The following is a 72,089-nucleotide window of genomic DNA, read 5'->3' as shown; positions in this document are numbered from 1 at the left end:
GTGCTGCTGATCACAGTTAAACTACAAAATATACAAACAGTACCATTAATTATATATTGTTAATTACTCAGACTATAGATAATGTTGCAGTCACATAAATGTAGTTATTGAGTGTCCAATTAACAGAATCACTTAATATATTACACAAATAGTCCATGTTGTTAGGATTCAAACTCAATAGATACAGTTTCAATGTTGTCAAATTAGTAATGCACAATTGTATTTCAGACATTACATTCATTATGGATCTGATGTCAAAATTAAATGGGTTAATGACAATGAAATCAACACGCATTGTTACAGCAAACAATGGGGACAATATTTTAGATGTGACAATCAATTAATGTTGTCCTCATTTTTTTCAAACAGATATTCAATCTCCTGGACACATCTCAGGACTTGACGATTCCCCATGTATGTCTTTTACGACGGATGTTGAGAGTCCGGAATTAAGCCATCACCAACCTGCTAGCGCACATCGTGATGCTGCCTTCCAAGATGAATTGGCCTCAATAGAGCAATATGGAGCTCGATTATTGCAAAGTCAAATCTCACATCATGAACAATTGATGGGTATAGCTCTATGGTATCTATTGCTGGTAGTTTCATTAACAAAATGAGATGTGTGCCTCTGCAGTTGCCTCTGAAGTACGCTTTCCTGCCTCATCAGAAGTTGGATCCTTAGATTGTGCTGTCTTTTCACCTGAGACATCTGTTGCACATTCTCCAAAAACACATAGGGGGCTATGCCTAAGCTGTGATAAGTCGTTTTAAGAGCGCAAAGTGCTCTTAGATCGTGAAGTTCCTCCGAGCACGATTCACAGAGCCGTGCTAACAGGCACTTTGTGCACTAAAACTGACTTTTTTCAAGAAAGTTTTCAAAGTCCAACTTTGCTCGTATGATCAGCTGTTTGCGCTGAATCCTGCCCTTCTGCGGGATTCACTAAGCTATGCAAACTTATCTGAATACAGCTCACCAGCTAAAGGCAGGTGATAAAAAAAGCAGGACTTAGAAAAATTTATTTGTTTACATTTTTGCAGGCGCAACACCCATACAACAGGCCAGCGGGTGTCCACGGCTGACCCAGCGGGGGTCCTCGAGGGAGGCCGGGGGTCCTGCGGATGTCCACAGCTGACCCCGTGGCGATCCGGGGGTCCCACGGGTGTCCCCGGCTTACCAAGCGGGTGTCCCTGCGGGAGTGCAGGGGTCCCCGCGGCCATCCAGGGGTCCTCGCGGGTGTCCGCGGTAGTCCCGGGGTACCCGCGGGCCTGCGGTACCAATGTTGTGCCTCCAAAAAAATAAACAATATTTCTCACTAAATACACCCCCCTCCCCCCGCTCCCTAACACATACAATACATTAATGGGCAATATTACTATTATCCACATATGGATAATAATGCATTTGCCCATTTAAAATACATATAAATCACAATAAATACAGTAAATTGTATTGTATTGTATTGTATGTCTTTATTTATATAGCACCATTAATGTACATAGCGCTTCACAGTAGTAATACACGTGGTAATCGAATAAATAACAGATAATATAAATAACAGATCATGGGAATAAGTGCTTTAGACAAACATAACATTAAGGAAGAGGAGTCCCTGCCCAGAGGAGCTTACAATCTAATTGGTAGGTAGGGAGAACGTACAGAGACAGGAGGAGGGATGTTCACAGTGCTATTCGTATGCTTCTTTAAGCAAGTGTGTCTTAAGGTGGGTCTTAAAGGTGGATAGAGAGGGTGCTAGTCGGGTACTGAGGAGAAGGGCATTCCAGAGGTGTGGGGCAGTCAGTGAAAAAGGTTTAAGGCGGGAGAGGGCTTTAGATAAAAAGGGGGTAGAAAGAAGACATCCTTGAGCAGAACGCAAGAGTCGGGGTGGTGCATAGCGAGAAATTAGGGCTGAGATGTAAGGAGGGGCAGAAGAGTGTAAAGCTTTAAAAATGAGGAGAAGAATGGAGTGTGAGATGCGGGATTTGATTGGAAGCCAGGAGAGGGATTTCAGGAGGGGAGATGCTGAGACAGATCTAGGAAAGAGTAGAGTGATTCTGGCAGCAGCATTTAGGATAGATTGTAGGGGAGACAGGTGAGAGGCAGGAAGGCCGGACAGCAGGAGGTTACAGTAATCAAGACGGGAGAGAATGAGGGCCTGAGTCAGAGTTTTAGCAGTCGAGCATCAGAGGAAAGGGCGTATCTTTGTTATATTGCGGAGGAAAAAGCGACAAGTTTTAGAAATGTTTTGAATGTGAGGGGCGAATGTGAGAGAGGAGTCGAGTGTGACCCCTAGGCAGTGTGCTTGGGCTACTGGGTGGATGATCGTAGTTCCAACAGTAATGTGGAAGGAGGTAGTAGGGCCAGGTTTGGGAGGAAGTATGAGGAGCTCTGTTTTAGCCATGTGAGAATACATATTACACTTACTTTTCCAGGCACCACGATGAAGGCCATCCTCATCTTCATCTTCATCTTGCCCATGTCCCTCCAGTGCGGCAAAACATACAAGACAATCAAAATAGCCAATGTAATGTCCCCTAACCCCTTAATCACCTTAGCGGTCATTAACCGCAATAGTCATTAAGGTGTTAACCCACCCTCACCTTCCACTTGGGAGGCATAAACACCCTCCCCACTAAATACCCCGTGAGGCCTAACCACCCACTACCCACAAGGAGGCCTACCCAACCTGGCTTGGGGACAATACCCACTTCCCCCACCCCTGTTAACCACAATAAACAGCACTATATTAAATAAACACTACATAACCCACCCCCTGTGCCCCCCCTAAATACCTGATTTATTCTTTTACATACAGGGTTGATACCCCAGGCCCACGGGAGTCCCCAGTAGGCCTGAAGGGTGTATGTAGACCTCACAATGGCCCAGCAAAAGGTTTCATACAGGGTCTGGAGGCCTATGGGTGGTCCCCATCAGGCGTCGTGGACCACCAGGTTGTCTCCGCGGGTCACCGTGGGCCACAATGGGGTCTCCATGGGTAGGCCCAATGGTGTCTGGGTGGCCCCGGGTGAGACTCACAGGTGTCTCAGGGGCCTTGGGTGGTTCCCATGGGGGTCTGGGGGCCCTCGGGTGGTCCTTACGGGTCCACAGTGCCCCCACAGAAGATGTGGGCCACCGGTTCTTCCCCGCAGGTGTCCCCCGTGGACCCACCAGCCTGGTACCCGTGTGCGTCCGAGGAGACATCAGGTGATCTCCAGTGGTCCCCGCAGACCTAAGGAACCAACCCTGTAATAAAAAAAATAAACCTGTCCAATACATTTAAATACATAAATACAACCTCCCCCTCCCCCCCCCACACACACACATACAGTACAGTAATGTGCAAAATAACTATTATCTAGATATGGATAATAGATTATTTGCCCATTATTAAACACACAAATCAGCATAAATAAATTGAGTTCTACTTACCCCCTGGCAATGGTGGGCATCCAGTCATCAAAAAAACCATAGAAAATATTTTCAAATGCCAGTTAACCCCTTAATCACCTTAGCGGATAATTACCGCGACAGTAATTAAGGGGTTAACCCACCCTGCCCCCATTCATTTGTACAGTGGGTTATACATATATATACATATATACAGTGTTCGACAAACCTATACATTTGCTCGCCCCGGGCGAGTGGATTTAACCCCCGGGCGAGTAAATATTGGCCCAAGCAGCACACGTTTGGTACTAGGTGGCGAGTAGATTTTTTTGTGTGGCGAGTAGATTTTTTGGTGATTTGTCAACCACTGCATAGATATTGGACAGTGTTGATAGTCCCAAATAAGACTGAAGGCAGGCAGGGTCAGCAACAGCAAAAATTAAAATTAGCCCACTAACGCGTTTCGCCCACAAAGTGGTCACTCGTGAGGAAGCCTTTGTGGGCGAAACGCGTTAGTGGGCTAATTTTAATTTTTGCTGTTGCTGACCCTGCCTGCCTTCAGTCTTATTTGGGACTATCAACACTGTCCAATATCTTGGACTTTATTTGTGGACTGTGCTGTGCTGATTGATGATTGCAGTGTTTCATTCTCAAGGAGCTGAGTATTTCTGTTTATTCATCTCTCCCTTTGTTTTTCCCATCTGTTTATATTTGTGTATTTGGGTCACTAAATGAACTATTTTTCATATATTCCCTGTTATAGCATTATACAATTGTATTAGGCTTACCCCTGTGTATCTGACACTCTCACTGCTATCAGTACAGCACATGTATATATTTTTTTCTGTGTATATTCTCTCAGTTTTGCATTTTTTTGATTTATGATGTCTATTAGTCATTAACATCTTTTGTGACCGGCCGGTCTGTACTTCTGCACTGTGGGAAACTACTCTTTCCCTCAGTGAGCAAGGTTTCTCTTAGGGCATCGATTTTTTAGTTTTATTTTTTCTGGGTTTATTACACTGTGTTTTTGATCATTTTTTTTGTGTCCACCAATTTATTTTTTAGACAGGCAGTCTCATCAGTCAGTTGTTTGTATTTCTGTTATCTTTTGGATTTAATTAAAGTACCCTTTATATTTTTGCAAATTATTGTCTGAGTGCTACTTTAGAGGTTTCTTTTTCTACTGTGTTTATATATATATATATATATATATATATATATATATATATATATATATATATATATATATATATATGGGAGAATGTGTATGTGTGTATGGGAGTATGGTTGTGACACCAGAGGTACCCCCCCCCCCAATCAGTCAGTCACCCCTGCCCCGGTCAGTCAGTCATCTCTGCCCTGGTCAGTCAGTTACCACTGCCCCGGTCAGTCAGTCACCCCTGCCCCGGTCAGTCAGTCACCCCTGCCCCGGTCAGTCAGTCACCCCTTCCCTGGTCAGTCAGTCACCCCTGCCCCGGTCAGTCAGTCACCCCTGCCCCGGTCAGTCAATCACCCCTGCCCCAGTCAGTCAGTCACCCCTGTCTCCCCTCTCTCTGGTCTCCCCCGTCTCCCCTCTCTCTGGTCTCCCCCATATCCCCTCTCTCTGGTCTCCCCCATCTCCCCTCTCTCTGGTCTCCTCCGTCTCCCCTCTCTCTGATCTCCCCCGTCTCCCCTCTCTGGTCTCCCCCATCTCCCCTCTCTCTGGTCTCCCCCATCTCCCCTCTCTCTGGTCTCCCCCGTCTCCCCACTCTCTGGTCTTCCCCGTCTCCCCTCTCTCTGGTCTCCCCCCTCTCCCCTCTCTCTGGTCTCTCCCCTCACCCCTCTCTCTGGTCTCCCACCTCTCCCCTCTCTCTGGTCTCCCCCCTCTCCCCTCTCTCTGTTCTCCCCCCTCTCCCCTCTCTCTGGTCTCCCCCCTCTCCCCTCTCTCTGGTCTCCCCTCTCTCTGGTCTCCCCCGTCTCCCCTCTCTCTGGTCTCCCCTCTCTCTGGTCTCCCCCGTCTCCCCTCTCTCTGGTCTCCCCTCTTTCTGGTCTCCCCTGTCTCCCCTCTCTCTGGTCTCCCCCGTCTCCCCTCTCTGGTCTCCCCATCTCCCCTCTCTCTGGTCTCCCCCATCTCCCCTCTCTCTGGTCTCCCCCGTCTCCCCACTCTCTGGTCTCCCCCATCTCCCCTCTCTCTGGTATCCCCCCTCTCCCTTCTCTCTGGTCTCCCCCCTCTCCCCTCTCTCTGGTCTCCCCCCTCTCCCCTCTCTCTGGTCTCCCCCCTCTCCCCTCTGTCTGGTCTCCCACCTCTCCCCTCTCTCTGGTCTCACCCCTCTCCCCTCTCTCTGGTCTCCACCCTCTCCCCTCTCTCTGGTCTCCCCCCTCTCCCCTCTCTCTGGTCTCCCCCGTCTCCCCTCTCTCTGGTCTCCCCTCTCTCTGGTCTCCCCTGTCTCCCCTCTCTCTGGTCTCCCCCGTCTCCCCTCTCTCTGGTCTCCCCTCTCTCTGGTCTCCCCCGTCTCCCCTCTCTGGTCTCCCCTCTCTCTGGTCTCTCCATCTCCCCTCTCTCTGGACTCCCCCATCTCCCCTCTCTCTGGTCTCCCCCATCTCCCCTCTCTCTGGTCTCTCTCTCCCCTCTCTCTTTCTCTCCCCTCTCTCTTTTTCTCCCCTCTCTCTTTCTCTCCCCTCTCTCTTTCTCTCTCCCCCCTCTGTCTCCTTCTCTCTCCTCTGTCTCCTTCTCTCTCCTCTGTCTCTTTTTCTCTCTCCCTCCTCTGGCTCTTTTTCTCTCTCCCTCCTCTGTCTCTTTTTCTCTCTCCCCCCTCTGTCTCTTTTTCTCTCTCCTCCTCTCTCTCTCTCCTCCTCTCCTCTCTCTCTTCTTCTCTCTCTCTCTCTCTTCCTCTCTCTCTCTTCCTCTCTCTCTCTTCCTCTCTCTCTCTCTCTCTCTCTCTCTCTCTCTCTCTCTCTCTCTTCCTCTCTCTCTCTCCCTCTCTCTCCCTCTCTCCCTCTCTTCCTCTCTCTCCCTCTCTCCATCTCTCCCTCTCTTCCTCTCTTCCTCTCTTCCTCTCCCTCTCTTCCTCTCTTCCTCTCTGTCTCTTTTTCTCTCTCCCCCCTCTGTCTCTTTTTCTCTCTCCTCCTCTCTCTCTCTCCTCCTCTCCTCTCTCTCTTCTTCTCTCTCTCTCTCTTCCTCTCTCTCTCTTCCTCTCTCTCTCTTCCTCTCTCTCTCTCTCTCTCTCTCTCTCTCTCTCTCTCTCTCTCTCTCTCTCTCTCTCTCTCTCTCTCTCTCTCTCTCTCTCTCTCTCTCTCTCTCTCTCTTCCTCTCTCTCTCTTCCTCTCTCTCTCTTCCTCTCTCTCTCTCTCTCTCTCTCTCTCTCTCTCTCTCTCTCTCTCTCTCTCTCTCTCTCTTCCTCTCTCTCTCTCCCTCTCTCTCCCTCTCTCCCTCTCTTCCTCTCTCTCCCTCTATCCATCTCTCCCTCTCTTCCTCTCTTCCTCTCTTCCTCTCTTCCTCTCCCTCTCTTCCTCTCTTCCTCTCTTCCTCTCCCTCTCTTCCTCTCTTCCTCTTTTCCTCTCCCTCTCTTCCTCCCCCTCTCTGTCCCCCTCTCTGTCCCCCTCTATATTTACCCTATATATCTTAACTGTCCTATACTACACCAAAATAACTTGTACTGTTTTCTTTCAGATCTGACTCAAGCTTCACACAGAAGACATCGGAATCCCCCCTAACCCAGAAGACAGGTAGGGAACGCCTCCCCTCCAACTTATAACATTGCAGGAATGAGGTACCTGGACATTGAGGGACTGCGGATCAGGTAAGATCCCAGGCGGGATTGCTGCTTTAGATATTGTGAAGCGGGGACATCCAGACACTGGTTAAGGGGTTCAGGAAACTAGTCATTCACCTGTGGCTTTTATTCCTAGATCCGACACACACACACACACATACACACACACACACACACACACACACACACACACACACACACACACACACACACACACACACACACACACACACACACACACACACACACACACACACACACACACACACACACACACGTAACAAGGACTAATTGTTGTATAATGTAATAAATACATTTGTCAAAAACGAATGTTGTTCTGACTAGGAATTTATTAAATGTATTTTATTTATATATTTTATTTTAAAGCGGGGATGGGAGCGGGACTAGGGGGGGTTGGGGGCGGGACTAGGGGCGGTGTTGGGGACGGGACTAGGTGGCGAGTAGATTTTTTGGTTAGGCGAGTAGATTTTTGGGTGATTTGTCGAACACTGTATATATATATATATATATATATACACTGGCGACACATTTAATTGCACTGCGGCCAGATCCGCAAGCCGGGAGATTTCCCGGCTTGCTAGTGGCCGCCCCTCGGCGTGCCGCGCGTCATAGACGCGCGGTCACGCGTCTTCGGGAGCGTGCGCCCCCTGCACGCACGTCCAGGGGCTCCCCGAGGGAGCCCTGGTGTCCCGCGATCGCGGGACAGCGGCAGGGGGTTCCGGGGGACCCGGCGGACCCGGCAGCGGGAGGGAGAGCGCCCCGATCGGAGGGCGCTCTTCCGCTGCTTCGGCGCGCGCCCGTCACACTCGGGCGCGCGCCAGGCTACTGCTGCGGCACAGAACGGGCAAATGCTCGAATAAACTGTGCCGCAGCAGTATAGAAAGAAATTAAGACAGCGCCCCTGTCAGTGACACCCAAATTGCTATATTTTGTTCTCGTGCAGCAAGATGATGCACCCAGCACAGATGTCTATTTAAAATACAATATAAAATTGGATTGTGGTGAGGTAACAGTGGATAATTAAGAAAAAAATTGTATATATAAATGAAAAAAATAAAAAATGGAATAAAAACCGTAAAATGTAAAAAATGTAAAAAATATATGTAACTTAATTACCAAAAATGTGATATATGCAAAGAAGAAAAAAATATAAAAAAATGTGTGGCAATGATAAAAATATTAACACATTATACATAAATAAAAAACCATGAAATAGGAAAATGAATGGTACTTAAATGTCCTTAAGAGTCCTTTTTACTGAAAAAATAAAGTCCAGGCTGCTTCTCTCCTTGGCTCACCAACCTCCCACAATATCTATTGGAAAAAAGAAAAGAAAAAGCGCCCGATCCTTGTATAAAATCAGTGATAAATGGTTTAATTCACCAAGTAACGACAATTGCCAACTCACACTTTCTCAATAAGTTAAAAGCATATTGTGGGACCAGCCCATGCACCAAGCCGACGTCACACTGTTATAGTCCTCCTCGGTCTGCAAGCGGCTGTATACTCAGCAAATGGATGTAGATGTTGACGCTGTTGCCGCTCCAAACTCTCTCTGTGGACCCGGAAGGAATACCTCGATCGTAGCCTGTACACGAGTTCCCCACAGTCAGAGAGCCGAGAGATCCGGAACTGACGTCCTAGTTCTGGTGTCTGAGCTGCTCGACCACCGTAGATGCCTCTACCACGTGACCCTACGCGTTTCTTCCGTCTCAGCGGATTTCATCAGAGAGAGTTTGGAGCGGCAACAGCGTCAACATCTACATCCATTTGCTGAGTATACAACCGCTTGCAGACCGAGGAGGACTATAGTGTGACGTCGGCTTGGTGCATGGGCTGGTCCTATAATATGCTTTTAACTTATTGAGAAGGTGTGAGTTGGCAATTGTCGTTACTTGGTGAATTAAACCTTTTATCACTGATTTTATACAAGGATCAGGCGCTTTTTCTTTTCTTTTTTCCAATATATATATATATATATATATATATAATATATAAATACATATATATATATATATATATATATATATATATATATATATATATATATATATATATATATATATATATATAACACCAATATACAAATAAATGGTTCATTATTACATAAACATGTATAAATAAAAACATCACATCTGAATCTCATAATTATCACATAATAAAATTAAACCAGCAGCACATTGCATCTTAAAATTAATCCAGCAGCACTTTTAAAAATAAATGATATCTCCTCTACCAACAAACCAGCAACTAGACAAATATATATAAAATGTCAAACAATTGCATTTGAGTGTGTACATGATGCAATTAATCTGTGCATCATGTAACACTATGCAAAATCAATTTCAAAATAAAATACACTATGAACAACAACATACAATGCCATACACAAAATCAAATAGAAACTAAGCAAGTAAACATAAATAAATGTAAATTTCCTAAATCAATTACAATACAATTGAAATCAATTATACAAGTCACTATTCAATACCTAAATCCAAACCATTGAGAAAATAATTGTACTTCCAAGTAACCACCATCATACAAATCTAACTACCAGAAATAAGCCATTAAGCCCCTGAAATATACAACTGCAAAGATCATTACAAAAGATATGTAACTAAATAAAAATTAAATTACACACACAATAATGTAGAAATCAAGCAGCTAAATACATTTCAAATACATGAAAAAAGCATTAACATTAGCAAATCAATCATTTATTATCCCTGTATGTCTTGAACGCTATAAAGATGGCGGCGACATTGGCCTCCACTGCCCCATGCCGGGGCCTGTAACTCGGGAAGCAGGGGGTCTCTGAGGTAGAAATGAATGCGGTTCAGCTCAGGGGACCCCCTGCTCCCGCACACTATTATTAAAATGTACATTAATGCAGCTTCATTACCATAGCAGATAGCCGCTAAGGTAAGGAATTATAGTTTATTCATATATGTGTTTTGACAGTAGTGTAGATGTGCAGGAGGTCTCCAGAGCTGAACCGCATTGGTTTCAGCCTCGGGGACCCCTACTTCAGGAGATACAGGCCCTGTTATGGGATGCCGGTATCCCCTGCAGAATGTAAATGTCCCGGTCACGTGAAGCGGAAGCTTTAAAGTGCAGGGAGATACCGGCACCCCATAACGGGGCCTGTATCTGTCTGAGGTAGGGGGTCCCCGGACCTGAAACCAATGCGGTTCAGATCCGGAGACCCCCTGCTCATGTACACTATTATTAAAGTGTATTTATTTTGTGTTCGATCGCCTGTAACAGCCTTGCATGGAGATGCAGAATCTCCATGCAAATGTTACAGGCGGCTATTTTTTTCTATCAGCTATCGTACGTGAAGTTTCAATGTGGTAGCAGAGGGAAAAAACATTGCACGCACGATAAGCCAGTTTTGGGCACGTCCGATAGAAAATGGACTCAGGGCCTTAGTGAATCGCGCCGCCGGCTTCTTTTTTTATCGGACGTGCAATTTTTTTCAGGCCAGCGCGAAAGCTCTGAGCTTAGTGCATAGCCCTCATAGGGAAGCGCCTCCCCAAAGAGTCTTTCAATTATCTTCTCAAACTGTAAATAGTGAAATGAAATAAGGTGAGCGCACTCTAACTTAAAAATGAAGAACTGCTCAGATTACTGAGCCAATCGCACACTTGAAGTTGGGCAGATATGCCAGAACACCCACAAATAGGGGATATGGGAAATCTATGCCAATATGGAAAATACTACTCACATGCCTAGTGTGAGTGATGTACATCAATTGGTATCTTTGATGCGTGTTCGTGTAGATGTTCACTCTCCCGCACTTGACTTTTTAGAAATTCCCCAGTGGTGGATCCGAACAGGCTGGTAAGCTTATCCCCTCGTCACAGCATGGGGCCCCCACCAGGGAATCAACAGGGAGAGTGTATGGGAATATAATACGTAACAATTTATTCAAAAATAGCACACACACACTCACATATAGAGATGTTGGAGAGATCACAGCGTGTCCACTCCCGCTGTGGTATTGTCACGCTGTGCAGCCCGCAGACCAGACCAGTCCCTTGTACTGAGGTGGGATGTAGAGTATGCGCACCGAAAGCAGAGGGGGCATTTCCGGGATGTGACATAGTAGCATGGCCAGGCCTGGATGTAGATAAAGAATGGTCAAGTACTTGCCGAGTCCAAGGATATAGAAAGTTAGTAGGGTAGTCAGTAGGAAAGCCGTGTTCTGGAGCCAGAGGGTATTCAGATGAGCCGGGTCAGTAGCTGTAAGGAATAAACACAAGAGAGCACGACACAGGTTCCAGGCAACACAGGTAGCAAGGAGCTATGCAGAGCAAGGAAGTGAAGGCAAAGCAGTATATTTAAAGCGGAAGTTACCAATCCGGACGAGGGGCATGGCGGAGGCGTGTCGAGGAGCTGCTCGTGAGTGGCTGAGAGACCAGGAAGTTGTAGAGCACAGCTGAGGTCTGTAACACCAGTGCCAGAATCCAACATGGCGGCGGCAGAGTTCAAGGTATGCACTGGGCGGTGGCATGGGTAGCGACGAGGGACAGAGGCAGCAGCCGCTGCAGTACTGGTAGTGGGTAAGGAGGGGTCACGCCGCAAGGGACTTGGCCCCCGATTCCTTACAGTACCCCACCCCCCTTCCGGATCGACCTCAGGACGGTCCATCCAAGGCTTCTGTGGAAATTTCTTGTGGAAGCGATTGAGTAGAGCTGGCGCATGAATGTCTTCCCTTGATATCCAGGAACGCTCTTCTGGACCATAGCCCTTCCAATGTACAAGGAACTGTACTTTTCCCCTGGATATACAGAAATCCACAATGGACTGCACCTCGAATTCAGAGTGTCCTTGAACCGTAACAGGGTTGGGTTTACGGACTTTTGCAGGGAAGCGATTGCTCTGAACGAAAGGCTTGAGCAGGGATGCATGGAACGCATTGGGAATGTTCATGGATGAAGGCAACTGTAAGCGGAATGTGACAGAATTGATTTGTTCCTGAATCAAGAAAGGCCCCAAAAACCTAGGCGCCAATTTCGGAGTAGGAGTCTTCAGTCTTATATTCTTTGCTGAAAGCCAGACTCGGTCCCCTGGCTTGTAATTGGGAGCCTGTTGACAATGACAATCTGCTTGAGATTCGAACCTCCGAGCTGCCCTAAGGAGTGCGGATTGGATCTTGATCCATGAGTTCTGTAGCATGGTTACCAGTTCATCGGCTGCTGGCACTCCTGAGGGAGTGTTGGAGATTGGAAGCCGACTTGGATAAAAGCCGTAATTCACGAAAAACGGAGATTCTTGCGTACAGTAGATTCATTACGGAGAGAATTGGAAGCAAATTCCGCCCATGGTAACAGATCAACCCAATTATCTTGGGTATCAGAAATAAAGCATTGTATATACTGTTCAAGTCTTTGATTAAGTCTCTCAGTTTGCTCATTAGTTTTGGGATGATAACCTGAAGAGAAGGATAAAGCCGAACAAAGCCTCTTAGAGAAAGCACGCCAAAACCTTGATATGAATTGCGATCCTCGGTGTGAAACTATGGACGTAGGGATCCCGTGGATACGAAACACTTCTTTGGTAAAAATATCTGCCAGGGTGGGAGATGAGGGGAGACCCCTGAGGGAAACAAAATGCGCCTGTTTCGAAAATCGGTCTACTATGACCAAAATGGTAGTCATACCTCTGGAGGGCGGAAAATCTACAATAAAATCCATTGAAATATGTGACCATGGACGATCAGGTACTGGAAGAGGCATGCGTAACCCGGAACGCTTTTGATGAAGAGTCTTGTTCGTGCACAAACTGGACAAGTGCGTGTAAATTCGTGAATGAGTTTTGCTATTTTAGGCCACCAAAAGGTGCGCTTAATGAGATCCAAAAAGCACTAGAAGTGGCGCTATTATCCTGAGAATCAGAAAAATCAGTATCGCTGGTATTGCAACTAGCGCCACCTGTTGCTGTTTTTCTGTAAAGTGTATATTTCTTCCTCTGTCTGGATCCACCTGGTGCAGTATCGTTCATACCCAGAAGCCACTTGTAAACTTTATTCTCTTTGTAATCTAACTTGACTTGTTGTAATTTCTCCCGTTTATATTTTGTAAGATTTTCCCGGTGGGCGTCTATTATGTTTTTAATCTTGTCAAACCAATCAGTGGTAGTGTCTGTAACCATAATGTTCCCACTCCTATCTTCAATATCCTTAATGTCTCTTCTGATTTTAGTTAGCTCTTTGGTGGATTGTTTTATTACAAAAATAGTTAAATCAAATGAACATTTGTCTAAAATGGCTACCCATTTTCTACAAAATTCAGGGTCGCTATGGTCAATGGTAGGTTGGTTTTTGATACGAAAACCGCGTGGTAACAGTCTCTCTTTATGATAATGTGATAATGTCACGGCATGTAAGTAGAAATCAACTTCTCTTTTCTTAAGCTTGGAAAGGTCATTAAACACATCTAGTGGTTTATCCGGGCCAAATATAATATCCTCAGTTTCAGTATATCTTATATTTGCAATTTCTTCATCAGTATACTGCTACGACCAGCTTAATTCTAACATTTACTCGTGGCTCTTTTCGGCTGGCGCCGAACTTGCCCGCGCGCCAGCCGCATCTTCCCCGCATCTTCCTCTCCTCTGGTCCATGACGCGCGACCCCCTGGCTGCTCCGCCTCTGCTTCTCCTGATGCACAACGCAGGGACAGTCACTGGGCCTTACCCCGCCTACCCCGCCTTCAACCTCCATCTTTGGGCCATCTTCGAGATGCCGGCTGAACCCTGGCACGCACCCTGGCACGCATGACCGGCGCACCAGTGACGCGCGGCACGCGTCAGAAAAAAAAACAGATCAGCCGCGTCTGCCCGCACATTGCGGTGGCGGCCACAGGAGAATAAAGGCGGCCGACCCTGTAGCCCATAGTCTCTGATAGGTTAGCAAAAACATTAGACAAATCTGCATGTTCATCCATGTCTGTATATAATAGATGCTACGTAATGTCCAGAAAAAAGTAGTATATATTGCAAAAAGTCAAATAACAGTCCATTGAATCCAAATGCCACCTTAAGAAATCCAATGCTGATATATAAATGAAATGTAGGTGCACAGATCATAATAATAAGATAACAAAAACAGCCAGGAGAGACATTACAATATAAATGCTCGTATGAGTGTGTTTCACCCAGGAGATCAGGTGATATTGTTGTTACCCAGTTTTGAGAGCAAACTCCTAGTCAAATGGCAGGGCCCATTCGAAGTACTCCGCCACACGGGTGATGTGGATTACGAGATCACTCAACCAGGGTCCAGGAAGGGTAAGCAAATTTACCATGTGAACTTGCTGAAACCCTGGAAGATGCAGCGGTCTCTAATCATCCACCCGGTGGAGGAGGAAATGGACTTGGGTCCTCAGCCCCCAGGGGAAAACATCGTGGGTGATGATAAAATCCCAATGGGTAGACAGTTGTCCTCTGAACAAAAGGGAACTTTTTAGAAATAATTACACAATTCCATGATGTTTTTTCTGATTTGCCAGGGCAGACTAATTTAATTTCACATGTGATCGAGACAGCACCTGGGGTAAAAGTACGTTCCCGTCCTTATAGGTTGCCTGAAAGTCGTAGGGCCCTAGTAGAGAAGGAGGTACAAGAAATGTTACACTTAGGAGTGATTGAGGAATCATGCAGTGAGTGGTGTAGTCCACTAGTTATGGTCCCTAAACCCGATGGGCAGGTAAGATTTTGTGTGGACCTCCGAAAGGTCAATGCGGTATCCAAGTTTGACGCATATCCGATGCCAAGGGTGGACGAGTTAATTGACACCCATGGTAACACAGAATATATATCCACGCTGGACTTAACAAAAGGATACTGGCAAATACCTTTAGAGGAAAAGTCCAAGTGCAAAACAGCCTTTACCACTCCCATGGGTTTAAACCAGTTTGTGACAATGCCATTTGGACTGCATGGAGCCCCAGCCACATTTCAGAAACTCATGGATAAAGTGCTGAGACCCCATAGGGCTTATGCCGCAGCCTACCTAGATGACATTGTCATTTATAGTAAACACTGGTGGGCCCATCTAAATAGTGCCTCGCAGTAAAGTGGGCAATCGAGGCTTTGAGGCATTACCTGGCAGGAGTCCATTTTACTCTGGTGACGGACCATGCTCCATTGAAGTGGTTAAATAGTATGAAGGACTTCAATGCTAGATTGACCAGGTGGTATATGGCCCTCTAACCCTTCTAATTTGAGATTCAGCACAGGCCTGGAAAAGAAAATGCAAATGCTGACTTCTTTTCTAGAGAAGGGGTGGATGGTCGGGCTTCAGCCGTGCGTGGCCCCAGCCACACACTAACAGGGGAGGAATGTGAAAGGGTGAATGAACGTCACCAGCCATATACCTGGCAAACCTATGTTTAGGCTTGCAGTGCAGCAGTGACGAGGTTAAGTTTCAGTTGAGAAGGGCTGCTTAATTAGTCTGAACCCAGCTGCATAATCAAGGTGTTTTAAAACCCCCATGCTGTACACACATGCAAGCTAGCTGTCAGGAGACAGGAGTGAAATACTGAAGAGATTACTGCTATAAGGTCTGTTTTTCAAAGTACATGTGTGATGAACTGTCTGTGCCCTGCATGCTGAAGAGAAGCTATTTTGTTTTGTCTGCTGAAGAGAAGCTATTTTGTTTTTGTATGCTGAAGAGAAGCTATTTTGTTTTTGTCTATAGTTTTTGTTTTTGTGCACACTGTATTCTTTTGTTTATATATATATATATATATATATATATATATATATATATATATATATATATATATGTTTGTGTGTGTGTGTGTGTGTTTGTGCAAAAAGGAGAAAACAGCGCACAACCCTAGTGTATTAACAACAAAAATACAATTTATTTGGGAAAAGGGGGGAGACAAATGTCCACTTACAAGAAATAGGTGTTAAAAGAGCATTGGACAGATAACAATGATACCAGCATCAGCTGTAGCAGCCGCCATCAGCTGAGGGACTTCTCTGATCTGTAACAGTCAGGTGCCTTAATTGGATCTCCTGTTCATTATGTTACCTTCCAGGACGGAAGGAATCCTCATAGAACCTCTTTGATCCACAGAGACACTTACGGCAAATATCCAGGGCATTCACAAAGTATAGCTAAGTAGTTAAATCCACTCTGTTGCGATCAGCTGTTTCGGAAGAGAGTCCTGCCCGGCAAACTCAGAGTTGCGTCTCAAAATTGCGTGATGATGCAGTAACCTTACGCGTTTTTTCAGACACACCCTGATGAAGTCAGCTGATGCTGATGCAAAGCGTCGGGTTACAGTTGCTGTACCATGTGATAGTTTACATTAGTTCAAAAGGATGTGACATCACTTTAAGGGATGACATCACACCCCTTTGAACTAATGTGACCTATCACATGGTACAGCAACCAATGGGATTGTCTTCAATCCCATTGGCTGTAATATCATGTGATATAGCTATGTGGTTTTAAGGATGTGACGTACCTCCCATGGAGATGACGTCACATCCTTAAAATAAAAAGAGGCAGGCACATTATACAGCGTCCAATCAGATTGGAGCTGTACCATCTGACCTGAAAATGTGATGTCACAGGCTATTTATAAGGCCTGGATGCCTCATTTAACAGGAAGAAGACAATAAGACAATATCTGTTGGGACTTACCATGGGGTTGGATTGACAGATGAAGAAAGAAAGAACATTAAAGAAAATAAAGAAATAATGACAGAAGAAGATAGAAGAAGGTGATGGAAGGTAAAGAAAGAAGAATTTTGTTACCTGTTCCTGATCTTCAAGGTGGGTGGCGTTGGATTGACTTTGATGATGTCGCAGTACGAGAGCTGACAGAAACGCCGGGATTCAGAGGGTCAATGCTTCTAAAGGTAAGAAAAATATTAAATATATGTAAATGTCTTTTTTTCAGGTTTTTTTTATTGTATTTTTTTCTTTTATGTTTTCATTGCTAATGGACTGATAATGTATTAATCTGTGCCTGTTTAGGGTAAAGATAAATACAGTGACAGCCAAAGTATTTTTTAGCAAATTCTTTTTTTCTATTGATTGTTGTTTTTTCTTTTTCTGTTTATTGTTTGGCTTATATTGTTTGTAATTTAGATGGCTTGTTTTTATTTCATTTTCTGACTGTTTAGAGTTTTTATTTAATTATTTATTTTTTTGGATACTGGTTTTAATTGATTATTACCTAGTGGTTTTATTAATTAATTGATCTGTTGGCTAGTGGTTTAAATTCATTAATTGTTTTGTTGGCTAGTGTTTAAAATTCATTTATTGTTTTGTTGGCTAGTGCTTTTATTTATTTATTTAATTGGTTGGCAAGTGCTTTTATTTGTTTCATTGGTTGGCTAGTGCTTTTATTTATTTAATTGGGGTGTTTAGGTGGTAGCTAGGGAGGGTTGATTTTACTTACAGGAGGCTGTCTGGCACACGATAACTTCTGTTTGAATAAAATATCACCTGCCGGTGCTCACGGACAAGAAGGTACAGTCCTGCAAGGTCCCCAGAGGTTCACATGTAGAAGGCAAAGTCCAGGCACACAGTCTTCAATAAAGCAAATTTATTACAGCAAAAAAAGAACCAACGTTTCGACTGCCAAACTATAGTAGGGCATTCCCAAATATCAAATCCTCCATATTGCAAATAGATAAACCATCAAGAACAGAGATCTGTAGATGCAGGTCCATCATAAAAAAAAGCACATTCACCGCGTGTCAAGGAAACATTTAAGGTTCAGTTGTTCGTTGAGACCACCTTCAATACTAGTTCTAAAATGGAAAATACAATAAGCCTCCCTCCTAAGGAGCACAGTGTCCCTATCCAAAGCCCCCTTTAGTGGGGGTACAACCTCAATGCCCATAACTCTCAGAGGTGCTATGGGATGATTATGCAGAGCACAATGTTGTACCAATGTTGTGAGATCAGTACCTTTCTTAATAACACTCTATGTGCTCGATAAACCTCTGTTTAACATTCTAGTTGTCTTGCCAATATAGAGCAACCCACAAGGACATCTAGTTCTACATGTAATACAATGTTTAATTTTGATATTTTCGCCAGTGAATGGATGGCTAAATGTATCCCCAATACATAAACTATGGCATATAGAGCAGTTACAGCACCTAAAATGTGCAAGTCCTGTTTAAAAGATTTACTCAGCGGCCTTAAGCATTGATAATTTTGGTATGTCCCATGATGTGCAAGTCCTGTTTAAAAGATTTACTCAGCGGCCTTAAGCATTGATAATTTTGGTATGTCCCTTGATGTGCAAGTCCTGTTTAAAAGATTTACTCAGCGGCCTTAAGCATTGATAATTTTGGTATGTTTGAATATCAAAAGGTGTTTTTTTTTTTTCCCCGTCTTAACTCTGTGCTGTTAATTGACCAACTGGAACAAGCTGATTTATTGGGGAGGGGGAGGGTCATGTGACTGTTTTAGCTGTATAAAACCAATAAGCCTCCTGCATTTGCAAGAACTGCATTGCCATGATATAGTGAGGCATCTTAAAGTGAGCTTTTAAGTGAGAAATATAGTTAGACTATAGTTTGACTAGAAGTGACTGGGGACTGCATCCATCTGCAAACTCTTCTACACATGGCAACAAACGGTGAGCTATTCTGACAACACTATGATCCCTGCTGTTTAGTCTGCGCACACACACTTGGCTCAAAACAGCTCCATGCAGCGCTACCTACCTCTGGCATAATGACCCTGCTTTTTACCTCCACTTTGTTCTTTCTCATGGTATCATTGAAATGTTACTCTCTCTATCCACTACACACTCCCCCCTCCTGGCCCACGCCCAACATGACCATACACCCTGGATTACTCAAAAGCCTTGCACTATCTACTGAATGTTGGTGGAGAACCCTGAAAACCACCACTCCAACCACCACACACTCAATTGGCAAAAATCATAAAGTTACAACTTGCAAACAACTACTCAAATTTCTACTCATACTATCACTCTCTTTAGCAGGTGATATTGAATCTAACCCAGGCCCTCCCACTTCAAATCTGTCCCATACTCCTGAGAATACCCCCTTCATATTCCAAAAAGGTCTATCTGTCGCCCACATAAATATCCGGAGTCTGCTGCCCAAACTGGACGAACTAAGAGCATGGTGCCTTATGCATAAACCAAAAGCCATCGTTCTTACAGAAACATGGCTAACCCCTAAAACCCCTGATGCACTTATTGCCATTCAGGGATACTCCATTTTTAGGAGAGATAGGTCAAAGAGAGGAGGAGGGGTGTTATTTTATATTGCAGACACCTTACAGTTTACACTATTAAATTGCCCCCCAAGCCCACCCTCTTTTGAAATCCTAGTTGGCAGAATATGCCTCCCCTTTTCTAAGCCCATCTTTCTTACTGGCATCTACCGCCCCCCCTAAAGCCCCTCTACAATCCCTGACTGATATCATCCAGTTTCTTGGCTCCATTTCCTCTCTGAATCAGAAGAGTAAGCTGCTAGTTCTTGGGGATTTTAACTTCAATTGGCTTGACCCTAAAAACCACAAAATCCACACACAAATTAAATCGCTTAACCTATCGCAACTCATTTCCCAACCCACACGAACAAACCTGAAATCGCACAACCATTCCTTGCTTGCCTGGATTCTCTCCTCAAATCCCAGCAGAATCCAATCCTCTTCCATCCTTCCTGACATTTTCAGTGACCATGCAATAGTGTACTGTGTAAGGAAAATTAAACCGCCACATTCAAGCCCTAAAGTTCTCCTCACTAGAACATTTAGAAACTTTAACCCACAACAGTTTCTGGCTGACCTTACCAACTGCCCTTGGCACAGAATCGATTTAATTCCCGACCCTGATTCTGCGCTTGACTATTTCCAATCCGAGTTCTTAAAACTCTGTGATACCCATGCTCCACTACGCAGAATAAGGGTACGGGGTGCCCACCTTCCATGGGTAACACCTGACCTTATAGCACTCTACCAGTTCAGGGATGCCTTGTGGAAAAGCAACAAAGTAACTGGCAATACCAAGGATCTCAATTACTGCAGATGCCTGCGGAACATACTGCACCGACACACTTTATTCGAGCAAATACCCAGTATGTACCTGGCAGATACCTGGAATGCGCCGCTCCTCACCTCTGACAAGCCCCGTTGCGTTTGCCTTCCCAGCCTGGGTTCATGCCTGGCTGACGGGCGGCTGATCTGTTAAATGATAATGATTAGGATTTAATAGGCTGCAATGCTTTGCGTGTCTACCAGATGGCATAAATTCATGAATTGTAATGCAGTATATATATATATACTGTGCAGTATTGCAGCCAGCGGGAATAAAATGCTTCAATCCCTGCTTGGAAATACCTCAATGCACTCGGGCAGAAAACAGTCACAAACCTCAATACACCCGGGTATACCCGAATTCGTGGGACTAGCCAAGCTCGAATAAAGTGTGTCGCCAGTGTATGCACAAGGCAAACAAGGCATGCAAAAGCACAATATTACTCTGACAATCTCCTACAGAATACATCAAACCCAGCTAACTTCTGGAAGGTTATCAACAACATATTCCAGCCTTCCATCAACAGCCAAGTAATATCACTAAGGGGGATATTACTCTGACAAATCCCAGCGACATTGCAAATGCATTAAATGATTACTTTGTGGGGTGTGCTACTAACTTATTAATGAAACGCAACCCAAACCACAAACCTGAATCTCATCCTGGGAGTACCCATATAGCCCCACCCCCTCCCAAAACTGCCCACAATTTTCAATTTGGCCCAGTATCTGAAGAGGAGATTACACAAGCACTCCTCAAATTACAACTAAGCAGTATTCACGTGGTAGCATTATTGAGTTGCAGAGCAAACAGCTGCCAGACGGCTAACGTGTACTCCCTTCAATGTTGGGCAGGAGTCTTTGTGGTGACTCGGTGACGCATGGTGAGGTGAGGGATGCTTGATTTTCCTTGTTATTTTGTTGCATTAGTGTAACCAGCACTCCTAACGGTGGTAGCACATTCATTAATATGTGCATAGGCATACCAACAGCCACACCGTTTCTAGGGGTATATTAGCCACGGCGTTTGCATTTATGAGTGGTATTAGCTCTATGAATTCATCAGCTAGTACACAGGTGATTTATGTGAATTTTTAAGGTACATATGTGACTGATTTACCTTCACTGGATCTGTATACCATATGCTCATTTAGCAGTTTACTAACAGTGTGTTCAGTGCTGCTTTGTGGCAGTATTATAACAGTGTCTCTTTCTCACTCAGTACCCACCAAGGAACCTTTACCTGCACATTAGACAGGTTTCTTTCCACCATACACAGCTTTAAAGTGGCATTAACACTCCTGATAGTGGAAGCACATTCATTAATATGTGCACAGGTATACCAATAACCACACTGTCTATAGGAGTCTATGAGCCTCTGCACATTGTGTTCTGTGTTTAATAGCCCCCTCCTTTACTATTTTGGAGCTAATTAGCTGCTGTTAGGTGACTACATGTATCCACCATAAACCTTTCTCTGCATACTAGATAGGTTTCTTTCCACCATACACAGCTTTATAGTGGCATTAGCACTCCTGACAGTGGACGCACATTCATGAATATGTGCACAGGTATACTGACAACCACTGCTGTTAGGTGGCTACATGTTGGATTGTAGAGAGAGTCTATATTTTCCAATTATGGATTCATGATTTGCAAAGTGAGCACACACTGGTTTAAAATACTGATCTTTTTGTCTGTACCTAGCATATTATGATCTATTTCACATTTCACCTTCACCATCTGGGACCTGTCTGACACCTGAGACAGGTATTGAACAGCCCCTCACTGATACCAGCATACATCTAATTAACCACTAATAGGGATTACTGTATACCGGTGCCCTGGGACAGTTTGATCCAATTAACCTCAAATTGTCGCCTTACTTAGTTACCCGGAATATCATATATATTCATCATAGGGTATCATATATATGTGTGTCATTTGTTGAATTTTAACACCCATTATTTTAACTAGTATAGCATTAAAAATTATTTTTAAATTTCACATCATACATCAGGGGGTATTGAGTGCTTATAGTGGGTTCTTGCTTCTTTATTACTCATCTAGCATATTTGGTAAGATCTGCTTTCACTAATCTCATGTAAGTATTTATCGATTGATTTTTAATTGGACGAATGAAGGTGGAGCTCAACTTACATTCCCTTGTATTACTCTCAAAGGCAGGTATGGTTGCGATGGATGTATCCTGCGCCACCTCCCTTGCTCTAGAAGAAAAGAAAGAAAAGAAAGAGGGTGGATTTACCCCTTAATTACTATAGCGGTTACTAACCGCTAAGGTGATTAGGGGGTTAGGGGCCATTACAGTAGTGCCGACGATTATTCTAAAATAAACCTGGGGCAATCTCCAAAAAGACCCAGGTACATGCTGGGTACATGCTGGGTATATGCTGGGTACATGCTGCAACATGTCACACATTTTTGCAGACAGACTAGTGGCCCATTAGATTAACAGCAGGGGTCCCTGGCAGTACAATTCAAACGGACTGGGACAGCCAGGAACCCCTGCTGTGTTCATCCGTTGGGCCATTAGCCTCTGCAGAAATGTCACTGAAATATACCCAGCATGCACCTAGCATGTACCTGGCTAGTTTAAGGCAAGTTTCAGGCAAGTTTTAGAATACTCGTTGGTTCGTCTGTAGATTGTATTTTTTCTTGTACTCTTTCTGGCAATGGTGGACATGAACCTGGAGTATGCTGATGAGGACACCCTTCATGATGGCAGGTAAGTAGAAAGTTTTATTTACTTTATTTATGCCGGCAAGCTAATGTTTTATTTAATAATGGGCATATGAACTATTATCCATATCTGGATAATAGTTATTTTTCCCATTACTGTACTGTATGTGTTGGGGGGGGGGGAAGGGAGGTATATTTATTTAAATGTTAGCAAAATAATTTTGCCACATGATTTGTACCACAGGCATGCAGGGACCTCCGACACCCACGGGGACCACCTGAGTACCCCTGGACACATACGTGGACCACACAAGGGCCTACAGACACCCGCAAGGACCACCTGAGAGCCCTGGACACCCACAGCGCCTGAAATCTATCGTGTGGTGGTAGAAGAAGTGGGTATTAATGATGTTGTGTTTTTAATATTTATTGTGAATAGCAGCTTTTTTAATATAAATGTTATTACTAGTGTACATGAGAAGGGGGTCTCAAGAGCAGAACCTTGTTTATTTTTGGTCTGAGGACCCTCTGCTTCCCGATATAGAGGCCCTGTTATGGGGTGCCGGTATCTCCTATGCATTTAGATGGCCAGTATCACGTGACCGTGGGAATAAAATGCATAGGAGATACTTGCACCCCATAACGGGGCCTGTATCTCGGGAAGCAGGGGGTCCCTGGACTTGAAATCAACACGGTTCTGCTCTGAAGACCCCCTTCTCTCGTACACTAGTAATAAAATTTTTATTAAAAAAATATTAATTTCGGGCGATATTTGTGCAGGGAGAGGCGACTCTCTCTGAGCAGCTCTCTCTGAGCAGCTCTCTCTGCAGCTGAAAGAAATCGCCGTAAGGTCTTTTCAGAGAGGCGATCATCACGTCGCCGGCTACTCGCCCATTTTGGGAATTTTTCTATCACAGGTAATCGAGGCTTTCTGAATACTATGATAGCAACGCTAAAAAAAACTGCGATTTAAATGGCCCAGTGATTTTTTTTATGAACGCTTATAGCATAGGCCCCATAGACTTCAACTTCGTCTAGTTCTGTTCCATTTATTTTGATCTTTTCAGAGTTTACACATTTGTTGAACATCCCTTAGGTCTTGCTGAAATTCATATGCAGGCCCACCTTCTTACTTGCTTTGGCGATTTCTCTTATTTATTGCTAAATTTCTTTTGGAAAAAAATAACAATGCCATCTGCAAATAGTAGGTGACTCAGCTATCCACTGTTTATTTTGATTCAATTTTCCTTCCCAATAATAAATTTTATAAAAAATGCTCTTTACTTACACCAGTGACCGTTTTGGGCAATATACAGAAGATAAATATATCAAAAGCTGCGCCCATAACCATAATCAATGCAGTTGTCATTTTCTTTGTCATAAATAAGTGTATTATGTCTGCAGTTACATTACCCTTTTACAGTAAGTGGAGAACTAGACCAATAGTAAGAAACAAGATTAACGAGCTTCATAGGGTACATATCTCTCTCTTGTAAAGAGACTCAGTTGAAACCTTTTGCCTGTTTTGGAGCTAATTGAACCATCTTGATACAAACCACACCAAGAGGTAAACAAAACTAAAAAAGGATCTGGCTTTTTATTATACACATCTAGAAGTGATATTGAGCTACAGTACATATCCCTATGCAGGAAGGACCTCCCTCTACCCCTTTGGTTAGCATAAGGTATGAAAACAAAATGAGCATCCCAGTTATTACTTTAAAGGAGCAGTAGAAACAGATGGTTGGAGTTACTGCTGGCAATGTCCCAGTGGTAGCAATAGCATTTGAAGGCAAGCATCTGTTCTCTTCAATTGAAAAGGGGTTTTACTGTATCTCAGAGGTGTTAAAAATATGTAATTGGCTTTTGTGGCTTAATCCATTTTTACTGTTTGTTGACTCAAATAGTTTAAGCTAGGAAAGGAATGTTTACTCTACCAGCAAGACTCTTAAAACAGTGAAATAACACATTTAAAGATCCGGATGAAAGAATGTTTCATATAGTATAATGCATACAAATAACAGAAATGATAACATTGTAACAAGCTACATATGTGTTTTAAATAAAGCTACATCTCACTCATCCCCAAACACATGCGTAAACAAATAAGTACCTCTTCAGGACATTTTAACAGAATGTACTGTACACAGATGCACAGCCATTATTTTAACAAATCACGTGGTGTATACCTCGGAATACCCATGTCACGGCGCGGAATTGCTTCCAACTGTACCGCCTTAAGATGCGAGTGCAGGTCAGTGTATAAAATGGCATTTTAGTGTTCTGGCTTTTAAACACCTGAAATTGACACAGTAGCACAGTAGCACAGTTGCCATCATAAATGGTATTACACATAAACGATCTGGAAAAGTTCTGAATTGTCCAAGATATATGCTTGGAAATGATACCAGTAGTTTCTCTGCGTACTCGTCAAATAATAAACTGTGTGGTCTGCTCATTTCTCCAGGTGCAATGCGCAGATACTTGTCCTCGCTCCATAATAAAGTCTGCTGTTGTGCAACAAGACTATCATCAATTGTTATGAGTTCACTTATTGTTTCTTGAGAAATTTCTATTTGCATTTCATTGTCATAAAAGAAGGATTGATCAATTGTGATTTAATGCAGACGATAGAGTGATGTTTGTACGAGATACTGTAACCAACATTTAACCACTTGCTTGTTAACCAACCCTATCAAGTAGCTGGACTTGTGTAATTTTTGCCTTTTATTTGAACGTTAATGCAGTGATCATCATTTAGCTGTCTTGGCAAACAATTGACCATGGTATTTACAGAGACAGGAATATTTATTATTTGTTCTAAAATGGCATATTGTCCATATTCGTATCTCAAGCATCTGATTTGCATAAATGGTAGTCTTGGCGAAATTAGGCACTTTGTAACTAAGTCAAGTTTAGGTAAATATGCTGGTACTTTAGGGTAAATAAAACCATTTGAAGTAGATAAAGGTGAAATGGTGTTTCTAGCGAGAGAAACTTTGCAACTGTTACACACTTTAATGTCCTTAACATTGATGTGTGGAAAAACAGTTTGTATTAGTGGAGCATGTTTCTCAGCAGGTGTTTTGATATCATTTTTGAACCATAATCTTTGGCAAAGGTCACATTCGTATCCAAACATGTTGTTTAAGAATGTTCTTTCAAAGTGTCGATGAGTATTTAGATGTAAATTATAATTGTCATATGGTAATGAAGTCTGGTCTGTAATTTCAGAATTATGTGGTGGATTACTGTTAGTACTTGCCGATGGAGTACGCTACATGAAGATAAAGCCACAGTTGAGGATGTTGTTTTCACGTTTTCAAGTTGTTTGTTTCGTTGTCTCCACTCTCTGTTACGTTGTAGGTGATTTATTGGTGTTTGTTTTGGTGTTTTCTTAGCTCTAGTACGAGCATGATACTCACGCACTCTTTCTGTGTTAGTCTTAGCCATTTTTATTTTTGAGATTATTTTGAGATTATTTTTTTGAAATTATTTTGAGATTATGAGTGTATGAAATTATTTGAAATTAATTTATATATAGCATAAGTCAAAGTTTTTGCTGTGTTCAACATATAGGTATGGGCAGTGTAGTAGGCATTTGATTTGTGCACGAGCACAATCTCAAGGTATCACTGCTCAATGTAATTTTATTTCTGCACATGCGTGAGTACTTGAGGCGGTGTTCGCTAGCGCATTTCTGCGCATGCGTGAGTTCTGGAGGGGACGTGCGCTCGCGCATAGAGCGCATGCGCGGAACGTAATCATCTGAATCAAAAGTTCAATGAGAGTTTGACATTGGACTGGTGACCACGGATAAGAGATTCAGGTCAGTGTCAGTGGTAGGCGGGGGGCGGCTCATGCAGGGGCCGGGGACAGATCGGCGGGGTCATCTCTGTAATTCTACGAGGTTTATTAGTCAAAGAAAGAATCAGCAGAGTAAATTTGTTTAAAATATTTTATTACGTTTTCACACCTTACAGCAACACCTTCGGTACAGAAACAAAATACATAATATAATTTTTTGAATGAGTCTGCTTAGAGCATGAGTAAATTTGATTGGCGGGGTCATGTTTATTGGTAGCAGCGCAGTGCAGTTGCAGCAGTACCGGCATCATAGATGTTGAGCGGGTGGGGGGAGCGGTGGCTCTTTGAATGAGTCTGCTTAGAGCATGAGTAAATTTGATTGGCGGGGTCATGTTTATTGGCAGCAGTGCAGTGACAGCAGTACCGGCATCATGGATGTTGAGCGGGTGGGGGGAGAGGCGGCGCATGTCAGCGGGCGGGTGGTGGGAGAGGCGGTGGTCAGTGTTGTTGAGCGGGTGGGGGGAGTGGCGCCGGGGGCTAGCACCGCCGCCGCATATCAGCGGGCGTGCGGGGGGAGCGCGTCACCATGCATGTTAGCGTGCGTGCGTGCGTGTGGGTGGAGCGGCGGCCGTTAGGAGCGGCGCCGGCGGCTATCGTCGCCGCATGTGATATTTAGGTTAGCAGGGCGGGTGGGAGCGGATGGGAGCATGTCAGTGTTGGGGTCGGGCTTAGCCAGAACACAGCCCGGCCTCAACTGCCAGCACTTACTTCATGACGTCACATCCATTTCATTTTCTGTCTCCACAATGCATTTTTGTCCCATTACGAATGAGGTGCCACTAAAGAAGTTTCACTTCAAAAGGAGATCTTCTCCATCCAGTCTCGAGGCATTTTACAAACTGTCCATTGGAGGGTATCCAGCACTCCTCCTTCTCAGGTGTAGAGCATGTTCCTGTCCCACCCAGAGGTGGTGACAGGCTGAACATGCTCAACAAGAGGGAGATGTTCTGGATATTCAGTATCGATACACTGTAACCAATAGGGATAAATGTAGATTGGGAACTCACAAATTTCTTATAAAGACACAGTATACTTTATGATTGCACACTGTTGTTAGTCAATTGGTCAGACTCTCTCCATGTCAGAACACTACATGTATGTGCATTGTTTATATGCATTGTAGCATAATTTGGTCCCATTCCTTATCTGGTGAGCAATCACTATGTTAGCCATTATTATTTCTTGATATATGCCATATTTATTATCGTATTGAGAGGTGTGCTAATAAAACACGTATACTAAGATATGTGGTCCACATGATACCATACGAGCACATTGTCTATATGGGACATATACGAGGTCCATGGCGTATTTAAGGTAGTTCATGGTACTTCACCACACCATCATATATATTCGTATCAATATAGGAATATGGACAAATGATTGCTTGGTAGATCTATACACCCGAGATACATGTATGTCCACCTTGCAGTATTTAATTGTACTTATGAAGGTTTTTTTACCTGAGTAAATAGACTTCACTAGAGTATACTCCAATAGATTTATCTTCACTATCTAATGGGTGATTAAGAATGTGTATATACATATATTTATATACAAAAAGATAGAATCCGCAGCACACTCAAAATTAAAAGTTGTTTAATCCACGATATACATCAGACAATCACAAAAACTCTAGCAGAGTGACGTACGTTTCTGACCACAAGGTCTTTACTCAAGCTCTGTATTGTCAATGAAAAGAAAGTGGAATATATAGGAAGAACAACCATAGAGAAAACCATAGAGAACAAGATTGCATACACTCAGCAGCTGTGTATATACTGATGCTTAACTATACAGCCAATCAGAGCCCGTGAATACATAAGCAAAACCAAAGGACTTAATGCGGACATGGGTTTCCTCACACCCTATCAAAATTGCTTGTAATCATCCTGATTGCCTCTATTCTTATCCACACTTTCTCCCCCCCCCCCCAGTATCCCTCCCCGCCCCACCTTTCTTTGACACTGTCCCCTGGCTTCAAACACTTAACACCCTACCTTATCTACAGTAAATATCTGTTGTTTTGTTTTTTTCCTCTCTCCACACTGTTTTAGCCATAGATTCATTTGTATATCAGTATTGCTTGACCTGAAGAAGAGAGGATAACTCTAGAAAGCTTGTCCTATGACATAAATTGTTAGTCCAATAAAAAAGGTATCACCGAATACTGGAGAACTCATTTATTCTGCACTATCGCAACTGGACTAACACGGCTATTTTCTGCTTTATATATATATATATATATGAGAAAAAAGAGAAAAAGCGCCCGATCCATGTGTAAAATCCAAATACAAAGTTTTAATAAAAAATGACAAGACAAATGCACACTCACAATTTGTCAATGCAATATAAGCATTGTATGGGTAAACCCACGCGCCAACATGTGTCTGCTCTCCGACCGCTTGCTTCATTACGTCAGACCTCACTGCTGCCATTGTGTCACAAAGAATCGTCCCTCCGGCAATTCAGATCAACAGCCCGTGGTTCCTGGCAGGTTGTGTTGGATATTTCGTGCGGCTCAGGGAATGTCTTCCCCTTACTGGCAAAAGACGATGAGCTAGTCCACCACCGTAGTTCCGGAAAACCACGTGCCCTATGCGTTTCTTCCGGTAACGGATTTCATCAGGGGATAACGTGTATTCTCATTGGGCTGCTACTTAAGAGTGTTTCTGTCCAATTGCTGCTTGAGAATGAAATGCGCCCAATTTACCATAAATTAGGTCATCTGTGCTACCAGTAATTGATTATAATACCAACTAAATGCTAAATAACAACTTATAAAGTGTGCATGTTATAATAGTACAGAAAGAAAGATGAAATTATAGCAAAAAATATATAATTACATGTTAATTATAAACATTAATATATATACAACTGTAATTTTATATACAATGCCCTATTGTTTTTAAATAGCTGGGTTTGTATTTAATTATCAACCTTTAGTGAATATAGATTAATAGCAATTTACAGTTATATATATAGCAACACATTGTATTTGTATTGTCTAGATTTTATGCAATTACAAAGATGTCAAAAAATTGCTAATCAAATGTCAAGGATCAATAAATGTTTTCTTAGTTCCAAATACTGTATATATATTTTACTTTTACATATTTGATATAACCAATAAAATAATTGAATACTAAAATATCATTTATTGTATCATTATGAGATAGGCTTTATGGAATAGTATAGATGTGATGATTAAACATAAAAATAATGTTAGTAATGAATAGTTGTGAACAAATAAGATTGTATTTTGTTCTAGATTGCTAATTCCTACATAGAATTAATTTACGATAACATTTTTGCAATTATAAATATTCAATTACTAAAAGAAAAGAAAAAGATAAAAGAAAAATGAATGTGCAAATGAACATGGATTACCAATATATTCAATCAAAAATGAAAAAACATACAATTGTGAATAATCAATTTAACCTCAATGAAACAATGAATGCAACTGAGAATAAAACTGATAAAAATATATTGAACATTAATGCACATAAATGTAAACCTAAGAAACACTGGTGGGATATATCAAACAGATATATTAATACTGTTTAATAAAGGTAAAAAAGATGAAAAAGATAATAAATAAAAAATAATAATAATAAAAGAATATATTAATAGAAAACCTAATTCGAAACTCGTGCTGAAAGAGATGGAGTAGGCATAGATGATTAATTCATATCCATAATCATAAAACATAAAATATAAAGACATGAGATGGACCATACCACAAGACTTGTCCCAGACAGTATCAATAGATAAGACTCAATCTAATTTATATAAACCACTAGTTAACCGTACCAAGGTATTAGAGAATAGTATAGTTCCCCAGTGATTGCCCTGTTGTTTTATAGTCTACAATGCATACCAAATGAAGACATACAAACTCCAATAGATGGATGGTATAGTATAAAAATTCTATTATGTAAATATCTGGAATTTATAAATTCGTTGGAGGGATCGCCAAAGAAAGAAAGAGGACAAGTCGCAAAACCAGACAATCTAGATATCATAAAACGATATTGATTCAATAATCTTTATTTAGTAATTAAAATAAATAAATGTGATGTTATAATTGTGAATTGTGTGTTTTTATTTTTTCAATATGAAAAAAAATTAAATAATGTATGAATTGAGTATGTGTTTGTGAAGATGATAACAATTGTGAATGATATAAATTTAACCTGTCTTATTATATAGTGATTGTGAAAGATAAATAATTTACTATGTGAAACTATATGTACAAATGAAATATTTGATAGTATCATGCAACAATATAAATACATTTGTGAAAATGTAAGTTTAGTTGTGTACCTAGCCAAAAAACCCTAAAGCCACTTCCAGACAAGGAACAGAGGGAACATGCTAAACATGTTCAAACCAGACCTCTGTCCCTCTATTGGAGATGCGAATAAATGGACCTCTCTACACTATGGTGCTTGTATCAATGCAATCGTTGAGGCCTCTTGGACTCAATGTATCGAGTACATAAATCCAATAGGTCTCTCAAGTGTTTAATCTCTTATATCTGTCACCACTTAACAATTTAGATGGAATAAGCTCTAATGCTAATACAGAGAATGAGGAAGGATCTTTGTTATGTTTTTCAAGATAATGTCTTGACAAACTATGAGTGGACATGCCATGAATAATATTGTGCCTATGTTCCAGGGAACGCGTACTCGAAGTACGCGCTGTCCTGCCAACATATTGGTAGCCGCAAGGGCATGCATGTGATGACATAAACTAAAAATGTGGATAGGCAATTAACGTGACCCTTCACAGTATGAACTGATTTATTGAAATGTGATGTAATTTGATCTACTTTATTTAGATGTCTACATGTCAAACATCTTGTACGCCCACAGGGAAAGTTTCCATTTTTTAGTATTGTACTGCTGCGACACACTTTATTCGAGCAAATACCCAGTATGTACCTGGCAGATACCTGGAATGCGCCGCTCCTCACCTCAGACAAGCCCCGTTGCGTTTGCCTTCCCAGCCATGGTTCATGCCTGGCTGACGGGCGGCTGATCTGTTAAATGATAATGATTAGGATTTAATAGGCTGCAATGCTTCGCGTGTCTACCAGAACGCATAAATTCATGAATTGTAATGCAGTATATATATATATATATATATACTGTGCAGTATAGCAGCCAGCGGGAATAAAATGCTTCAATCCCTGCCTGGAAAATAACGCAATGCACTCGGGCAGAAAACAGTCACAAACCTCAATACACCCGAGTATACCCGAATTCGTGGGACTAGCCGAGCTCGAATAAAGTGTGTCGCCAGTGTACTATTAGGATAATCCACATTTTGTTTTAGGCGTCTTGGGCTAGTATTGTTTTTAAGCTTCTTGCTTTCTGAAAGACCACAGGTATTTTTGATGGTAATTTCTTGCCTATAATTGTATCTCTCAGAATTATGCTCCAATGTCGATTAAGGATGGATATTATACCCTGCGCAGCATTATTGTATGTAGTAATAAAAGGGGAGAATTATTCAATGATTTTGATTCACCTACTATTTTAGTCTTTGATTTATTTCTTATTGTTTTTTTAAGCAGGGAGGTGCGATTGAGTACACCGACCTGTCTGAAAGTTTCATGTATGACATGTGGATCATATCCTTTTGATAGAAATCTTTTGACTAGCAAATCCCCCTGGGCCAGATAATCAGAGTCAAGAGAAAAATCTCTTCTGACTCTAAGAAACTAGCCCCTGGGGATATTGTCTAACCATTTATTGTAATGATTACTTTTACTGTGAAGATAACCGTTGGCTGCGACCTTTTTGAAATGTGTTTTTGTAATGCTTTTAAATTCCTCACTGACACTAAGTTCTAAATCTAAAAAGACCATTTTCTCCTTACTTGTTTCGAAGGTAAATTTTAAATCCATGTTATTGATGTTAAATGAATTTAATTGTACCTCAAGTTCTTCCTGATGTCCATCCCAAATAATAATGAGATCATCTATGTAACGGCCATAGAACATCAGATTTGCCCCCAGTCCCGCATTGCCCCACACATGGAGATCCTCCCACCAACCCATGTAGAGGTTAGCATAACTGGGGGCAAACCTGGTTCCCATGGCCGTCCCACAGGTCTGTAAAAAAAAGATTCTTCAAATAAAAAATAGTTGTGATTTAAAATAAATTGTATGGCCAGTAAAATAAATGTAGTTTAAATATTACCAATTTTGTCCTCTTGATCCAAGAAATATTTGACTGCTTTTAAACCTTTGTTATGTTTGATGCATGTATAAAGGGATGCTACGTAACATGTTGCCCATATATACTGCTGTGGCCCATTTTATTCTAAAACATCACCGCATTTTTCCTGGATTTTGTCTCGAATGCGACGCGCTTCATGGGTGCATGCCGCATTCATGTTGCGTTCTCAGCCGTGGGTCAAGCACGGGTCATGCGCGGTTGATGGGCGGTTCATGCGTTGATTGAGAATGGTTCGGATTTAATAGGTTGCAATTCTTCGCGTGTCCGCCAGATGGCAGATATTCATGAATTGTAATGTGCATGCGCTTCAGTAATGTGTCGACTTGCAGGTGTTTCGTTTAAAAAAGATACCACAGTGTGCTATTGTAAATTGGCCTTGAGACTGAAGGAAGAGGTTACAATAATGTATCAATTTAGGCTTTTCATATTAAAAAAAGACAAAGACCAGTTTCTGTTATTCTCCAGAGACCCGCCACCATGAGTGTTCAAGTGCAGCCCGTTTTTCGTAAAACCCGACAGAAGTTACGCGTATTTGATATGGGCCGCAATTAATGCAACAGATGATAAGATGGCAACAGTTGTTCAAATGTATCAGTATTTTATCGAAAACTATGACTTTTACAAATTTTCGCCAGCTCCTCATGTGTGGAAGCGTGCAATAAGGAAAAGGTTATGTAGCGATCTATGTTTTTATCGTATTGATCTCGAATTTATTGGAGGGTATTGGTGTGTATCACCGGCTTTTTCCTGTATCTATGATCATGCAGACGGCAAAAGGCGAAAGGTCGTGTTAAAACCAACTAAGAACCGACAGTCGCTGGCAAGCAATGCGCCAGCACCAGCACCGGCTTCCAAATAATGGTCCCACCGTCAGTAACAACCCTTGCTTTCTGTCCACGCACGGATACCTGCAGCCTGAGCCGGATTTCGCGTGCAGTTTCGAGCAAGCTTGCATGTACCTAAGCGATTTCCAGCCTCATCAGCTGACTACAGGTGTAGTAGTTCCGCTGCCAACTGTCAAGGTGTATGATCATGAATATTGGACTGGCAGTGGCCCGGCGCTGACGCCAGCTGATTGGGAAATTCTATGGTGAGTATTGTTGCCGTATTATTTTCTGTTTTATTTTTATTTTAACAATATCAATATCGTGCGATTCAAAAGTCAAGCGATTCTCCTGTAAGCAATATCATTGGCTGAGCGGCTTCTACAGTACAGTACGGCAGATACTGGACAATCGGTGGAACGCTAGTCGCATGCGCATTGGAACCTTCTTGAAACGCATATGCGTTATTACATCGATGGTAGGCGCATGCGCATGTGAACAGGAGACGCCCCCGAGAAAATTATTGGTGGGACTGACTGGAAACTTCTTCAGGGGTATGACCATTACAGTAAAACTTTTCATTTTGTTTTTCCTCAGAAAAGAAAACGGCTAATGGAGGGATTTCAATGGATAATATCACTTTGTGTAACAATGCCTGCACATTGCTGAATCAGATTTAAAAAACCACGTACCGGAGTCTACAGTTTAGTGGCCGTTGTTATTGATTAGGATAGAATACCTGAAACAGTATGCTGATGTTTTCCGACAATACTTTTTTATATACAGTATACTGTGTAATAAACCGAAAAAATAAAAAGTATGCATTTATTCTACATGTATTACATTACTGCACCGACACACTTTATTCGAGCAAATACCCGGTATGTACCTGGCAGATACCTGGAATGCGCCGCTCCTCACCTCTGACAAGCCCCGTTGCATTTGCCTTCCCAGCCTGGGTTCATGTCTGGCTGATGGGCGGCTGATCTGTTAAATGATAATGATTAGGATTTAATAGGCTGCAATGCTTCGCGTGTCTACCAGATGGCATAAATTCATGAATTGTAATGCAGTATATATATATATATACTGTGCAGTATTGCAGCCAGCTGGAATAAAATGCTTCAATCCCTGCCTGGAAAATAACTCAATGCACTCGGGCAGAAAACAGTCACAAACCTCAATACACCCGGGTATACCCGAATTCGTGGGACTAGCCGAGCTCTAATAAAGTGTGTCGCCAGTGTACATACAGTATGTGTCTTCTATACAGTACCAGTACTGTACCAGTACAGTACTGTACAGTACAGTATGTATTCTATTTATTTTAATACTCTTATTACAGTACAGTACCAAAGGAGCCAATGGAACAATTTAAAACAAATCAACATGTTCTATTATTGGTGGAGTAAGTACAAAAACATTTATTTACAAATACTGTACAATGTAAAAACATTTTAAGTGCACAGCAATTCAAAACATCAACAGGTGTATGGTTTACTGCTAGTGAAAACATTTATGTACAGAAAGTAAAAACATTTACAGTGGGATGGTATGCAGAACAGTCAGTTTGGCCTGCACCACTACAGTCCTCGAGGGCATCAAACAGGCCCAGTTTTCAGGGTAACCTATGAAAATCGGGCCTGTTTGCGGCCCTCGGGGACTGGAATTGTGCAGATCTTGTGTACAGTAAATACAAACATTTTTTTATTAATACAAGTTAAAACACACAACATCTCCTTTACTTAAGTACAGCAGGTCAAAACATGTACAGTACAGTTCAACAGAACAGTATGGTCTTACATGTGATTAAAAAAAATTCTTTATTCATAAAATTTACAAAATGCAACATCTCCTTTATTAAAGAATGGCAAGTCAAAACATTTACAGTGGGATGGTGTGCAAAACAGTCAGTCAGGCCTGCAACACTCCAGTCCTCGAGGGCAGCAAACAAGCCTGGTTTTCAGGGTAACCTTTGAAAACCAGGCCTGTTTGCGGCCCTCGGGGACTTCAACAAAACATTTACAAAACATTTTCAACATTTGAACACTCACTCAAATGCGTACCCCACCATATTGTCCTTCGAAGGCCGATGCCTTGCATGGCGCAAAACGCCATTAATGCAGTCTCGAACGCCTTTCATTAAAGTATCTGTAATTGAAAGAGAACGCCGCAATTCATCCAGAATGGTCTTTCTTAAATTGTCAGGAAGCGCCTTTTTTACGCGATTTCCTTCGTAGTTCACTTTGAAGGCCCAGTTGCAGTACAACAAGTAGGACACATGGTGCTTAAAAAGTAACAAGGCATACTTGTGGGGTGCACCAGCACTCATCACCCTATACTTCTCCCTGAGTGCCGGTGGCATATCGCGCAGGCTGATGTCGGGCACCGTATCAATGCGAGCAAATGTAGGTCTTCTGTGAGCGGGTGTGCTTGTGGCGGCGAGTGAGGGTAGGTTGTCTGGGAGGAAGCTTTCCTCCTGTCTTAGTTGCCATGTTGTCTCCTGGCGTGGTCTTGACGCGGTTGTCATGACCTCCTCAACGGCATACATGTACACAAAATCTTCTTGGGTAGGGGTGCACTTGGTGATGGTAGGTGGTCGATGCTCCCATTCATCACATCCATGCCACCCTCCTGGTCCGGCGTCGGGGAAACAGGGGCATTAACACCGAGCAAATGATGTATCCCCGCTATGTCAGCCTTTATCTTCTCCATCCGTCGATCCATCCGTTGATCCATATTTAGCATCCGTTGCTCCATATTTAGCATGGTCTCCAGAAGCAGATCTATCTTTGCCAGCACAATAGAGTTCCCGGGGATATCCACACTTATCCCATTCAGCATCCGGTCTAACGAGCTGCTTCTTGTGCATGGCATTCTGTGGACATCTGGGTGGATGGGTGCAACGGAGGATGAGATGGGGGTTCCATGGAGAGAAGCGGCAGCGTCGTCGAAGAAGGGTGGAGGACGTGACCTGTAGATATCCGGGAGAGGAGAAGCGGCAGCGTCGTCGAAGAGGGATGGAGAAAGTGACCTCTGGATTTCCAGGCGAGAAGCGGCAGAGTCGTCTAAGCGCAAAGGAGAAAGTGGCCCCTGGATTTCAGACGCACCAGCGGCAGCGTCGTCGAATAGAACTGGCGAAGATGGCCTGTGGGTTTCCGGGAGGGCGGCGGCAGCGTCGAGGACGAGTAGTGGAGAAGACGGGCTGAAGATTTCTGGGACAGCGGCGGCAGAGTTGTCGAAGAGTATGGGAGGAAGTGGTCTGCGGGTTCGATGGGTTAGCTGCCATTTGTTTTGCGTTGAGAGTACATCACCGGATTTCTTCTTGACATAATAAGGCTGACGTCTATTAAAACCATTAGCCTTTGGGGTCAGCAGAATGTTTTCTTTATTGGCCTTAGCCTGTCGCTTTGGCCTTTGCGTGGAAACGGCTGCCGCCTCTCGCTTTTTCTGCATGACAGGCACGGCAGAGGCGAGTGGGTTCCTGCGTCCATAGAATCGGGGTTGATCCATGGAAGCAGATGGCATAATGCAGTATCTGGACAAGGGAAAGTTCAGATAAAGATCATCGAGTGGTGGGCTATGCAAGGTGTGTAACCTTTTATGCATGGCAACGAGGTACAGGTGTTGAAAGTGGGCGTAATCTAATGTGAGTCATTACTGTATAAATACACCATCCATTTTGTGAATTCACTGCACATTGAATACACATCGACTAAACATCGAATATACATTCTTGTGTTTGTATTTCTTTCTACTCGCAGCAATGCCTGTTAAAAAGATTTCCAAGGATCTCAGCATGCGAATTAAGGAGATGTACACGAGCGGACACCGAATTGCTGCTATCCAACGCTGGTTAGCTACTTCTGGCATCGTTGTGCCAGCAACCACCGTGAGCTATCATGCACACGGAAAAACCAGAGAACGCAAAAGGGCACCAAGGGTAACTAACGTGTAAGTATATTTATATAACTTAATTTTTTTATATATAAAATATTGTACAGTAGATCTACTGTATCTAATTTTATAGTTATTTCGGTAGATTTATATTACAACAGTATATATTTTTTTATATTGCTGCATAGTAATAGAACAATATATTGTGTACTGTAAATCTACTGTATCTACTATTTTTGTGATTTCGGTAGATTTATATTACAACAGTATATATATTTTTTATATTGCTGCATATTAATAGAACAATATATTGTGTACTGTAGATCTACTGTATCTAATATTTTTGTGATTTCGGTAGATATATATTACAACAGTATATATATTTTATATATTGCTGCATATTAATAGAACATTATACTGTGTACTGTAGATCTACTGTATCTAATATTTTTGTGATTTCGGTAGATTTATATTATAACAGTATACAGCATATATTTTTTATATTGCTGCATATTTATAGAACAATATCTCATTGTATACTATTTTTACACCAAATGATGTGCTGTGCTTGTGGCCTACTGCACTGTAACTTACCGGATTGTTTTTCTTTACATTGCAGGGAGACAACTCTTCTGGTCGACAAAATAAGTGAGGAGAATGATGAGAAGAGTGCATTAAGGGTCAAATACACTCTGCAGGAAAATCACAATCTCACTGTATCCGAGACCAGCAAAAAGAAGATGAGACGCAGCATTGGATGGAAATATGGACGTGTGAGGTTAGTACTGGACAGTACAGGAGGTAAAAGTGTTGTTTATGAAACTGTACTGTACCGCTAAAATTATTTATTCCTTGTCATTACAGAGCATACGCCATGATAAGGGACGTAAACAAAATCAAAAGAGTGGTCCAGGCCCAGGCATGGATCGACAGTGGGGAAACTTTCCAGGATTGCATCTTCACTGACGAGTCTACTGTGTCGCTGGAGAGATTTGCAATCTTTGCATTCCACAAAAAAGGTCGCATATCTATGAAGCCACGGTCAAAACACTCCATGAAGATGCATGTGTGGGGTGCCATCTCTAGGCGTGGACCAGGAGGCATTGTCATCTTTGAAGGTAAAATATATACAATATAATGTAGCCTTATGCACTGTACTGTACTATTGTGCAGCTTTTTGAGCACTTTTCTTTTCTTATTATAGGAATCATGAATAAAGCTTTCTTCCAAGACAAAATTGTGCCTGAGATAGTGGAATACATCACACGCGAGTTCCCGGATGGTCACCGTTTCTACCAGGACAACGATCCGAAGCACACCGCGTCAACAGCGGATATCCTTGAGCGCGGTATCAACTGGGTGAAGACGCCAGCGGAGTAAGTGCGGTAACCGTGTCTCATATTTTTCCCACTGTTTTCACTGTGTACTGTATCTCTTAAACTTATTGTCCTATTTTTCCAATGACAGATCGCTAGACTTCAATCCGATCGAAATTGTCTGGCATCAGCTGAAGGACCATATCCGGAAAGTGGTGAAACCCTCCAAAAAGGACGAGTTGTTGAAAGGCATACTGAGTTTTTGGAATGATGTACTCACCGTGGAACGCTGCAATAAATATATTGACCATATTGCGACTGTGTTGCCCATTGTGATCGCGCGTAATGGGCAAACATCAGGAAAGTAGTACTGTACTGTAGTATTGTAAGTACAGTATGATAAAGGTAAGTATGGCACAGATTTTTTCTTTCCTAATAGTCAGAGTATACAGTAGTTCCAGTATAGACCAGTTTGACAGTAGTAACTGCATACACAATGCCATAATGCCATAATACAGTATGCACCTACATTACAGTAACCGCTCAATTTTTTTCTTTCCAGAGAGAGCAGCACCAGCCATCTGGTTACATAGTATTTAACAGTAGTCAGAGTATACAGTAGTTCCAGTATAGACTAGTTTGACAGTACTAACTGCCTACTGTAGTCCAATGTGGAGTAGCTATACAGTACACAATGCCATAATACAGTATTCACCAAACTGCTCAATTTTTTTCTTTCCAGAGAAAGCAGCACCAGCCATCTACTGTAGTACTTCTCATCACACAATGCTATAATACTGTACGCACATAACTGCACTAATTTTTTGTTTTCTTGTCTTTTCAGGAAAAAAGGATGACTGGGGGAGAGGGGGTTGTTGTGTACGTCTAATCTGTTTGTACAGTCAAGTGTACAGTATATAAACAGCAGTAATGATGTACACAAAACCTCTCCTCTCTCAATGAACTACTGTACTGTACACAGAATGAGGAAGAAGATAAAGACAGAAAAAATTATATTACTATATATATATTATAAATTATATATTATTAAATAATATTATTATAAATGTGCATTATTCATGTTTATCCATGTTTTACAGTGTAAATGTTTTTTAAATGTTTATACAATTTCAATCTGCCAGAAGAACTTAATAAAGATTGCATTATGTATCATTCATGATTATTTTTATATTTGAATTTTTTGGTTCCTGATAAAATAAAATAAATATTTATTTACATTCCTGCTAATCATAATCATTGACAACCCCCCCCCCCCACACATATCTACAGTACACCAAAGAAAAAGAATGAATGACAATACAACATGAATCAGTTAATGGTTTTTTTAACTCTCAATTCTCACAATGCTGTGCAAATCAGATTTACATTTCAAATTCGAGAAGGGATTTTCCAAAGCGTTACCGTAAACAAAGCCTCAAAGGGTTGTGTGGGGGGTTGGGTGAGTCATGCGCAATAATCAGCTAGCTCCCATCTCAAAGAGGATTACACGCAGGCGCAGTGAGGTGATTGACGCTCGGCTTGGGACGGATTAAAAACACAATGACTAGCTTCAGAAAATTAATGACTCTGTGGGGGTGTCTGTCGATAAGAGTTTCAAAACCTTGAGCGAGCCTTGTGTGTGTGTGCGTGGGGGAGGGGGCTGCATGAAGGATTAGCTGTGCAGCAATTCAAAGAAATTACATACAGTACAGTAATTTCAAAAGGCAGTTCATCATAATAATTTGATCCCTACACCCCCAAATACAGTACATAAAAAGCACATAAATCAACCATGTGCAGTCAAATGCACAGGGTCGCAGTCAAAACTTAAAGCACAGATTGAATATCGTAATATCAAGATTGGTTTTGCAGGCTTGTGGAGAAAATGACAATTAAAAAATTATAATAAAAATTTTTTTGTTTTTTTTTGGTCACTCAAGCAAGCTGTGGTGGGTGAAGTCACAGGCGCATGCGCACTAATCAACTAGCGCCCATCCCAAAGAGGATTACATGCAGGTGCATAGAGAGGTGATGCTCTGCTAGGGACTGATTAAAAACACAATGGCAACCGTTTTATATTTTTTTTTTTTGTTCCTGGTAAAATAAATATTTATTTACATTCCTGCTAATCATAATCATTGACAACCCCCCCCCGCCCCCACACCTACAGTACACCAAAGAAAAAGAATGAATGACAAAACAACATGAATCAGTTAATGGATTTTTTTAACTCAATTCTCACAATGCTGTGCAAATCAGATTTACGTATCAAATTCGAGAAGGGATTTTCCAAAGCGTTACCGTAAACAAAGCCTCAAAGGGTTGGGGGGGGGGGGTTGGGTGAGTCATGCGCAGTAATCAGATAGCTCCCATCTCAAATAGGATTACACGCAGGCGGAGTGAGGTGATTGACGCTCGGCTATGGACGGATTAAGAACACAATGTCAAGCTTCAGAATATTAATGACTCTGTGGAGTTTCAAATCCTTGAGCGAGCCTTGTGTGTGTTCGTGGGGGAGGGGGCTACAGGGTACAGATGCAAGTTCAAAGATAATGACATACTTTAATTTCAAAAGGCAGTTCATCATAATAATATGATCCCTACACCCCCAAATACAGTACATAAAAAGCACTCAAATCAACCATGTGCAGTCAAACGCACAGGGTCGCAGTCTAAAGCTACAGAACAGATTGAATATCGTAATACAGTATCAAGATGGTTTTTGCAGGCTTGTGGAGAAAAATTAAATAAAAAAATTAGAATAAAAAAAATGTTTTGTTTTTTTTGGTCACTCACTCAAGCAAGCAGTGGTGGGCGAAGTTACAGGTGCATGCTCAGTAATCAACTGCTGTCAAGCAGGAATGTGATTGAAACCAGACACATGTTCACACGTTCAAAGGAATGGTGTGGGAGAGATGTATATGCCGAAATGTGACACTGTTACAGTACTGTACATGCCTATGCATTTCAACAATTTTCAAATGAGACATACTGTACAGTACAGCACTGCAAATGCATGTATACTTTAAATATGCAAATTTACAATTACTGCGCGTGCACACACAGATTGTGTATTGACGTAGGTTGAACCGCGAAGGTATTAGACTTCCAAGTTCAACAGCTCGCAAATGCCCCCCTTAGTTTTTACACGGCATTGCAGTATTGCAGACAGCGAGAATAAAATGCTAATATCACGAGCGCTAAAATAACGCAATTCACTCCGGACAAAAAAAAAAACGCACCTGACCGAGATTATCTGAGAGCCGCGGATCTAGCGATTTAGTCTCAGGTCGGCCGCCACTGTATGTGGGTTTCCATGGAATCTCTGATATAGAGTTGATGACGTGCAGCGTGTCCCTTAGATATGATCTTAATTTAATCACTATAGGCTGTAGGAAATAATCCACATATTGGGACACGCTGGACATCCTCGACTCTATCCCTGAAATGATAGGTCTACCGGGAGGGACTGTCAAATGTTTGTCTAGTTTGGGAATATGATAGAATATGGGTGTTCTAGGAGCTCGAATGTACAAAAAATTAAATTCAGCTTTGTTTATAATATCCAGATTTAGAGCTTTAGATAGAAAGTCCTTAAACTGTGTCTGGAAGCCCTCCATAGGATCCTCACTTAGAACACAGTAAGATGACTCATCACCCAAAAGGCGGTGAGCCTCCAACAAATAATCTGATCTATCTTGGATAACAATTCCCCCTCCCTTGTCAGCTTGCCTAATAATCAAAATGGTCATTTGACCCAATTCTTTTAATGCCATATTTTCTTCTTTAGTTAAATTCTTTTTTTGAAGAGTAACAGTGTTTTGACACATGGATTCGAAGTCTTTTAACACCATAGCATAAAAGGTATCTATAAAAGATCCCTTTGAATGGTAGGGAAAAAAGGTTGATTTTGGTATAAATGGAGAATGAATTATAGCTTCAAAATTTGATGCCCTAGAATCAATAGAACTTTGAAAAGTGTCATCGCAGATAACAGTAGATTGTAAGATTTCTTGATCTAACACAGTTGGAACTTCCACTTGGGAAATTGATGTGAGATCAAATTCATATGTTGACAACTGACTTAACCCCTGTATTTGAGTGGTCTTTGATGGTGATGAATTTTCTACAAGTATAGAAGTCATTGCATTGATACAAGCAACTTCCTGTGTAGAGAAAATCTCCTGTTTGTCTCTGTTTTGTAACATAAAATGTCTCATGAGAGTGATCTTCCTGATGTATTTGTTTAAATCAACAAATAGATCAAATTTGTTTGGAAGACTGCTAGGTGCAAATGAGAGGCCCTTGGCTAGGAGTGAAATTTGATTGGTTGATAATATAAAAGATGATAAATTAAAAATACTGTGACTTTCTGGATTGCTGATCATTAACCTGTTCTCTTTCTTTCTTTGTTGGCGCTTCCCTCCTCGGACTCCTCACTGTTTCTCTTTCTTCGCTGTGGTGTGAACGCTTGATAGGATGGTTGGCGATCCCACAGTGGATAGGTTTTCCCTTTCTCCCGAGTCTCCTTTTGTGTTACTAATACTAAAAAAGAAGCAGTGTGTGATTTTTTAGTTGTTACAGATTCAGAATTAGATTTAGAGTTATCTCTCGTTTGAACTTTGGGTATGGCTCCCTTATTTTTATCCTGTTCTTTCTTATCTTCCACTAATGTACCTTGATCTTGTGATACTTTCTTATCCTGTAATACCTCAAATTTATTTTCCACATGACATGCATATTGGGATATTTTGGGTGTGTTTTCATCCTTTTTGGATTTAACTTTATCAGTAGTCTTTGATGTATGCGCATGTCCTTGATCCCTACTGTTATCTCTATATTTGCCAGATTTGGCATATTTGGCATGTCTATGTGGAGTATAATGTCTAGATTTATCTCTTCTTTCATGACGTCTCCAGTCTCTTACTTTGTCTGTGGCATAGACCATCTGGTCCCTAGCATACTTATTGTCTTAACGTTCAGTAATTTCTCTTTCATATTGGAGTACCCTTGAGTCAAAAAATATGTCACGTTCTAAGAATTCTTCACTCTCTACAAATGGTACCAATGTTTCTTGTATCTGTTCTATTTCTTTGGCTATATCCAACAATTTACCCTCCCTATATGAGATGAGTAATTTAATCAAAGTGAATGAACATGTTTCTAAGGCACCATTCCATTTAGTAGTAAATTCTACATTTATTTCGAACGTAGGTTTTTTTTTATTAATCTAAGTCCTCTAGGGACCATCTTATTATCTAAATAGTTTTGTTATGACAATAAATCCAACCAGTGTTTCATTTCATCTTTGGCCAGCCTTTCAAGCCTAAAAAAGCTGTTTTTTAAATCTATACTATCCTCTGTAGTCTCTGTCATATCAATCTCTGTGGAAATTGTATATTTTTGTCTTCTAATAAGCCTTTCTTTGCTAGATTTCATCATATTGGCGATTTGTTGCCAAAAAGAGATAAACCGTGTAAACTGCGTAAACTTACCTGCTGCCATCAATAGTTGCAAAGAACAAAGAGTAAATGTATAGTTTGACAGCGCCTGGATGTGTACCAGCCTCACAGCAGACTCTTGATGGCACACAGATCGTCAAAAATAGTTAACACAGATGACCTATATATGTATATAAAATTACAGTTGTATATATATTAATGTTTATAATTAACATGTAATTATATATTTTTTTGCTATAATTTCATCTTTCTTTCTGTACTATTAACATGCACAGTTTATAAGTTGTTATTTAGCATTTAGTTGGTATTATAATCAATTACTGTTAGCACAGATGACCTAATTTATGGTAAAATTGGGCGCATTTCATTCTCAAGCTGCAATTGGACAGAAACACTCTTAAATAGCAGCCCAATGATTTTACACGTTATCCCCTGATGAAATCCATTACCGGAAGAAACGCGTAGGGCACGTGGTTTTACAGAACTACGGTGGTGGATTAGCTCATACGTCTTTTGCCAGTAAGGGGAAGACATTCCCTGAGCCGCACGAAATATCCAACACAACCTGCCAGGAACCACAGGCTGTTCATCTGAATTGCCGAAGGGACGATTCTTTGTGACACACCGGCAGCAGTGAGGTCTGACGTAACGAAGCAAGCGGTCGGCGAGCAGACACATGTTGGTGCATGGGTTTACCCATACAATGCTTATATTGCATTGACAAATTGTGAGTGTGCATTTGTCTTGTCATTTTTTATTAAAACTTTGTATTTAGATTTTACACATGGATCAGGTGCTTTTTCTCTTTTTTCTCTACTAAAATCGCTGGGAGGTTGCTGACCCCAAAGAAGAAGCAGCCCGGACGTTTTAATTTCCTTACAAAGAACACCAATCAATAATGTGAAGGAACACAATTTTTTTATCATTTTACACATAACATTTTTTCATTATTCTTGTGTTTTTTTTATATATTTTTTATATATTTTTGTGTTTTTTCACATTTTTTCATGTTTTTTATATATATTTTTATTTATTTTTTTCACACTTTTACACTCACCATTTATATACAGTATAACCTAAATTCGAGTTCCTATTATATATTTTGTATAACTACCATGTATACAGGTGATCTGTGTTAACTATTTTTGACGATCTGTGTGCCATCAAGAGTCTGCTGTGAGGCTGGTACACATCCAGGCGCTGTCAAACTATACATTATATATATATATATATATATATATATATATACACACACACACACACACACACACACACACACACACACACACACACACACACACACACACACACACACACACACACACACACACACACACACACACACACACACACACACGTAGCAGATTACATTATATACTACTGTATATCTAAAGGTTTTTTCCCCCTTTAATAGAAAGAGTAAGATAGAGAGATACACAATTCATGTATCACCCATTTTTAGTGCTTTATTCAGTCTATTTGCAGTTTTTTATATGTTTTTACTGTAGTGTTGGTTTTATTTACTTTTGTTCACATTTTATTATGTTTGTTTAAGTTGACATAGATACTGTTTCTATATATTATTGGCCTTAAGTCTGTTATACCAAGCATATTGTATCATTAGATTATGCTTATTGTCACACTGTATCTAACTGTGTTGATACATTTAATACTTGAGAGACATTATAAATAAGATATGGTAACTTATGGATATGCTGTGTTATAGTATAGTCATGAATAGATGCTTCTCTGAGGCGGCGGCTATCGCCCCCATTGGACCATCCCTATTGTTTACACCTGGCTGGGGCGGAGTGGGAGTGATTGCTGCAGCGGGGAGGCACCTATTTAAGAATTGGTTTCTGAATACAAAATCACTTTTTGATAAAGTGCCGTCAAGGCAGGAAGCGTGTCAGAGGATTTACCTGTTTATTAGTGGTTGGCTTTATGTCTATTAAATAAATGCATTATTTTAATTTACCCGCTTCCAGCCCTATCTCTTTTGCAGTGCTCAAAACCTCAACCACCTTTTCTTAGATGGATTTGAGAAGCAGTATTAATGCACTACTGCAGAATTCCCGAAAATGAAAGACAAAATCAATTGATTTTTACGTCATTAGAGAACAGTGGACTGCATAATCAGTGAATGAAACTTATTTCTGAAAATATTTTTTTTTTAACACATACAGTTTTTAATACAGTCATTTATTTTTTCCATTGTTTAATCCTTGTTTTCATCCTTCTTTGCTGGCTAATCATCAATAAACACCTTGTTCGTGTTGAAAAAACATCCATATATAATAGATAATTAAGGTAATGTATATGCTCCATTCAATTGATAATACCTGTGCAACCTCACATGAACACATGAACACATGAACCACATATAGTATGCCCTCCATACAGTTGACATAGAACGCACAAATGCACATCAACACAGTAGCACAGTGAAATGAATTTATTTATTTATAAAATATTTTACCAGGAAGTAATACATTGAGAGTTACCTCTCGTTTTCAAGTATGTCCTGGGCACAGAGTTAAGACAAATAATACATGGTTACAAATACAGTTACATAAATGAACAGGGTATACATTATATACAAGACATTGCATGCACAGTTAAAGAAAATATAAATTATGGGTGTATGAAACAGTAACAGACCAGATTAAAATGTGAGGCAGCCTTAGATTTGAAAGAACTTAAACTGGTGGTGGATGTGGGAGTCTCTGGTAGGTTGTTCCAGTTTTAAGGTGCACGGTAAGAGAAGGAGGAACGGCCGGATACTTTGTTGAGCCTTGGGACCATGAACAGTCTTTTGGAGTCTGATCTCAGGTGATAAGTGCTGCATGTGGTAGGGGTGAGGAGCTTGTTCAGAAAGCTGGGTAGATTCTAGTGATGACCAATCTAGTTCTTTGAGCATTTCGCAGTGATGTGTGTTATAGTTGCATTGGAGAACAAAACGACAAATTGAATTGTAGAGGGTGTCAAGTTTGCTAAGGTGGGTTTGAGGTGCCGAGCCATATTCTATGTCTCCATAGTCAATAATTGGCATTAGCATCTGCTGTGCGATACACTTTCTGACCAGGAGACTTAGGGAGGATTTGTTCCTGTAAAGTACCCCTAGTTTGGCATAGGTCTTGGTTGTCAGAGAATCAATGTGCATTCCGAATGTTAAGTGGGAGTCAAACCATAAGCCCAGGTATTTAAAACTAGTGACAGGGGTTAGGGTGGTGTTAGCGTTTGTTCTAATCAGGAGCTCTGTCGCTGGAAGCTTTAAAAATTTAAGTTTGGTCCCAAATACCATTGTTACAGTCTTGTCAGTGTTTAAAAACAGTTTCTTTTGGGAAATCCAGTTTTCGAGTCTCAAAAAGTCAGACTGAAGTATGTGTTGAAGGTCAGAGAGTCTATGGCTGTGTGCATATAGGATTGTGTCATCTGCATACATGTGTATTGAGGCTTCCTTACAAGCTGTGGGAAGATCATTAATGAACACTGAGAAGAGTAGGGGCCCCAGAACAGAGCCTTGCGGGACACCACAGGTGATATTCAGGGGGTTTGAGTTAGAGCCTGAGATGGACACATGTTGGGATCTTCCTGATAGGTAGGACTGAAACCAGTTTAAAGCATGTTTCCCTATTCCAGAGCTCTGGAGTTTGTTAAGCAGGATAGCATGATCAACTGTATCAAAAGCCTTTGCAAGATCTAGGAATACTGCACCAGTGAGTTGTCCCCGTTCCATTCCACACTGGATTTCATTGCAAACTTTTAGCAGGGTAGTTACGGTGGAGTGTTTGGGACGAAAGCCAGATTGGAATTGGCTAGGGAAATTTGTCTTGGTATAGTAATCGCTTAATTGGGAGTGGACACATTTGTCCATGACTTTGGATAGAATTGGGAGAAGTGAGATTGGCCTGTAGTTTGAGACAGTGTTTTTGTCCCCACTTTTGAAGATTGGGACAACTCTGGCAGTTTTCCAGGTCTTAGGGATATGGCCTGCAGACAGGATAGAGTTGACTATGGAACAATTGGTTTGGCAATGGCTGGGGCACCAAGTCGTAGGAACCTAGATTGTAGTAAATCAGTTCCGCATTGGCTGCTTATTTTTAGTTTGAGGAGCGCTTGTATAATCTCCTCTTCAGATACTGGGCCAAATTGAAAATTGTGGGCAGTGTTGGGAGGGGGTGGGATTATAGGGGTACTCCCAGGATGAGATTCATGTTTGGGGTTTGTGCTGCGTTTCGCTAATAAGTTAGTAGCACACCCCACAAAATAATTATTGAATGCATTTGCAATGTTGGTGGGGTTTGTCAGAGTAATATCCCCATTGAATGGATCCATTTCTTCTTGATTATTTTACAGATTAAACTGTACAAGAGACAGCTGGGAGAAGATGTCAGTGAACAAGATTGTATTATGTTAGAAGATTTTATTATTTCACAAAGTCTGTCATTTATTTCTAATCTCTCTTTTACTGTAATAAAATGTGATCCTTTTTTTTTGCTTTGAAATAGTGTTTATAGGGAAGACAGAGTGGATTTCAGTGCATTTATAGTAAAGACACATACTACAACAGCCGCAAAACTCAATTTTGCAGCCGCAGTGCAGTCGCGGTTGCTATACCGCAACATGTCTATTAATTTGGGAAATTTACACTTGGTATAGCGAGGCACCGAAAATAGTAAGTCTAGCTAAATCTGCACACTTTACTGCCATGAGTAAATGGAAGTGATTATTTTTATGACATCACAATCATCACCAATGGATCTTTAATAAAATGTGTGTGTATCTTAGCTTTCCAATGAAAAAAAAGTATATTTGCTTCAATTTCAATATTTACTTCAATTGGTGTTTCCCTGTGACAGTGCCCTGATTGGTACGTCACAATGTAATTAATATCATCCATAGTCTTGGTGTGAAAACTATAGGATACAATGAGAATATCCAACTAAAGAGTATTATTAGGAAATCAAAGCAGAAAGTCAATTTTCAAAGAGGAATAATACACAGTGGGGGCGCTCACTTATTATACATATCCAGACAAATAAATATAGATGTACGGTAGCAAGTCTTACTGTTCTCATTACTGTGCTAAATCAAGGGCAATTCCCTGGCACTTCATTGCATGTTGTGGTAACTTGACCATGGATACCAAATAGTGTTTTATATCTTTGTTCTTTGCAGTAGATAGACAGTGTGGTGAAAATGGGGGCAATCAGCGCATTAATAAAGGAAGTGTGCTCAGCTGGTTACCCCTATTTCGTATTGGGGATGAAGGTTGTAAATTTTATATGCTGTTCCCATGTACCATTCTCCCCTCTATGCATTGTTGTCCCCTTGACTGCTAATTTAGGAACGGAGTGAGCCAGCACCCTGATTTTTTGTGTGCAGCCTCAGTGTAACCCCCCAAGCACACACATATTAAAAATATAACATTGTCATAAGGGAAACATATATTTTTGATGAAGTGCCTTTCTGTTGCCATTTTAAAATGTACCGGCAGGATGCTATTTGTTTCTGCCTGCCTTTGTAATGCATTAAGGAACAAATATTATGCATCCATGAGCCCCCTGTTGGGAGATGCCGATGCATCTAGGGGATGAAAGACCCCAGAGTCTTACATTGTCACTTAATCAGGATGTTTCTGAGTAGCAGATCCTGTTACTCATTCTGGATATTTCACACCTTTGGACCAAACTCCAGACATTGCGTCCCCAGAAATGAGTGGCCCCTTTTTACTTAGCAGTGCTACCAAGCTGCTTACTGAGCATGCTCAGAGTTACCTGGGCTGGCTGGGGGATTTGCCCATGTGACATGGCAGGTTCTGATTGGAGGAAGATAATTCCTTGCCAATGGGATGAGGCTAATGTAAACCCCACAGGCCCTTATCCTTAAAAAGGCCTGTAACCCTAATTCCTGTGTTGTTGTTGTTGTTGTTGTTCTGTTGCTGTTGCTGTTGTTGTTGTTGCTGTTGTTACCTGATTTCTTCAAGCGGATAAGATCTAAGTACAGTGACTACGATTCCAGAACGCAAGAGGTTAAAAACATCGCAACAAGGAAACTTGCCCTGCTTCAGGATTTTGTTAGCCCTGGGGATTCCAGAGCGAACCCCAAAGAACCAGAAAAGACTTTGCACATTCACAGAAGGATTGGACTGGCTATTTATTTGGCAATTTTCAAAAGGACTATATTTTAAAAGACAATCTTCTGGTGCTTTGCACCTTTCTGGACATTATCCACTGATCTATACCCGTAAGTGTAATTATTAAGTGTATTCTGCAGTTGTCGTGTGTTTACCTATCAAGGGAATACATCTCAGTTTATTTCGCTCAACCTGTTCTGCTCAATCAGGATCCACGAAATATAAATGTGTTATTAAGTGCGTCTCCTGTCACAGACAGTGCTATTGTGTTTTTAACCGAAGTGCAATGTACAGTATTTTGAGTCTGATGCTATAGTAAAGCACATTTTGTACACTCAAGAGAGTACACAATGTGACCCATCCCTTATTCCCATACACTATTTTAATGCTCGGAAACTTTAGATAACAGACACAGTCTATATAACTTACATATTTATTAAGGTATGCCACAGAAGACCAGCACTAACACACCAGGGATCAATTCACAAGACAGAAACACAGAGTTTATAAAATTAATTTATTAGAAAAAGGAGTATCCACAACTATGTACAGTAAATCAACACACACTCACTAACAACTAGGATACTGGGCTTACCCTATAAAACTAGGTTCAGAGATCTCCCAAAAGAGATAGCCTATGTTTTTCCTCCTACATCGTCTACTACAGCATGTCCCCGTTGCCTCACAGCTTCTTTTCAAGCTGCTTTTCAAACAAAATCTGCTTCACAACTAAAACACTCAGAGCTCACTTCTAACAAAGAGCTGCTCTTATATCACCAGGAATCTCCCCTCCCCCAGGTGTTTGCAACATACCCAGCCCATGACTGGTGGGGGAAGAACAACACAAACACAGTTACATGCAGAGCCTTACTTAGGAAGATCACTGACCACTTGCAACAGTCCATCTGAAAACAAAATGTACCCCCTGTCTCTGAAGTGCTGGAACCACGCTATAGAATACATATACACATATAACATAATACAGGTACAGTAGGGGTAATGGTAGGCTTGACCTTTATTAAAAGCAGTCACATTTACCCCTACCGTCAATAGGTCAAATAGAGAAACATGTAGTGTGCAGTAAATTAGTGCAAGATTTATGAAAATATTTATTGCTACTGTATATACAGTAACAGAAATAAAAAAAACTTAAGAAAAATAATACAATCTTCTTTCACCAACATTCCCTGGCTGTCTCTTGTACAGTTTTACCTGTAAAATAATCGAGATAATGATGTACTATATTAATTAAATACTGTGCTGCTTTGTTGTGGACACCGCTGCACATGCATGCTCTATATCTACTGTATGTAACGCATACACATCCCATTGAATTTGGATGCATGCGTGGTAAATGCCAACTGAATGGAATGCATATCTGTTCAATTTAATTACTGCACATGAACACTCTTTACCTAGTGGATGGAATGCATACTTTATATGTTTCATCTACAACTATATCTTAATGTGTCCCTGTCCCTTTCCCATCAATTAAAACAGTGTTTCATTTTTATTGTATCTACAGGTATAATAGACAACACCTACTTCCAGAAGGTCATTATTGCTCAGGCGGCAGCACCTTACATTTCAAAATACTTCCATCTGGTCACCAGTTCTTCCAAGACAATGATCCAAAACACAGTGTATCTGTGACACTCATTAAGGACAGTAAAGCTCCAGAGTAACTGTATTGTGCAGTAGTATACTATTTACCCTATAAAATAGTACTTAGCTTTTGTGTGTGTTTGTTGTATTCTTGGCAATAACGTTATTGTTTTTCTCTCTAAATTGTAGATAATGTAGAGAATAGAAAGCACACAAAAGATTTTAAATTGAGTCCAAAGACTTCTATTGTATTCAATCCATCAGAGCAAGTGTATACAGTGATGTTTCAGGACTCACTTGCTAAATGTGGCTGCAGTGTTTTGTGAGTTAGTGCTTACTTAAAGGGGATGAGAGAAGACTGAGGTCAGTATTCTTACTTATTAAAAACTAGAGGTGTGTTTCATATACAGAACATTCATTTTTGGTCTGTGCAAATGCAGTTATTTAAAGCTACTGTTCTCCATGTTCTAAGAGTAAAAAACAGAAAAAACACTAGGCGCTCTCTTAGTAGTGCAGATCACAAAGAACAATAGTGAATATACTAATAGTTAATCAATAAAGTGCTTATTGAATCAAATACACAAGAGTGTGTAGTGTGTACAGTGTGTACAGAAATAAAATATCTATCTGTCTATCTGTCTATCTATACATTTTCCGATACGCTGCTCAACCACGGAGAATCATCCTTGGATCCTTGTAGAAATGGGAATTGTGATGTCTGTGAGCACAGAATCATATGTATAAACAAAAGAAAGAAAAACACACATACAGTAGTGCAGGAATGTCCAAAATCCAATCAGGTCTTGAGTAAAAAATCTTTATGAAAGTAGACAATGCCACATGGTCCTGAAGGGATAGATGGCACTAAAAGGTATCTTTGTGGGTGTCTCCACATCATCCTCAGTCCCCCCTGAACCACATATTGATGGTAAATGTGTCTGTAACATATGCAGTTTTATTATCTTGTATTGTGTGCTCTATAGATATATTCCATCACCTACAGTATCTCTTTTAAAGTCTGTTCGGGCTAGTTGCTTATCACTAAATATCACTTGTTTGTCATCTGTATGTGTAAATATAGTAATATTTATGTTTACACAGCCCTTTTATGTAAATTATCTGCAACACATCTAGTTTTCATAAATTGAGTTATGTTATCCATAGATATATTCGTCTACATATTCACCTATATTTTATTTAGGTTAGCTATTTACCACTAGGTATCATATTTCTTGTATACTATATATAGATTTATCATAGTGCCAGTTTCACTTTATATTCTTTGTATAACTATTTTTAATTAATTATATTGTCAATCTCACTTGTATTGTGTATGCTACTTTGTATGATAAGAAGGAAGATCCAAAAGGAATAAGCCGGTGCACAGCAATAGAGCAACGCTGGACGTAGTGATTAAAAATATATTTTTATTGGGTAAAATCCATATTGTTGTATTGTATTGTATGTCTTTATTTATATAGCGCATAAATGTACATAGCGCTTCACAGTAGTAATACATGCTGTAATCATATAAATAACAAATAATATAAATAACAGGTCATGGGAATAAGTGCTTCAGACATAAAAGTAACATTAAGGAAGAGGAGTCCCTGCTCCGCGGAGCTTACAATCTAATTGGTAGGTAGGGGAACATATAGAGACAGTAAGAGGGAATTCTAGTAAGTGCACCTGCAGGGGGCCAAGCTTTATGTATCATGTGTCCAGGAATATCCAGTGCTATTCATAATGCTTCTTTAAGCAAATGTGTCTTAAGGTGAGTCTTAAAGGTGGATAGAGAGGGTGCTAGTCGGGTATTGAGGGGGAGGGCATTCCAGAGGTGCGGGGCAGAAAGTGAGAAAGGTTTAAGGCAGGAGAGAGCTTTAGATACAAAGGGGGTAGAAAGAAGACATAGTAGACATATAGTTGAGGTACTAGGATTTGTAGTACCTCAACTATATGGATTTTACTCAATAAACATATTTTTGGGCACTACGTCCAGCGTTGCTCTATTGCTGTGCACTGGCTTATTCCTTTTGGATCTTCCCTGTTTCCGTACATTTTGCACCAGGGAGCATGCCCTGCTGGAGTCGCCACCTAGACAAAGGATCATGGAGGACTGAATCATCGCTTGGATCGTCTACCGGGGAGGAACATAAGTTATTCTCAGCAGAGTACTTTTTCAACATTTCAACTTATTGTGCTGTACTGTATGACATGCCAGTTGATTTTAATATGTGTGCATACTCTTAAGGCTATATGGACTGAGTGACAATGTTTATTCTCCGATTGTGGGACACCAGCGATCACCTTCCATTTCTCTCACAAAGTTCAGTCACCCTATATATGCAATAGACTCATGAATAATCAACCCCATAGGAGACTATTTGGTTCTGTATAGACTCCTGTTGTGACATTTTATTCCTAAAACAATACTGTGGACTTATTTCTGATACTTTAAAAAGTTTTTTTTTTGATGCACCGGATTCTGAGACTGGTTTTCGGACCCTTTTATATATCTACTTTTTATATTAGTTTACAACAGACACATTACATATAAGACTCTATGTGTAATGCTTGAGCTCACCACGAACAGGGCGGGACCCTGGTACTGAGGTGGGAAATTATGAAACTGCGCACCCACAGCAGCGGGGGAACTCCTGGAAAGTCAGTTGTCAGTGTAGCCAGGTCTGGATTGGAGAGATCGGGTTAGTTTATATACTTGCTGGAGTCTGGGGACGGAGCCATGGGATGGTCGGTGTCCATTGTGCCGTAGTCGGGGGTTGGAGCCAGGAGATTGGTAGAGTGTCCGTAAGCCGTAATCAGGGATGGAGAGGTGTGGGTTGTCAGAGGGAAGCCGGGGTCATTATCCAGAGCGGGTCCAAAAGTCAAGCCGGGGTCTTTATCCATAGGGGGTCCTATAATCAATACGGGTCGGTACACAAGAAAGCAACAGAGAGACAGGAACAAGGCACAAGGCAAGGCAAAGCAAACGCCGGAACACAAGGCTACACAGGTTTATGCTCAGCAAGGTGAAAGTGAAAGTCTTTTATGTAAACAGAAACCAATGAGGCTGGGTGTGGAGCGGAGGCACGGCCTCTGGGGAGGCAAGGATAGGCTGCAGGAGACAATGGGCATTTAAGAACTTGCCACGCATCTGGGGAGCGGTGCACAATGTCACGTGCGCGCGCTGCGCGTGACAGACACACGATGTGACCGGGGGGCGGAGCCAAGCTCCATGGCACGGAGTGAAGAGCTGCAGGTGCGTGCGTGCTCTGTAAACAGAGCGGGGGAGTGTGCTGCAGCAGGAAAGGAGGGAGCACGCCACAGAGGACGTGTTTCCCGATTCCTTACACTATGTAGGTGCCATTTTGGTTTTGTAATGACGTTTATTTGCTGTTGCCCATTACTATAATCATCCGAGAGAGGTATTTAAACCTGAGACTCTGTTATATTGGACACGGTTACCTGAGGAAACAATTTTTGTGAAATGCGTTGAAGCCGTGTTTCAGAATTCAAGGCAACAAACGCAGGACGACTTCTCGCAGTATCTTTGTCAGCTGGTGACCTGATTGGAAAGCTCGATCTGAAAGTGTAGACTCCTAACAGCTGCAGACAATGTTAAGATGCTATGCCTTCTACATCGAGCGATCAATCTGTATTTGAGCTGCTACACACTATCTCATTTGCTTTCATCTTATTTTACTATATAAATATTTTTACACGTCATCTCTCTGTGTAGGGCTTATGATCCGGGAAGGCTGTGTAAAACCATGATCAGTGGGGAGTGTCGTATTTAGACAATATTGGCTGAAAGGGGGCTCAATGAGAAAGGCTTTTAAAGGTGTTTTGGTGCCTACTAATACTGTAGTGCCAGTAATGTAGTAAGTACTTTGTAGGGATGGGTGTAACAGTCCAATTTCATTCAATAAAATTCTGCGGATTGTTTTGATAAAATCCACCCCCCCCACTAAAATCGATCTGTGCATATGACATTCAGAAATCCAGACGGATTTGTTAAAATCTGTAATTGCAAACAATCTGGGAGGATTTTTAAGAATCCAAACACGAATAAATCCATTGTCGTATTGTGCGAGAGTAAATAAATGAGGGAAATATGCCGGTGGTGAAAAAGGAGCACACCTCACGTTCCAGGATTGGAGTTATGCTAAATATTTTTAAACGTGTACCATTTCACACTTCCTAAAATTATTTCCATATGAACTATATAGAGTATTCATCTATAGTGAAAATCAAAGTAAACACTTGTATGTCCCCCAAAAAGGGAATATAAAAAAAATATATAGAATATAAAAAAAATAACATTCCCTCCACAACAATACCCCAAAACACACATGTGGCGGTGAAAAGGTTAACTAGGCAAATAATGAAGGTATTATGCCCTGCTGGTTAATCCTAAACCTTGTTGGGGCTGAAGGGGTTAAATTGTATGGTCACCATAATGCCATGTTTTCCCCTACACTATCTTTATTGTTCCTGTTTTGCAGCTCAGAAGCTAGCTGCAGTGTTAAGAATGAATGGGAGAATGTGCAAACTGTATTGGCGACACAAGGGGGAGCTTCTAGCGCTGTGCCAAGCACTAATTGCATAAGTGTGCCTGCGAGTAAGTGGCAGCATTGAAGATGGGTATCATTTTGTAGACCACAGACGTTGAAACCGCAAAGTCAATTGAATAAGTGGTCTGCGGTCTAGCTGAAGTACTTGAGAGCTACAATGTATCCAGTCGTCTCGTTATCCACTTAAGGTGAATTGGTGGCGCGCGTCTTCGGTTACTGACAAAAGCCAGCACGGATACATTGTATGCCGGCTTGTAACCCAGACCGATAATAGGTCAAACCGCAACCCACATCACAGAGCCCCTTCAATTAAGTGGATAACTTGCGCTAGGAAAGAGCTAGGAGTCTAATTTTTGGAATGTAGCTAGTTACAAGTGTACCATGAAAATAAATATTGGTTTTATATTTGTTGTACATACAAAACCTACATATAAAAATAAACTGTATTTCTATGGTGTTTTTAATGTAAAGGAAGGAACCCTTTCCTGTCAGCCCGGCAATGAATCCATTAACATGCCCATATGTTATGGATGAATGAACTGAGGGATTTTTCATCTCCGTACTTCAAAGGGCACCCTGCTAAGTTGATGCCCCAGTGTCTAGAGAAGTTCGGAGTTGAAAAGCCTCAGAGACCCGAGGTGTTAGGGTGGCCGGATTATTGCCAAGTATCAGATACCGGTGCGAAGTATGGGTGCTTCACACTTGGTAGCCAAACCCCAAACTTACTGTCGCCAGCTAAGAGATTGTGCCCAGTATGCTAAGCAGTTTAGGTGTCAGTTTAGCGCATGCTCTTAGCAAACCTGGAAACAACTTCTGCCCGTTCTATGAACTCCTGGCAAGTTGGGGATAGGTGGGAAATGTTGTTCCCACGGGAGGATTGGCTAGGTATGTTAAAGATAGGGCCCTTAACCCTATAAAAATGCCTGCAGCCCAGTCCTCGAGAGATTCACCTAAGATCAACCAAGAAACATCCAAGTTCCAGCATCAGTAGTTCCGGAGTGTGAGGGGTTAAGGCAGTTAAAGAAATTTCCAGAAAAAAAATTAATTTAGGAGTTAAGTGAAACAATTACAAAACTATAAAATCTAGTACAGGTATACTAGAAAGTGACAATATGAAAAACCATTAGATTCTACTGGTGTTAATGGCAGTAGAGTTTCTAATTATTAAAAAAAGGGTGTGCTGGGGAAAAGAGCATCTAATTTAGAATCATATAGCTGGAGCTACCAATGTAGCTTGTGGACAGCCAATTATTCAGAGATTCCTCACAAGTCTCTTCTTCTGATATACTGTAGCCTATAGAAACACTAGTGTAGCTAAAAGTTCTGTACAAAATGTAAAATCTAAATGTTATGATAGGACAATCCAAATATAGCATTCAAAGTACAGACATATACCTTTATGGTATTAAAAATTATTGGAATTTTTACTTCTGTGAGGTTATTGATCCATGGAAGTACTTTTTTCCCCTTGTGAAATATAGCAAATGTTTCACTCACATTTTCTGTGTATGTATGAGTTGACCTGAATCAATATAAATCTAATATAAGTATTTTACCCAATTTATCATTATACAAAAGGTGTAACTTGATGGACATACTGTACATCTTTTTTCAACCTATTTTTTAATTACAGTATCAGTGCAATAAAAATATCACATAATTTAGGTCAAGGGGCACAATAGAGCCATAATCTAGCAGAATATATGAACATAGAAAAGAAACAATAACCTACAGTATTAGACATGTTGTGTAGTGATCTTTGCTATACAATTGAATTGAACAACTGTATTTCCTTTTTATCTTTCTATTTTCATACACACTGTTTCATTTAAGCTGTTAATTGCACAACCATCTGATGCCACAGAAAAACAAACATTTTAGGAAAGGTTGAAATACTGCAGGTTGCCTTCCTCTCTTTTTAAAACTATTGCAAGTTATGTTTACAGCTTTGTAACATGAATTATTACTATTTTTGAGGGAGTAAATATAATACATATGCTTCCATATACTTTATTGTATTTCATTCATGCCATTTTATTTTATTCTATTTTAGTGAAATAATGGAATACATTACTGATGCCTGATGCCTTATACAGTACTGTACGAAACAAAAACACCCAGAACAATTTTGTTATTATTATTATTATTATTATTATTATTATTATTAGTGTTGCATTAGCTTTGTATACTTCCATATTGCCTGCAACAAAGTTAAGCATTTATTGGTTTGCCATCATATACAATAATAGATCCTAAGTATTTGCAATGCTACCAATCACAAACTACTGGTTATCCAGTAATATTTTTCAAACATGTTCATTTTGTTCCTTCAGCATACAGTGTTTAATATGCATACCAAATATTGTAACCTACACCCATATCCTACTTCTACGCACAGAGTCAGACCTATTGGGGTTCATTTATCAAAAATGCACCAAATTTATCAATGAAAACAAATTCCAATTGAAAGCAATGAGATTTTTCTATTTTATTCTGATAAATCTGGTGTAATACTTTGACATCAGTTTATCCCAGATTTGGAGTGAGAAGAGTTTGATAAATAACCCATTGATTTGTATTGCCTTATTGACAATGCTTTTCACATAGTGAGCATTGGCTTCTATTGGACTAATCCTCAGAGATGGGAAAAACATTTTTGTACGTTTTAAATTTAACAAATAAATTGCAAAGATGTGAAACTTCCCAGAAATCTCCAACCACAACATTAAAAGGGCACTATTGTTCAGAGATTGTATTATTCGGGCATATTGACACAAACAAATAGGATAAGCATGATGTGCAGAATTAAATGGCGTGTACTAAATGAAAATTGTATTTGTGCCCCAAAAAATATATTTTACAGGCATCAAAATTCTCCGCTAAGTTGAACCTTGTATACATCCTAAAAAATCTGTTTATATTGTTAGCATCTTCAAGTACTTCTGCGCCACAGTACTGTATGTATCAATCATTAATAAAAATTGATGCAGCATGGATGTTTCATTATACACATTAACAAAACCTAATATTTTCACAGTATGACTATTATAAAATATATCAAAGTATAGAATATTTGATATTTACTAATACTAGTAAGAAAATAATCAAAATTATATTCATCTGGTATGCCGGCTGATAGTGAAAGTCAGGCCCAACTTCAGGTAAAGGCCAGGTGTGCCCCCAGGATCTACAGTAGTTGTACAGTACACCGCTGTTAATAACCGCTATGGTGATTAAGGGGTTAGGGGACATTACTTTGAAAGTGTTAATTTTTTTCTCTGTTTTACTGTACAGCAGCAGCAGCGGAGGTTGCACCCCCTAAAGGGGCCTGTATCTCGGGGGGCACGGGGTCCCCAGACCTAAAACCAACGCGATTCAGCTCCGGAGACCCCCTGCACATCTACACTATCAATAAAAATGTATTTCAAATAATATTTATTGTCATTTATTTATTTAGATTTATTTATTTATTTTTTGGCGGCTGCTGTGTGTGTGTATTTTTTTATTGTGGGTAGCGGGAGGGTGGGTGAATGGGGTATTAGCCCCAATGATGGTTGTTTAGGGCTTGCGGGGGGGGGGGGGGTAGCGGGAGGGCTTAACCCCTTCATGACTGTAGCGGTATTAACTGCTACGGTCGTGAAGGGGTTAAGTGCACCCGCAACCCCCCCCCCCCCTCCCGCAAGTCCTAAACTCACACCAAGGGCCAAATACCCCCCTCACCCATCCCCACTACACACAATAAAGCGGGCACGGTGGGTTAACCCCTTCATTGCCTTAGCGGCTATCCGCTATGGTAATGACGCAGCATTTCTGTATTTTTAATAATATTGAGCAGGAGCAGGGGGGGTCCCTGAGCATTAATTTCTGGCTCAGGGAACCCCCTGCTCACTGTACAATATTATTAAATCTCTCTCTCTGCTGCAAACACATCTCGACCCCAGTACAGTATGTGCAGTAATTTACTGAACATGTACTGTAGAATAAATGCATAGTTTTATTTATTCGGGTTTATTACACAGTATACTGTTCAGCCGGAAAACATCAGCATACTGTACAGCACAATATTATCCATTGAAATCCCTCCATTAGCCGTTTTATTTTCTGAGGAAAAACAAAATGAAAAGTTTTAATGTACAGTAATGGTCAGCCCCCTAAAGAAGTACCCAGCCAGCCCCACCAAAATAATACGGCAACAATACAGTACTGACCATACTGTACTACTGTATTTCCCATTCAGCTGGCGCCAGCGCCGGTCCACTGCCAGTCCAGCTTTCTTCATCACCCACGTCGATAGTTTGCAGCGGGACTAGCCCACCTGTAGTCAGCAGGTGAGGTGGGAAATCGCTTAGGTACATGCAAGCTTCATCAAAACTGACCGCGAAATCCGACTCTGTCTCAGGGTTGTCACTGACAGTGGGACCATCATTGGAAGCCGGTGCTGGTGCATTGCTTGGCAGGGACTGTCGCTTCTTAGTTGGTTTTAACACGACCCTTCGCCTTTTGCCGCCTCCATGATCATAGATACGGGAAAAACCCTGTGACACACACCAATACCCTCCAACAAATTGGGGCTCAATACAGTGAAAACAGGGGTCACTACATAACCTTTTCCTTATTGCACGCTTCCACAAATGAGGAGTTGGCGAAAATTTGTAAAAGTCATAGTTTTAGATAAAATACTGATAAATTTGAACAACTGTTGCCATCTTATCCTCTGTTGCATTAATAGCGGCCCATATCAAATAAGCATAACTTCTGTCAGGTTTTTGGAACATGGTCTGCACTTGAACACTCATGGTGGGTCTCTGAAGAATAGTGTAACTGAAACTACGTACACTGGTCTTTGTCTTTATTTAATACTGGTATGTAAAGCCTAAATTGATACATTTTTGCAACGTCTTCCTTCAGTCTCAAGGCCAAGTTACAATGGCACACTGTGGTACAGTATCTTTTTTTAAACGAAACAACTGCAAGCCCATACATTACTGATTCGGCGCTTTACAAGTCATGAATTTATGCCATCTGGTGGACATGCGAAGCATTGCAGCCTAGTAAATCCTGATCATTATCATTTAACAGATCAGGCCCCCGTCAGCCAGGCATGAACCGTGGCTGGGAAGGCAAACACAACGAAGCATGCAAGAGGTGAGCAGCGGCGGATTCCAGGTATCTGCCAGGTACAAACTGGGCATGTGCTCGAATAAAGTGTGTCGGTGCAGTATATATATACACACATGATGAACCAATATACATATTGTTTTAAAAGCTTGTTTTGCAGTATTTAAAATTATTCGGGCTATGCTGCTATGCATAAATGTGTGTGTAAGGTATTTTAAAATTAGATAGATATAATTTTTGGTCTTGTATGGTATACTTTAGGTCATGGTGAGGCTTGCTTTTGTATATTGTATTCTTTTTGGTACTTATATTTTGTCTGATGGTAACGTGTTCTGTTTAACGATTGAAATAATTAATTGTTTAATTGTTATGGATGGAATTTAAATTGTTTAGTGATTTGATTAATGAATGCTATTGATTTATGGTGACTTGATTGATTTAAATAGTATACTTGTTTGGATGTATTGGTATTTTGGTTGGAATATGTTACTGTTAACATTCATTGGCAGAGTGTACATGGTGCATAGATTGTATGCATCATGTATACAATGTAAATGCAATGTTTTGATTGGCATTTGAGTCTTTTGATTGGTATTTGTGGCTTTTGATTGGAAGATGAGATTGAGGTCAAGTTTTGACCTTGCCGATGCTTCTCCTCCACCAACTTGTCAACTTTAGTTGGCGGGACAGATTGGCGTTCAAATCTCAATTCTAGAGTGCCGATCAGCAGCGAAAAGCTGATCGGGGCAACTTGAATTCAGCCGATTTCAAAAAGTGCCGATAAGTGGCTTATCGGCACCCGGCTGCCGATAAGTTTTTATCGGCAACCAAAATTGCCGATTATTCCCACTTATCGGCGCTTACTGAATCGGGATTCAGAATCGAGCAATTTTGTCGAGAAAATGGCGATAAAAGCCTTTTCGGCGCTTACTGCATGAGGCCCTGTATTTGTACAAATGCCAAAAAAAAGATACAAAATTGGGGATATCTAAACCTTTGCTGCTAGAAAACAACAATTAAAACACACTTTCAGAAACATATTAAGACGAAGGTGAAAACTACTATATAAAGCACCTCTACTGTATGAAGCTAAAATAATATCTGTTTTATGGATATCAAGCGATCTGTATAACAATTTCACATTTAAAAAAAATTTCTGCATGGCTATCCAGGTGTTATTTATTATATTGTTATTTCTTTGTATAGACTGCACTTGGCAAACCCTTGACATAGATTCACTAAAGGTTGATATAGCTAAGTTAAAATGTTGTGCTACCGAGAAATGCTCTAATATTTTTTTTTACTAAAATCATTTTCAAATGTCAGTGATTTTAGCAATCTACAAGATTATAGCAATGTAGCTGGATTACCTCTAGCATTAACGACTATACAAAGAGCTATTTTGCAAAATAACTTTGGCAGTGCTGTTGGCAGGATCACCAACAGGGGAGTGAGCGCGACAACTACTGTACCTACTGTAACTACTGTACTGTACAACTACACCATAGCGGTTATTGAAAGGATGTGACGTCATGAAAACCTGTCACGTGGTACGGTAGCCAATCAGAGTAGGGATGGAGTTCCCACACTCTGATTGGCTACCGTACCACGTGACAGGTTTTCATTGACGTCACATCCTTTCTCCCCCAAGCCCCTGACACATGGTATACCAGAGCCAATCAGAGTAGGGATAAAGTTCCCACGCTCTGATTGGCTACCATACCATGTGTGCACGGCCATGTGCCTTTTCATGACGTCATCTTAAAGGCAATTGAAGCAAAGCCATTCTGATTGGCTGTGCTTTCATTCCCTTTAAGTGACGTCATCATTTATTTTTTTATCGGCCAAAACACATGGTTTTCACGGCCCAATCAGGACCGTGGGAACCATGACGCAAAATGTGACGTCATAGGCCTTTAAAAGCCTATGTCGTCTCATTTTGCAGCCAGATGCCGCGGAGGAAGGACCTCCGGAGAAGAAAAAAGACAAGGGCGTGGCCGATGATGGAAAGAATACCACGCCCTGCCCCGCCCGGAAGGAGATAGAAGAAAGAAGAATACAGATGAAGATGGATTACAAGTAGAAGACCCGTGGATTGATTTGGATTTTTAGATTAATGTTTAATATTTTGAATGGTTTATTATTTTATGGGTTCCTGATCGTGGATTGGTTCGTGAGTAAGCTGCACAACGGGAATCGGTGGGGGCAAGTAATGGTAAGTGAACTACAGTAAAGAAATGTATTTTATTTAACTTGTTAATTTTTTCAAAAGGTTTTTTAACATGTGTATTTTTTTTTTTGTGGTATATCATTTCTTGCCACTGTATGTATGTATGTACAGTATACTGTATATGTCTAGAGAGATATACTGTACAGTATACATTCAGGGTAAGAAATGATGATGTTTTAAAAACTGGATTAGATGTTTTTTTAATTATTTTGTGAGTTTAAAGTATTTTAAAATTAGATACAGTAGATGTATTGTGTGTTTGAGGAAGGTCAGGGATAGATACAGTAGCCTTGGTTGTATTTTTGTCGGTACTTATATTTTTTCAAAGGCTTAATTGTTCTGCTCTAGGCGTGAATCTGTTAATGGTTTCATTGTTCGTGATTGAGTGTGAATTGTTTAGGGATGTAAATAATGATTGCTAATTGATTTTTGTTTACGTTTGATTAATCTGCAGAATGTATATGGTGCATAGATATTGAGGCATCATTTATATTGGAATGTAAGTTGTTTAAATGGCTTTTCAGAGGTTTAGTGATGATTTAGATTGAGAGATCAGTTATGAATATTAAAGGAAATTGATTTTAATTTAGTGTGTATGTACTGTATGGAGAAGTGTTTGGTTGTAGGACAGTGCTTTTGATAACCCTTCTACATTTATTTGTACTGTATATTGGTTTATCATGGGTGTGTATATAACGTGTGTGTATATATATATATATATATATATATATATATATATATATATATATATATATATATATATATATATATATACTGTATATATCTCTCTCTCTCTCTCTTTCTCTCTGTCTCTCTATATATATATACAGTATATATATATATATATATAGTTGCATGATGAAGCCACAGTACAAATTCATGGGTGAAGGGAGGGTATCGGGCCAATGTGGCTTAACCCCATAATTACCTTTGCGGTTATTATCCGATAAGGTGTTTAAGGGGTTAATTGATATCTGAATGTACTTGCAATGTATTGCCTTGGTTTTGGCTATGTATTGTGTGGGCAAGAGAAGGAAGGCGCTGGCGTCGGACACTTCGTATTGATGAGGTCAGTAGTACTTTATTTATTTGTATATGCTAGTTAATGTTTTTAATAATGGGCAATTAATCTATTATCCATATCTGGATAATAGTTATTTTGCACATTATTGTACTGTAGGTGTTGGGGGGGAGGGTGTATGTATTGAATGTATAGGCCAGGTTTATTTTTTTAACATTCAGGGTTTGATTCCGTGGTTTTGCGTGGGGCCTATGGAGACCACACGCGGGGAATCCTCGGGTATCCTAAAGGGTAGCAGGCTGGTGGTTCCACGGGTGACACATGCGGGCATGACGATGTGTGGTCCCACTTCTGTGGGGGCACCTCCGACCCGTAGTCTGCGGGCATGACGATGTGTGGTCCCACTTCTGTGGGGGCACCTCCGACCCGTAGGTGCGGGGATGATGATGTGTGGTCCCACTTCTGTAAGGGCACCGCGGACCCGTAGTGAGCACCCGTGAGTTCCCCAGACCCCCATGCGATCCACCCGAGGCCCCGCAGACACCTGTGGGTTTGACCCGGGGCTCCCAGACATCCTTGGGCCTACCGTGGGGACCCAATTGTGGCTCACGGTGACCCAAGGAGACCACCTGGGCACCATGGTGCTGGCAGGATCCACCAGCAGGCCTCCAGAACCTGTGGAATACTGCTGGTAAACTGTAGGTCTGTCCAGGTGCCCTGCCAGCCCACCGGGGACTAGCGTGGGGCTGCGTTATGGACCCTGAATGTAAAAGAATAAATCTTGTATTTATAGGGGGCACAGGGGGTGGGTAATGTATTTAATAAATAGAATGCTGTTTATTGTGGGGCTGTGCATTGTTTTGATTGCGGGGACTGGGGGTGGGGGGTGGGGGGGGTTCCCCAACGGTATGTGGGTAGGCCTCCCTTGTGGGTAGTTAGTGGGTGAGGGTTGAGGGTGGTTAGGCCTCACGGGGTGGGGAGTTAGAGTGGGAGGGTATGTACAGTAGGCGTCCCGAGTGGTGGGTGAGGGTGGGTTAACCCCTTCATGACTGTAGCGGTTAATAACCGCTATGGTGATTAAGGGGTTAGGGGACATTACTTTGAAAGTGTTAATTTTTTTCTCGGTTTTACTGTACAGCAGCAGCAGCGGAGGTTGCCATGGGTAGTGGGTAGTGTATTGAATGTATTTATTGGTTATTATGCCTTAACCCCTTCATTACCTTAGCGGCTATACGCTATGGTAATGAAGCATCATTTCTGAACTTTTAATAATATTGTGCAGGAGCAGGGGGTCCCCTGAGATTAGATTTCTGTCTCAGGCAACCCCCTGCTCACTGTACAATATTATTAAAAATACAGAAATGCTGCTTCTTTACCATAGCGCATAGCCGCTAAGGTAAAGAATGATTCTTTAATGATGTGTGTGTTTTATTCACAGTGTAGATGTGCAGGGGGTCTCCGGAGCAGAAGCGCACAGGTTTTAGGTCTGGGGACCCCCTGCCCCCCGAGATACAGACCCCTTTAGGGGGTGCCGGTATCCCTCTGCTCTGCTTGGTTTACAGGCCGCGATCACGTGATCGGGGCCTTTAAACGCAGAGGGATACCGGCACCCCCTAAAGGGGCCTGTATCTCGGGGGGCACGGGGTCCCCAGACCTAAAACCAACGCGATTCAGCTCCGGAGACCCCCTGCACATCTACACTATCAATAAAAATGTATTTCAAATAATATTTATTGTCATTTATTTATTTAGATTTATTTATTTATTTTTTGGCGGCTGCTGTGTGTGTGTATTTTTTTATTGTGGGTAGCGGGAGGGTGGGTGAATGGGGTATTAGCCCCAACGATGGTTGTTTAGGGCTTGCGGGGGGGGGGGAGCGGGAGGCCTTAACCCCTTCATGACCGTAGCGGTATTAACTGCTACGGTCGTGAAGGGGTTAAGTGCACCCGCAACCCCCCCCCCCCCCCCTCCTGCAAGTCCTAAACTCACACCAAGGGCCAAATACCCCCCTCACCCATCCCCACTACACACAATAAAGCGGGCACGGTGGGTTAACCCCTTCATTGCCTTAGCGGCTATCCGCTATGGTAATGACGCAGCATTTCTGTATTTTTAATAATATTGAGCAGGAGCAGGGGGGGTCCCTGAGCATTAATTTCTGGCTCAGGGAACCCCCTGCTCACTGTACAATATTATTAAAATACAGAAATGATGCTTCTTTACCATAGCGCATAGCCGCTAAGGTAAAGAACGAGTGTTTATTTATACTGTATATTGTATGTGTTTTATTGATACTGTACATGTGCAGAGGGTCTCCAGAGCAGAAGCGCACAGGTTTTAGGTCTGGGGACCCCCTGCCCCCCGAGATACAGACCCCTTTAGGGGGTGCCGGTATCCCTCTGCTCTGCTTGGTTTACAGGCCGCGATCACGTGATCGGGGCCTTTAAACGCAGAGGGATACCGGCACCCCCTAAAGGGGCCTGTATCTCGGGGGGCACGGGGTCCCCAGACCTAAAACCAACGCGATTCAGCTCCGGAGACCCCCTGCACATGTACACTATCAATAAAAATGTATTTCAAATAATTTTTATTGTGCCGATGTTTGCGCAGAGAGAGAGCAGCGGATCTCTCTCTGCTGCAAACACATCACGCCCCCGCCGCCCATACAGTAGTACAGTATCATTTATGTATATGCATATACAGTACTGTATGTGTACAGTACTGTATGTTAGGGCTTATAGGGGTTGTTGTTATACAGTATATATATATATATACAGTATACACTACCGACACACTTTATTGAAGTGTGGTCGGTACCGCAAGCCGGGAAATCTCCCGGCTTGCTAGTGGCCGCCCCTCGGCGTGCCGCGTGTCATAGACGCGCGGTCACGCGTCATCGGGAGCGTGCGCCCCCTGCACGCGTGTCCAGGGGCTCCCCGAGGGAGCCCTGGTGTCCCGCGATCGCGGGACAGCGGCAGGGGGTTCCGGGGGACCCGGCGGACCCGGCAGCGGTAGGGAGAGCGCCCCGATCGGAGGGCGCTCTTCCGCTGCTTCGGCGCGCGCCCGTCACACTCGGGCGCGCGCCAGGCTACTGCTGCGGCACAGAACGGGCAAATGCTCGAATAAACTGTGCCGCAGCAGTATATACTGCATTACAATTCATTATAGGGGACGGCTTCACAGAGAACAGCTCGCAAGCGCCCACCATGTGTATTTTCACGGCATTGCAGTATTTCAGCAAGCCGGAATAAAAAGCTTAAATCCCTGCCGGAAAATAACGCAATGCACTCTGGCAGAAAACGATCAGAAACCTGAATACACCCGAGTATACCCGAATTCGCGGGACTAGCCGAGCTCGAAGAAAGTGTGTCGCCAGTGTATATATGAGAGAGAAAAGAAGGCCCTAAAAAAAGCACTCTAATGTGTTAAAGTACAAATCAAATAATATTTATTGATGTATTGTCACATTGATTTATTTGTTAAAACAAAGCACAGAAATGGTTAAAATACAGCATGGATCCCCTGTTCATTACAAGGCTAGACACATCCTCCAAAAAGATGCCGAAAATACACTCAGATAGTGTTCTGAGGTACCTGACAAGGTAAACCTGGTGTGACACTCAACAGACTAAATAATCACGGCTAGGGCTATGCGATCATCAGCAAGAAATCAAATATGACTACTATCCCCTGTAGTATAGGGTTTGTCTATAGCGACAAAGAGTAGCATGTGAGTAACAGCAGAGAAACACAATATACAGCCTGCAAAGCACATGTAAGCCTGTAGCTGAAAAGAGTGATACATCACCTATGGTCAGGTACAATAAAGTCGGTACATGAAGGGGGAGACAAGGAGAGATGCTAGAGCATGGTAACGTGACCCAGAGAGGGGACAAACCAGGGGATCCTGCCTGCTAGACCTGCTCCTACGCGTTTCGGCACACAGCCTTCTACTGGGAGTGGTGTTGTAAGCAGGGAGACATGCAAGTTAAAAAGGAAACCTAATTGGACTAGCGAGTATGATCACCTGGAAAAAACAGGCATGAATAAATTCTACAAAAGACAAACAGGTGTGTGTTCAGGGTATTGCTCAATGACTCATTGGTGGTCTCAGTTTTTAAGCCAATGCAAAATCGTTTTATAGGAACACTGTCAATCCTCCATACAAGGCAGCAATTACATAGATACCTTCTGGTGTGTCCAGTGCATGATTATGGCATCCAGCAAAGAGCCACAGGTGTAACATGTTCTCGATCTAAGCTTAGTGTAGTTAAGGGCAGTAACCTGGCCTCACGGATGCTACTGCGCATGTCCGTGACGTCATCACTACGCGCTTAGATACTCAGGCGCCCTGAGTCAAGTGATAGTCCATGCGTGCCATAGGATATCAGGGGCGGCTTACTGCGCATGCGCGACTCTACTTCCAACATATAGTTTAGACAGACTGGCTGAACTTGCAATGCCTTGCATACCGCGCATGCGCGCCTGTATATAAAGGAAGCCCAAATGACAAACAGGCGAACCCACACTGCTCCACTCACCACAAACACTCTGCACCCACAGTTAAGGGCACAATGTACATTAAGGCACTGCTACAATCAGTATAAAGACAAAGGCAGCCCAAGAATGCAGGAGATCACAACCATTAACTACACAACTGTTGCCAAAAAATTGGCATGGTCAGATTCACTGTGGAAGTCCTAAACGCAGTAAACACACATGCTGCCTAGTCATAGCTGAGAACACCTACACACAACCATAAAGAAATGAACTTGGGATGATATTATATCCCACAGTTGTATAATACATGTAAATGCTTTTGCAGTAACATCAAAACGGTACATAACTTAAAGTGCATTATTATCCAAACACAGAATCAAGGATAACAGGTGGTCCACCTCATGGCTATAAGCTGTCAGTATGAAGTAAACGGATGATATAGTTCTCCTGTTGATCATTTTTGATGTATCCAAAATTCAGACATTACTAAGAGTACATCATTTCTACTTTCTCCAGTTGCATGAATTAACAGTAAAGTCCAAAATTGGTCGGAAAAACATAATATGCAACATGATTTTTCGTTTTACTTTAGTAAAGCCAGATAGTGTCTTTCCAGGTATTCGTCTCTAAATGGTGATGAGGGATGAGGTATATAGCAGTGCTGAGCAGAACAGCAATAAGTCTCTTTGAAAATGTCCAAACGGAGATGAGATGTAAGTCTTGTGTGGTCAGAAACCAGCCGTGTGACATGCAAACCCAGGACTCTGTGAATATAAAAACGGGGATTGGGGAAGGGGAGAAAGAGAGGAGTGTATGAGATTCTAATCACTAAAGTTGTACTAAGGTAACCAGAGGGCATCAATAACATTCAAAAGATGATAATGGCAGTGTGATATAGTACAGGCTGATAAACCGCCTATATAAACATGGCGAAACCCAGGTAGTCATTGAGGCCCCTGGGAATCATTGAGTCCATCTGTACGATCCACCTCGACTCCCTGCGCAGTAGTGCCCTTTCTAAGTCACCTCCTCTGAGTCCTAAACTTACCCTCTCAATCGCGAATGCTTGTAAGAGGTTGAAGTCTGACGCGTGTGCCTGAAAGAAATGTCGGGCTACCGAGGTGATTTTTTTAAACGCCTGAAGATCTTTTGAGGCGTTTTTAATGTTTCTTACACGTTCAAGTATTCTAAATCTTACTTCACGGGTTGTCATCCCTATGTAAGGGAGGCCGCAAGGGCAGATGACGCAATAAATGACGCCTTTAGATTTGCACCCCAAACAATCCCTGATTTTAAAGGTGCGGGTCTTGGAGGAGTCAGTGAATACATCTGTCTGATACATATACCGACAGGCAGAACAGTTTTTACACTTGTAAAAGCCCTTTTTTCTCTTTGCTGTTGAGAGGAAAGTTGCTTGTGTGGTAGGGACAAAATGACTAGTCACTAGTTTGTTTCTAAGGTTGGGCGATTTACGACTGCTCATTGTAATTTTATCGCCTAAGGCTTTTTTAAGATCCGGGTCTGTCATCAGGATCTGCCAGTGATTTTGAAGTGTTGAAAGTTGGGACCATTGTCGGTTATAAGTGCCTATAAAGCGGATTTTACAGTCTGAATTAGTTTTGCTTTTAGGGTACAATAGAGTATCTCTGGGGGTAGCTAGAGCTAGTTTATAACCCTTATCTACACTACGTTTACTATACCCTCGCTGGCTAAATCTTTCCCTCATCTCTCCTGCCCTTGTAGAAAAGTCTCTCTCTGAGGAGACATTGCGTCTTAATCGCAGAAATTCGCTTTTTGGGATGCCTCTAATTTGGTATTCAGGGTGGAAGCTAGATGCATGAAGTATGGAATTTGTGGCTGTCTTTTTGCGGAAGATGTCAGTGTGCAGTGTGCCATCGGGGCCTACTGCTGCGGCCAAGTTTATTCGAGCATTTGCCCGTTCTTGGCCGCAGCAGTAGCCTGGCGTGCGACCGAGGGTGACGGGCGCGCGCCGAAGCAGCGGAAGAGCGCCCTCCGATCGGGGCGCTCTCCCTACCGCTGCCGGGTCCGCCGGGTCCCCCGGTACCCCCTGCCGCCGTCCCGCGGGGAGCCCTGGCAGCGCGTGCAGGGGGCGCAGGCTTCCGAAGACGCGTGACCGCGCGTCTATGACGCGCGGCACGCCGAGGGGCGGCCACTAGCAAGCCGGGAAATCTCCCGGCTTGCGGTACCGGCCACACTTTAATAAAGTGTGTCGGTAGTGTATATTAATATAAAGATCCAAAAATTCTACCTGCGTACTGCTACAGCTGAAGGTGAGTTTGATGTTCATGTTGTTGTGGTTGTGAACATCGACGAAGTCCCTAAACCCCGCGGCAGAACCCC

Source organism: Ascaphus truei, chromosome 1, assembly GCF_040206685.1.
Source record: "Ascaphus truei isolate aAscTru1 chromosome 1, aAscTru1.hap1, whole genome shotgun sequence".
NCBI lineage: Eukaryota > Metazoa > Chordata > Amphibia > Anura > Ascaphidae > Ascaphus > Ascaphus truei.
Note: the sequence above shows the minus strand (reverse complement) of the source record.